Here is a 72,089-nt window from a genome sequence, read left to right as displayed (position 1 = left end):
ACCCCTAAGGGGGTTAAAAAGGGGATGAAAGTTCGTCTTAGGGTGCAAATTTTATTTTAAGCTAGGAACTTGAAACTTTGCAAAAAGGTATTGAATTAAGATACAAGAAAACAAATTTCAGGGTTTTTAAAAATTCATCCCCCAAGGTGGTAAAACATGGGGTTGAAAATTTGTACGGATATCAAATATTTTTGAGAGTGCGGGACTTGAATCTTTGTATTTGGGGATATTATTAGAAGACAGGAAAAGTTATTTCAGCGTATTGTAAATCCCCTAACAGGGTTAAAAGCGGCCAAGTGCGAGTCGGACTCGCCCATGAAGGGTTCCGTATTTAGGCGATTTATGACGTATAAAAAAAAAACTACTTACTAGATCTCGTTCAAACCAATTTTCGGTGGAAGTTTACATGGTAATGTACATCATATATTTTTTTTAGTTTTATCATTCTCTTATTTTAGAAGTTACAGGGGGGGGGACACACATTTTACCACTTTGGAAGTGTCTCTCGCGCAAACTATTCAGTTTAGAAAAAAATGATATTAGAAACCTCAATATCATTTTTGAAGACCTATCCATAGATACCCCACACGTATGGGTTTGATGAAAAAAAAATTTTTGAGTTTCAGTTCGAAGTATGGGGAACCCCAAAAATTTATTGTTTTTTTTCTATTTTTGTGTGAAAATCTTAATGCGGTTCACAGAATACATCTACTTACCAAGTTTCAACAGTATAGTTCTTATAGTTTCGGAGAAAAGTGGCTGTGACATACGGACGGACAGACGGACAGACGGACAGACAGACAGACATGACGAATCTATAAGGGTTCCGTTTTTTGCCATTTGGCTACGGAACCCTAATAAAAAGGGGTTGAAATGTTGTATGGAGTTCAAATTTTATTTTAAGCTAGGAACTTGAAACTTCGTAAAAATATATGTTATTAAAATACAAGAAAACTAATTTCAGCGTTATTGAATATTCATCCCCTAAAGTGGTGAAAAAGGGGTTGAAAGTTTGTATGGATATCAAAAAATTTTTCGAACGCGGGACTTGAATCTTTGTATTTCGGGATATTATTAAAATACAGGAAAAGTAATTTCAGCGTTTTGTATAATTCATCCCCTAACAGGGTTAAACAGGGGTTGAATATTTGAATCCATTACAAATGCTTTGAAACTTCTTAGAAAGGCATAATAGCCGATTACAAAAAAAGTAATTGCAACGTTTTTGGAAATTCAACCCCTAAGGGGGTTAAAAAGGGGATGAAAGTTCGTCTTAGGGTGAAAATTTTATTTAAAGCTAGGAACTTGAAACTTCGTAAATAGGTAGTTAGGTAGTAGGTTTTATTAAATAGAGGACATGAAAATCTTCTAAGGGGGTTTAGAGGGATTACATCGAGGACAATTTTATTCAGTTAGGGGCTTGAAACTTCGTAGGTTGTGAAAGACAAGTCTCATGCGTTGTATAATATTAATAATTAAGAAATGATTAACCGTCCTACCGCAATCTCTTGCTGCATAATGTTCTAAGCTAATGTAGAATATATAACCACCAATATACAAATCCACGCGTACGAAGTCGCGGGCAACAGCTAGTATATACATACAGGGACATATATCTATAAAGGAGGTCGCTATGCTAGTTAATAATGCCACCGATATTCCGGTCCGGTATCACATCAAAAACTAGTATCTCCATACGAGTGTAATAAGTAACTTATCTACGCGTTTTTATATACGACAACATACCTACCTACGTGAAATAACTAGGAGTCTGGCAATTTTAATGGCAATCAACATGAAATATAATTTGCATACAATTGAAACCAGTTGTGATCTCGTTATATTAATATGTTGTATTCAATTATATTTCGTGTGTATTAAGACATTTAAAACGTCAGTTGCAATTGGCTTTTTTAATGTCTAGCCGTGTGTCTGCAGTGCCAAATATAGTAAACTGGTTTGGGTAGACATATTTCTAAACAGACGTCTCATATGCTCCCAAGCGTAGGTAGACCTAGCTAGATCTACCTACTTACTTAAATTTTTATTGCAATAATTAATTGATGGTAATTGTATATTACCTTTAAAGGTAATAGGTTACAATCTATTCATATTTAAGCTTTTTTGAAATGTTTTTTATCAAAACAAAAGATAAACCTGTGTTAGTTAAAGGTAATTTGACATGACTTTTCACAGAAATGATTACAACAAAGTTTGACCACGCCAAAGTAGAACATACGAAAATATCACTAATGTCAATAATAGGTAATAGGTACATAGGTATTAAAAAGTAGTTTCGAGCGCCTAAAGATTACAGTGTACATCGGGAAAGCATAAGTTTGTGTATAGGGTGCCTACCGGGCGTTTAAATAATAAGTCCGTTGTAGACACACTATGTATAATTTAACAGTTTAAGCACAGTTACAAGCATGAAGAAAGCACAGGCACAAGAGATAGGAAACACAGATTACAGTCAGAAGAAAGGAACACGAAAGAAAGCGAAATAACATAAAAATAGGCGTAAGCACTGCACTCGCGTACAAAGCGGATCGGTAGCAAAAGGGACATGCATTCGCCGTCGCGGACGAGATCGCACTGCCGGAGCGGCGCGAGCGCCGGCCGCTGTATAGTCCAAACCGGTCACGTGGTATGTTGTGCAGGTTGTGTTATTCCCAACTGCTCGCGCAGCGAGGCCAGTTAACCGACTGCGGTGGGGAGGTTTATGCGTTGTAAGTTGCATTATAAATATTATGCTGTGTGCAGTGATCGCCACACTACTCCCCCGCCGAGACCGTTGCTTGCTACGGTCGATAGTAATCTGGAAAGCGCACTGATCGACCGCAGCGCGTCTTCCTGGTGGTAGCAGGCTCCACAGGGGCCGGTGTAGCAGTGGTTGGAGTCTGGATTGGGCTGGAACCTTTGGAGTCATCATCTCTGGTCATGTATGCCGGTTTGAGTCGATCTATTGTTACCGTATTCTCTTTACCTCTAAGGTCGATCTTGAAGGTCTTGTCTCCTCGCTGCAGCACCTTATATGGACCTGTGTATGGGGAATCTAAGGATCTCTTGGCAGGTCCCTGACGCAGGAATACGTAGTCTGCAGTACTCAGGTCTTTTGGTACGTAGAATGCCTTCTGAACGTGCCGAGATCCTGGTACTGGTTTCAAACTCGAGATGTGGTTCCGTAGTCTGGATGCAAAGTCAGCGTAGTCCACCGTGATGTCCGACGTAGGCGTGAAGAACTCACCGGGCAGGCGCAGGGGCTCCCCATATACAAGCTCGGCTGCTGAAGACTTCACGTCATCTTTCCAGGCGCTGCGGATGCCCAGCAGCACCAGTGGTAGTACCTCGGTCCAGTGAGTATTGGTGTGGCACATTATGGCCGCCTTAAGCTGGCGGTGCAGGCGCTCCACGATACCGTTGCAGGCCGGATGGTACGAAGTGGTCGGGCGATGCTCGGCACCCAGGATAGCTGACAGGGCACGGAACAGTTCAGATTGGAACTGCGCGCCCCTGTCCGTAGTGATCTTCTGAGGGCAGCCGAACCGGGCCACCCAACCCGCGACAAAGGCGCGGCGGCAGGTCTCTGCCGTGATGTCAGGCAAAGGGTATGCCTCAGGCCAACGAGTGAAGCGATCGATGAGCGTGAGGCAGTACCTGTAACCAGAAGAGTATGGTAATGGCCCTACGATGTCCATGTGGACATGGGAAAATCTTTCAGAAGGAGTAGGGAAAGGAGATATGGGGGAGGTGGTATGGCGCGAGATTTTGTTTCTCTGGCAATCTGCGCATTCTCTCGCCCACTGGCGGCAATCTCTTTTAATTCCTGGCCAAACGAATCTTTGTGTCAACAATCTGGTAGTAGCTTTGACACCTGGATGGCTCAGATTGTGCATAGCGTTGAACACTGGTCGTCGGAAAGCATCAGTGATGTATGGTCTTGCACTTCCTGTCGAGACGTCACAATAGAGCTGTGCATGAGCGCCTGGTAGCTGAATTTTCTTTAAATTGAGTCCTGATCCATTTTGTAGAAGGTCCTTCAATTCAAGGTCATCATCCTGCGCTCGTGATAAGGCTTCGTAATCTATGGGCCCATTGATCTCCTCAACTCTGGAAAGCGCGTCTGCTACCACGTTGTCTTTCCCGGCTACGTAGCGAACGTCAGTACTAAATTGGGAGATGAAATCAAAATAGCGAAACTGCCTGGGGGAACAGTTCTCTCTCGTTGAAGTGAATGCAGACGTCAGTGGCTTATGGTCCGTATAAATGGTAAATGGCCTGGCCTCGACCATGTGACGGAAATGGCGTATCGATTCGTAAATGGCCAGCAGTTCCCTGTCGTACGGACTATACTTTTTCTGTGACGGCTTGAGGTGACGAGAGAAGAATGCGAGAGGTTCCCATGATCCTTGTGACGCGCGTTGCTGCAGCACGCCTCCGATCGAGACATCCGAGGCATCAGTGAAGATGGCCAGCTCGACATCTGTCTGTGGATGAGCTAGAATGGCAGCCTTGGACAAACCTTCTTTGCATGCTGCGAACGCCTCTAACATCTCAGGCGTCATCTCGATTTCTTGGGTCGGCTTCTTCTTCGGCCCACTCAGAACGACGTTCAGCTTTGTTTGCAGCGCTGAAGCACCTGGAACGAACCTTCGATAGAAGTTAATCATCCCGAGAAATCTACGGAGCTCTTTCACGTTTTTGGGGACAGGGTAATCCAAAACCGCCTGAACCTTGGACTGGAGTGGCCGGATGCCTCCTGCAGACACTTCATGGCCAAGGAAGGTGATCGATGACACACCAAACTCGCACTTTGCAGCGTTAATGAGGATTCCATAGTCTGACAGCCGCTGAAACAGCTGACGTAGATGTTCCTGATGCTCCTCCTCGTTTGCAGAAAAGATCAGGATGTCGTCAAGGTATCCGTAACAATAGTCCATGCCTCTAAGTGCCTCGTCAATAAATCGTTGAAACGTTTGTGCAGCGTTTCGTAGGCCAAACGTCATGTATGGAAACGAGAACAATCCGAACGGCGTTATTATGGACGTCTTGGGAATGTCAGGAGGGTAGACCGGAATCTGGTTGTATGCTTTCACCAGGTCAACCTTGGAGAACACCTTGCTGCCAGCCAGTTGTTGAGTGAAGTCCTGGATGTGCCGTACTGGGTACTTATCTGGGATGGTGCGTGCATTCAAGGCACGGTAATCACCGCATGGCCGCCAACCGTCATTCTTTTTAGGAGCTAAATGAAGCGGAGACGACCACGGACTCTCAGACCTTACTGCAGTACCATTCACTCTGTAGTATCACGTCGGGGTCACCAGTATAGGGTGCCTACCGGGCGTTTAAATAATAAGTCCGTTGTAGACACACTATGTATAATTTAACAGTTTAAGCACAGTTACAAGCATGAAGAAAGCACAGGCACAAGAGATAGGAAACACAGATTACAGTCAGAAGAAAGGAACACGAAAGAAAGCGAAATAACATAAAAATAGGCGTAAGCACTGCACTCGCGTACAAAGCGGATCGGTAGCAAAAGGGACATGCATTCGCCGTCGCGGACGAGATCGCACTGCCGGAGCGGCGCGAGCGCCGGCCGCTGTATAGTCCAAACCGGTCACGTGGTATGTTGTGCAGGTTGTGTTATTCCCAACTGCTCGCGCAGCGAGGCCAGTTAACCGACTGCGGTGGGGAGGTTTATGCGTTGTAAGTTGCATTATAAATATTATGCTGTGTGCAGTGATCGCCACATGTCAACCTGTGAAAAAATATAAAGATTTAAACTAACACGATTCTCACTCATACTTTTATAACTACCACGGGACTTCATCGCGTAGACTTCGCGTTTCTTTATGATTAAGTCTTACACGATTAAGTCCCGTGGTAGTTATAAAAGTAAAAATATACAGGTTCGTGATCTATTCAAAAACATGTCTGTGGCAGAAAAGTCCATTAATAAAATAAATAAAACATTTCTTATTGGACGAGTGGCGCCTGCCCAAAGAAACAATAACAAGATTAATAGTTCCCGCAAACTTATCTATAGTTTATATTCTTTCCGCACGAAGAGGCAGGCAATGGGCACGTTTATCGCTAACATACAACATTTATCTTTTTCTCACTTCTACACCTGTTATAAATATACGAGATATGCGAAAAAGTAAGGGCCCGATTCTGATTTTGAACTAGACATCCATTAGATATCTATTATCTATTAGACATCACCAAGATACGACAACGATATTTTCAAGATCTACTGCCGTATTCGAACTTCAAGATATGCACAAGAGACGACACGTACTAGATCCATTCTAGATACGTTATAGTTTAAATTTCAACTAGTTCTCTTTTGCAGCTCAATTCGGGCAACCAATGTCACTTTTTCGTTAGATACATAGTTAGTGTTAGATATCTATTAGATGTGAATTGGATCTGTAAGTCATATCTTGTGGAAATCGTTCAAGAGTATCTCCAGAATCGCAGAAATGTCAAATTTGACAGGTTAGATTTTAAACATATCGTTATCGTATTTTGGTGACGTCTAAAAGATATCTATGTAGTATCCCAACTAGCAAAAATCACGCTAACAACAGTCTCTAGACTACAATTTTTCGCTCTTATATTGATTTTATATCATCGTATAAGCCCGGATTTGGGCACAGATTATAAGCGTATATATTTTAATATCGTTCTAATATCAGTCTAATTGAATGCTGTTTGCACTCACAGTAATCTTTTTCAAAACTAAATTAAGCTGCCTTAGCTAATATCGCTTTTACGTAAGTATCTTGTAAGCCTACATCTACATAGGCTTATATTGGTCGAACGTAAGTATCTTGTAAGCCTAGATATGTAGGCTTATATTGGTCGAACGTAAGTATCTTTTAAGCCTACATAGGCTTAAATTGGTCGAACGTAAGTATCTTGTAAGTCTACATAGGCTTATATTGATTTGTTTGTAAGGTCACACAGAGATTTGAAACATTCTATTTGTGATGTATAAATATACGGGTGAAATTAACTGCAACGTGACAAAAATATATTAGTGTAAGTGTTTATGAATTATGTTAACTATAATAACGTGCTGTTTATCGTCGTGTGTTTATGTTACGGTAAGTATTCACATGGGAAAATATTATTTACTGTAAAGTAGACCCTGTTTTACACTTCAAACTTCATGCGCCTATTCAAATATGGTATTTGAATATTTTTATAATTATTTTATTTCTTTATTTTGTATTATTGATAGTCAGCCATTGCTGTAGGTGTATTTTTCAAGCGCACTATTAGAGTCTTATAAGTATTCTGAATACAAATGATATGGCCATGTTGAATAAATTAGGGTTCCTTGCTTTACTTATACTTACAATAGTGTTCCCAAAAACGATTTAAGATCAAACCATCTTATATTGATCTTCACTTTTGTAATATAAGTGTCTTGATCCTATATCACTCCAATATCTTACTAAAGTGCTGCTGTTGATCTTATTATAGCTTTGAATAAGATCAGAAAAGTACGTACTTACAGTGTTCTTATGCTATGCCGATATTAGTCTTACATTCTTACAATAGCATTTAGAAATCTAATATAAAATTACATGAACTTAGAGAATGGGGATATAAGACCAGGTACTCTCAAGTTCAATGATACTTCGTAAATGTTGTTGTAAGAGCAAGAGGCTTAAAATAGTATTATGCCATGTTGATATTAGTGTTACATTCTTACAATAGCATTTAGAAAGTCTAATATCATCATCTTCCTCGCGTTGTCCCGGCATTTTGCCACGGCTCATGGGAGCCTGGGGTCCGCTTGGCAACTAATCCCAGTAATTGGCGTAGGCACTAGTTTTTACGAAAGCGACTGCCATCTGACCTTCCAACCCGGAGGGTAAACTAGGCCCGTATTCGGATTAGTCCAGTTTCCTCACGATGTTTTCCTTCACCGAAAAGCGACTGGTAAATATCAAATGATATTTCGTACATAAGTTCCGAAAAACTCATTGGTATGAGCCGGGGTTTGAACCCGCGACCTCCGGATTGTAAGTCGCACGCTCTTACCGCTAGGCCACCAGCGCTCTTTTAGAAAGTCTAATATAAGATCAAATGAACTTAGAGAATTGGATATAAGACCAGGTACTCTCAAGTTCAATGAGACTTAGTAAATGTTATTGTAAGAGCGAGAGGCTCATAATAGTATTATGCCATGTTGATATTATTGTTACATTTTTATAATAGCATTTAGAAAGTCTAATATAAGATCAAATGAACTTTGAGTATGTGGATATAACACCAGGTACTCTTAAGTTCAATGAGACTTAGTAAATGTTATTGTAAGAGCGAGAGGCTCATAATAGTATTATGCTATGTTGATATTAGTCTTACATTCTTATAATAGCATTTAGAAAGTCTAATATAAGATCAAATGAACTTTGAGTATGTGGATATAACACCAGGTACTCTTAAGTTCAATGAGACTTAGTAAATGTTATTGTAAGAGCGAGAGGCTCATAATAGTATTATCCCATGTTGATATTAGTCTTACATTCTTATAATAGCATTTAGAAAGTCTAATATAAGATCAAATGAACTTAGAGAATGTGGATATAAGACCAGGTACTCTCAAGTTCAATGATACTTAGTAAATGTTATTATAAGAGCGAGAGGCTTATAATGGTATTATAAAATGCTCTTATATACATATATAAGACTAGGTAATAAGACTAAACTTACTAAAGTGCGTATTAGCTTGTCTAAGACTAATATAAGAGCGATGATATGTTCAAAACAAAAATAAGGGCGCTATAAGCTCACTACTCTTATAAAGTGCTCAATCTGAGACTTTTTTGCTAGTTGGGATACTATATATCTACTTAGATGTCTATTTCAAAATCCGAATCGGGCCCATAGCATGTCCAATTTGACATTTCCGCGATTCTGGAGGTACTCTTGAACGATTTCCACAATGTCTAAAACGTCTCGTTATGTATTTTTAGATCTCAAAACGATTTTGAAACGATCTTAATACGATAATTTAAATTAAAATTGACATTGGTTGCCCGAATTGAGCTGCAAAAGATATCTAGTTGAAATCTAAACTACCAGGTATCTAGTACCTAACATATCGTATCGTTCTCTTCTCTAGAAAGGATGTTGTTTTCCGAATACCGCGGTAAATCATTTGTATGAAAAGCTCTTTCATATTAGTGCGATAGAGAGTCCTAAAGCGTTTGGTTGTCGTAGCTTGTCATGTTGGCTAGGCCCCCTGGACCGTTACACTTTGGTTTTTCAATCGGCGTTTGTCGATATACTCTTACTATTGTCATCTTGGCCACGGCCTCCAGGCTCTAAGACCCTAATGACTCGCGACCATTGGGTGGTTCTCAGGTTCTAGAAGATTATACTCTCTCGAACGCTCCGGTAGTGGCGGGCCGTATGCTTATTTGCCACCGTATAGTATTAATATCATGAGTCAAAAACTTAAGACTGCGTAATGCAAAAAACAACAAAAAGCGTCCGATCCGCCTGATTTATTTGCTTTATGCAATTAACAGGGTCAACTAGAGGTCACCGCTGCGAGCGGCCTCTATTTTATTAGATACATGATTTGCGGTATGATTTATGATATTGTACCTCGCTCAAGTACAGAAGCACATTCAGATAAGTTCAATATGATACTAAATTCATATTTATTGCACAAGTGCGGGCGCAGAGCACTGATGGCGTCATATATTTTGAGATATTTTAAATTAGGAGCAATATACAACTTCAAAACCGGAGGAATGCTATGTGTAAAGAGAAATTAAAAAATCGGTTAGCTACTTAAACTTTTAACTCATTATCCGAATTAACTTGTGTAAAAGTACCAATAAAGTCGTCAGTCTTTTCAATATTATGAACGTCATATATACAGGTATTTATGAATATGTTTTTTGTGTGGCAGTTTTAAATAACTGTTATAAAGATCAGCTATTATTTTTTTAACCTTTAGTGGAAGGTGCCTGTTTAGAATAAGATAAAGTAAACTTATATTATTTGCGATCCTGTAAAATTATTAATATGTCACTTTTCTACTTTATAATCGTTGTATTAATAAAAGTTACTTTATTATTTTTACATCATCTCACTTACAAAAACTTTTTTAGAAATTGCCGTGTGCTCTAATTCTGAATAAACAAGCTCGTGCATAGCTACTGCACTTTACGAATGACGAATGTATCAACAGCATCACTATTAATTAATTGACCATAAGTAGACCTTACGTATTTACAATAAGGGTTACGTAGAGTTCATAAACCGTGTAGACGACGACGGTACACATTAATGTTACTCTTTCCTTCTACCATAATTTATGCTTGTTCCCAAGGTTAAGAATGTTCCCAAATCGAGTAAAAGCGATAAAGCACCGGTTCCACAGCCACGTGCGTCCGGCGATATGTCGCTCATCGCTGCCATAACGCACGCCTCATCGTGCAAGGACGTAACTTCACAAGTTAACGCATATGCGCATTTATTGGCAAGAATATATGCGCAAAGGACGTATCTGCCAGTGCTGTTTCCGCTCTGAGCGGTTTATGTTTCAGCGGGCGCAGGAGTCATTCTGAACGCTATCGAGCACAGACGAGTTGATCGAGTCAACCAATATTATTATAGGTGGTAACAGAACACTGATAACAGTAGTAGAGAGATCTCGTAAAAGTGGTTTGTCCTTACTCGACTCGCCTGCGCGTGTGTGACCAAAGAGAATATTCAGTCAGGACGTTAAGGCGGCAGTCGATGATAGGTCAAATGCCTCATGTGTTCAGTGTCACACATTTGTAAAGGTAACAAATCAAATCATTGTAGAAATGGAAAGTTTTCTGGAATATCGATGTCAGCAGGCAATTAGAGCACTTTTGCTTAAAATCTCTAGTAAAAGTATATAGCAGGCAGAATGTAAGGTACCGTAAAATGGGGTGAGTAGGGTCAAAACTGATAATCAAACCTCGATAACATTTTATTTTTACATTACATTACATGTGCAAACTGAATGGTGTATATAATAAGTGTTCCGAACGTTCGTATTTTAGTTTTTATTTTATTTTGGGTAGTTCCATTTCATAACTTTGACGATAAACAGGAAATCCCACCTCACCCCGTAGTCCCTCGTAATTGGGGTGAGATGGGATTTCATACAAAGGTGATTTTGGAAGATTGTTGGATCGATTTTTTTTTATTATGAGTATTACTATAGCTACATTTTAAATTGGAATACATTATTTTGTAGCAGTAGCCTTAAAATTCCATCTCATCCCCCTTTCATCCCTTCTCTCCCCATTCATAACCCAACTCTCCTCGCGAACCGTACTCACCCCATTTTACGGTACCTAGTGTTCAAAATGATCCGGTCCTGAAAATATAGAGGATTCTTTGTGTTATTTTTTAGCGTAGCCTTAGTTACTTTTATTGTAAACTGTAAGTATAACTATGCGTCTACCTATCAAAACCGTAAATAAGCACGAAATGTCTTGTCATAAACTAAGCACTGCTATTCGCAAAATATTCGTAGGGAAATTGGTGCTAATTTGGCTCTCCTTTTCTTCAAATGATACTCACTGTACGTATAGGTTATTTATTATTGGTGGTCAAATTTATGGTGGTCGGGTTGGTTTATGAATTGTACCGATAGCGATGCCTATTAAGGCTATCAGAGACCGTTTCATTCAGACTTCTCGGAATCGACTCTCGAGATTTATTCAGTCAATAAAGATAGCCTGCTGACTACCGGCATAACTGTCATCATATTAGATATCAGCATAATTTGATAGTGGCGCCTTGTGTGGCCTTTTTACATTGCCAGGTCTAAGGATGAACTATTTCATAAGCAGAAATTAAACCTACTTATGAAAATCTCTGTAATGATTTTCACGATTACACTTTTATTTTATGTTTACCAGTCGGAAGAAAGGAAGGTCAGATGGTAGTCGCTTTTGTAAAAACTACTGCTAGTGACAATTCTTAACATAAGTTTGCCCCAGGCCACCCTAATTAAGTGTCAAAATGACCAGGAAGATAATATTATGTAGTTAGATTTTAGGGTTAATATTTAGGGTTAAGGAACCCCTATGTTGCGACTCTTTGTCCGTCTGTCCATCCATCTGTCGCATTGGTAAAATTATTATAAGGTAATTTTGTGAAAAAAACAAACTTTGAAAAAACATGTAATAATATTCCTAGATGTAAGTACTCAAGACAAATAGACACACAGTAATCGAAGAAACTTAATGTTGAAAAATAATACTTCGCCTAAGAATTAATCCTGACCACTGCATAGCATTTTTTCAACCAAGCAATCTAATTAATAGCCTGACAATCTCCAGTCCAGTATAGAAGTCAGACACCATCAGATTATCTAATAACCGTTGTTACTTGTAGATGTCACACGTCACAATATTAATAGCGTTAATTCTCGATGTCAGCCGCAATTCGTCTTGACAGATCGCCCTCCCTTAGGCAGCCATTCTAATATTACGACCCGTATTAATAAAATATAAAGGTACCAACTGATGTTTGGGACCACTCTTCAATATGTCCCCCAATTTCTCGATGACAGCTGGATTTAATTGCAAAATATTCTTTTGTTTTTATAGAAACTTCACATGTAATGAGACCACCATTGATATTATAGCAGGATCTGATGAAGAAGTCCGAGAGACGTTGAGAGAATTCTTCAAAGCATAGTGATTTGGGTGTTATATTATAGGTACTCAAGTACCTGTAGAAACTCGAGAAATATATACAAAGACCATCAAATTATGGCATTTTTGAAGTCTGTTCTTATTTAAAAAAATATTAACATTATGAAAATGCCCCTCACTTGTTTGAACGGTACCGTTAGGCACTTTTCGCGCCCTCTCGTCCGGGTATTTGCAGTAACTATATCCGCACGATGCGCTTGCACAGCCGGCTCATCTCACGCGGATTAATCACTTATGCGAGCACCCATTAGGACCCATAGTTGAGTGATAGCTAACGTGTGTCCACTTCAGATGGAAGCAGCAGTAAAAATTTTAGATACACAACACTGGACAAGAAAGGAAATTGTGCCTGGAAGTGTTATATGAATCTTACAATAAGTACCCACGTACAAAATATGTTTAACTATAGTACAACTATGTATATGTAAATAATTGAATATACTTTTTATTCTTTTCTTTGCTAACTTTGCACTGGCTTGAACAGATCCAAATGAAGGAGTGTTACATCATTTTTTTATAGAAATACGTTACCACACTTTGTCATTGCAAATGCCATGGAGATTAAGCTTGGTCTGACTCTACGAACCTCATATCTTCCTCTACAATAAGATATGAACGATTTATTCCTTTTATTTTTATAACCCACTCACGTAACTGATAAAAGTTTTGCTTTGTCGCACGCAACATTTATCCGAAATACACAAAAGGTATAATTTTTGATGAGTTTAAATTGTCTCAACGTATCGATCGTTCCATTTATCCATTACCCGTAACTCTACACCGCAGTAACACTATCCGCCGCAATTGGCAGCATTCCGCGCTGCTCTTCATTATCGTCAAGCTTCGCAAATAGGGGGTGATTAGGAAGACAAACGTCGATAACCGAGAAGTGAGAGACGATAAGCGAGATCTGTTACACAAATGATGATATTCGCAGAAATTTGAAGCGACTAATAATTCCTCCTCCTCCCACCTGAGTTATTTTAAAGCTTTTTTTTACAAGCTTTTATTTAACTTGCCCTGTTAGTTCATCATCTCCTAGCCGTTTTCGGCCACAGCGACTGCTTTCTACTGCTTAGAGCGTCGCTGGTGCGCTCTCAGGTGACTGACGTAGCCAATCTTTGCAGCAAATGTGGCCACACTCGCTAGTTATATGTATGTTAGTTGGTTAGTGTGGGTCAAATCTTGGAAGCTAAACTTGACCCACTTCCCAATTTCCAATTGAGCTGAAGTTGTAGTCCTGCCATTGCCTTAATAATGTAAAGTAATTTACCGTTTACTTGAAATTAATCGAAAAGTTATCTGTCGTGTTCGAAAAGCTACGTTATATCTTCTTGTCCCACAAAACACACACTATTAACAAAGAACAGTTGAAAAGGCAAATCAAACCAGAGACAACATTATTATACCTACAGTTAGGCCGTTATGTACACTTAATACAAAAAAACCGTATTTCCACAAGTATTGCTCAGAGATAAGACGTTTTGGATACCGTGGTAGATGTGTGCGGACGCCATTGCAGACGCCGTCCACAAACACACCGGGCAAACACGTGTGCCGGCAGATTTCATTTGTTTCTGCTTATTCTGCAATTAGCTAAATTAGAAATGGACAACTCCCTTTGTTCCTTATTACCCAAGTTAGCTGTACTTATCGAATGTATACCTACTGTTACAAAGCTGATGGACTCTTTCAAAAAGTGTTCGACTATAGTGAGACACCTATGAACGATGTATTGGTGCCACATTGGTGCGATCGAGAGGGAATGCGATCGAGTTCATGCAGTCGCTAGCGTAAATGTCAAATGCCAACTCATGGTAGCAGCCGTGCTGATCTTTCAGTGAAGTGTGAAGTAATGTCAAATTAACGTTCTACTTTCAATTGACTGCTCACCGATGATGTAAGCAACAATTTAGAATTGGCACAAAGTTTGTTTCATTATGTATTCGAGTAAACAAGCAGACTGTTTAGTTCAGGGAAAAGCGGCTATATTATTTCATATTCACACCCGAGTTCTTACGGTTACCAATCAGTCCAGCACTCGCCTCACGGCCGTACCATTTAATCGTGATATCTAACTACGCATAGGTAGTAATAATCAGACATGGAATCATTGGGGGCAAAATTAAATGACAGGGAGTTCCTATATCGATAAATTATCGATGCTACTCCCATAAACTATAGTGATCGCTCCCTACTTTGTTCGGAGGTGTTTTTTTTGGAAGTACTATCTTGGAGGCGCTGATAAAACAGGTTATTCAAAGCATGCCGACTTCAAATTATCGGCAGGACCAATGCATTGTGAAATAGTTAAGATCATCTCTTTATATAATTTAATATCGTATCGATAGGTCAGTTTAGTATCGATAGTTGAGTTTATCGATATAGGAATTCACTATGTCCTATGTTCCTATGGTCCTATGAAATTGGCCCACGATTCAAAAATAAATCGCAAATCAAAATGATTTTTGGCTAGAATTCTGGCCCTCCACTTAAATTTCCTAAACTTTCTGGCCCCCTATGAAGAAAGTTTGCCCACCACTGACCTAGCTGTTATTTAATTTTGGCCCTTATAATCCGATTTCATCGATAATAATGTATTTCGAGGACAGAGTAAGACAGGTGTGCGTGTGTGTGACTCTGTGAGCGATGTGAATACAGCGCCGGTAGCATGGCTCACGCCCGTTCACGGTACACATGCAACACAAACAAGGCACGCTAACATTGACTCGGTGCGTTGTTAACGCGTAAACAAACAGACAATCCAACTTAGCAGTTTGAGCGCAGTTCCGTACCTAGTAAGTACCTAGTAGGTATCGTAGGACATAATATAACCTGCCTTTTGCCCTTTTTAGGGTTCCGTACCCAAAGGGTAAAAGACGGGACCCTATTACGGCTATTACTAAGACTTCGCTGTCCGTTCGTCCGTCCGTCTGTCACCAGGCTGTATCTCATGAACCGCGATAGCTAGACAGTTGAAATTTTCACAAATGATGTATCTCTGTTGCCGCTATAACAACAAATACTAAAAATAAAATAAAATAAATATTTAGTGGGGGCTCCCATACAACAAACACGATTTTTTAGCTCTATTTTTTGTTGATGGTGCGGAACCCTCCGTGCGCGAGTCCGACTCGCACTTGGCCGGTTTTTGTCATACAATAACATTTTAATATATCAGCCCGCGTCCCTTGTCCACCCACAGCATGCAGAGAATATCAAGTTTCCGACGCATTTAATATCACTGCATTTATTATTTAGCGGAGTATAAAAATTATTAGACTTGTATCACGATTATTAACGTTTTCAATCGAATATGTTAAATGTAAGTAATAAATACATATCTGTGACTGCATTGAAGCAATAAAAAACCTAATATGACAGTTAAAGTTGATGTTTTAGAAAACATCAACTTTAACTGTCATATTAGATTTTTAATGCACTTAGAAGTGCACTCAAAATGCTTCAATACTTGCTAAATGGCTACAATGTGATATCGCATCGCGTTGTGCGGAGCGCAGGTGCTGCAGAATGTAAGGAAAAACATCATAAATCAATATTATTACTCAAGTCGGTTTGGTTTTTACAACGCAATATCGATTTCTAATAAGATAAGGGCTTTATACGATTTTAGCGGTCTACAGAAGTCAGTCATTTATTTACAGATTCTTTTACATCAATATCTTTGTAATGTAACCTGCTTAATTCATAAGAATTTTGTCACTTCTGCTGAGTGGCAGCGATAGGCTAATAGGGACCTGGGACAGTAATAACTACTAATACTACAGTACAGTACTAATAGTATAGGTCCCATGAGCGTCATTAGAACTTTTAAATTGATCTCATTTTAATATTCCTCGCAGCACATCTAGCCCGAGCAAGGTACTCTGGCTTACAGGTAATCTGGCTTACAGGATTGTATAAGTAGGTATAAGGAGACACTTCGATTGACGTCAAAATGAGTTCAAATTGAGATCAATTTGTTAAATTCGAATGCCGCTCCAGGTCCTGTCCCTGTCAGAGGTAAAGCGAGGTTAGAAAGTCAATGTTCCTGTGTATTTCAGTCGAAGCTATTAGACATTAAAACTAATAGCTTTTCTTGGTTGCTACTGCTACTTATGGTCCATAAAATAGACTAATAACAATAATAACACAACCTTTTACTGCACCATAACACTAACACCACCCCGACATTCCTAGTGTCAACTGCAAATCTTGCAATCCCTCGTGTGGGCGTTACAGAAATGCCACTCCTGGAATGTTTCTAGCAAAAATGTACCCTAATCCCTTGCCCTACAGTCTGTAACTAAATGGAGAATAAAGTTGCGAGGATATTTGCGCCTACGCCGGTAGGAGCAAACAAAACAAGGCAGAAACAATGGCCTATGTTTATTGAGCTCATGTAAATGTTGTTGTGGGCTGACGTGTTGCTAGTGCGACCAACTTTAAGTACTTACCTACAATACATTTCTGGACCAATCGCTTTAGGGTGTTTTGCGACAACGCTGACCCTGGAAAGCTTAATCATTTAGTAATACGAAAGAACTTTTGAAAGCTCTTCTGCTATACGTAGCAATCATCATAATACTATCTGCTAATTCTTGCGACTACATTACAAGTGCTTTTCGTCAAAACGCAATTTGCCAAAGAATTTTCCGTTTTATCTTGCACAAGCAGTTTGTTGTGATACATGTGAGCTTTATATTGTTGTCTAGTTTTGGCTGTATCCAAATCTAATGCTCGTCGTCATTATCTGCCGAAAAGAAGGATCTAAGTATCTAATAATTACAGAAATATCCATCTGATTCTGCATTTTCGTATTGGTTCTTGCTAAATTGATAACCTTTTACTAAATTATTTTCGAACGCTATTAAAATAACCATAATCTGTGAGCAGTCTGGTCGTCTGTCCGTCGAGAAATGATGGTATTTTGTCGTGTGGTTGTCAGGTCTCATTTTGAATTTAAATGTCCGTAGTTCCAAATATGTATGTCAATCAGCCAGTCAGTCAGTTGGTCTACGTCAGGTCGCCACGGAGGTTGCTACCCACGACAATATCTTTTCCACACAATAGGTACAGAAAAATTTAACTAAGTAGGTTTATTAAGAAGGCTTCAAATTTACCTTGAGTAAATGACGGATTTTCTTACTAATCAAGATTAATATGAGCAACATACTCCTAACATGAATAATATGGTGTCACTACATAGTCCTTATTCACCGTATGTTTAACTTGCAAAGCCGCAATTCGGAGAACACACACGGATATTATCATAAGCGAAAGTTTTCCCACTTAGCACATAAGGGGCGGATGTCGCCCATGAAATGGAAGGTAATCGAATGACTATGACATACAAATGTATACCTATGTCAAAATTATAGATAAAGCTTAAGCTCAGTTATATGTGAAGTCCTCCATTTCCTCCAGCGTGAGTAAAACTTACTTATAGGTACTTACGGGGACATTGTCTGTAGTGAATAAGGCGGATATCAAATTGCATCTTAAAGAATGACTGACGCTAGACCGGGCCAGGGCCGGACCGGAGCTTCAGGAGCTTCGTTTTCTACGGAAAGCACCAAGTGATCACCGATCAGCCGCCATATAAAATGACATGTCGGACACCCCAGCCTGGCCACGGCCCGGTTTAGCGTGAGTCATCCTTAACTGCACTACTCCTTTAATGACAAGTGACAATTTAACCGACTATAATTAGGTTACTTTTTATTTGAACACGGTACAATTGTGGCCAACCAACCGTCCGGCGGGCAAGTTAATTCCTGACCTCCCAAATACCCGCGGTACATGCCAGTACTTTTAAAAACAGCCGAATTACTATGCACGGATGCATTGATTGCTGCAATATAAACCCGACCGTGGGACGCAGCGGGCGACACTACGTACTGTGCATACGCAAACACCTTCAAAACCCTTGAAATAATCTCGCCATAAGAGCCTACAATGTCTAACGTACTTAAGACCTTTATTATCGACAGAAGCTGCGAGTATCTTCAAAACCGAAACGTCATATGAGATTATAAGCTCGATTGTGACATATGATTTTGTTGGCGTAAAGTTAAGGTTTTTACATGCAGAGGGAGTAAAAAAATGCAGGAGAGGAGCTACGGGGGTATTGACTGGCGAATTACTTTGATGTTTAAGGATATCAAGACCACCTAGCGATGAGTTGATATTTTTGGAAGGTACGACGAGTTGATTCGTTGGGGAGGGTTTTGTACACAGGAATAAAAACGTTACAACTATGTATAAAACAAACGACCACGGTTTAAGGCGACTTATGTTATAAACTTTTCAGTACTTCCTATGGTTCTTAAATTTTAACTAAAAATATTAGTCTTCGGTATTCCTTTTGTAACCTAGAACCTAGCCATGTTATTTGTTTATTACTTAAATATATAATAACTAAAAGATAAAGTATTGAGCAAAATGTATAATATCGGCGCAGGCGACTTCTTCAAGATAGCGTTTACCAGCCGCCTTAAATTTGTACTTACATAGTTCTTAAACAATATTAACTACCTATGACGCAATTTTATCTTGCTAATCTACCTGTACCTGTCATAATATTAGCGAGTACAGTGTAAGAGTGTGTAGTTTGTCAATAATGATTTAATCGCTCGTTACTCGCTATCGGCGCCCACATGGGCGCCCGCGTCGGGGATCGCTATAATTTTACTAAGCATCGTAGAGAGGACATTTTGTTTAATGTAACTAACATAATTGGTAACTTTGTGATAACATCAAATCAAACAATGCGAATGATCGAGGAGATATAATTAGCGATTGAACCTCCATTCAAGTATTTTCCGTGATGATTACTCGTGTCAGAAACATCATAGAATCATTGACTTTATATCTCAGGACTGGCTTACGTGCACTAAAAATGGTACTAGTTCAGCGGTGTCACTCACGAATTCGAGCCAATCGTGTAGTCTAACGCAACTAGTTTCGACCAATCGAGCGGCCGCGCGCGAGTGATGCGAACTCATCAACTAATCGCGTTGCAGCGTTTTCACACCGCTGTACTGGCCCCATTCATATTCATACTCCATTCTTATTGCCCGTAAGGCTAGTCCTGAGATATATGTGTCAATGCATAGAATTCGATGATTGCTAGCTGTTCTTTTTACACTGCTGCCGGTGAGTATATTTTCCAAGAGAAAACTCGTCCCAAAAATAATTCATCCTTTGCTATTCGCTGATTGTCACCTGACTGACCTTAACCTTAGATATAAAAAGATGGCTGAAGTAACTCCGGATTCATGTTTTGAGACACTCATGAATGACCGGTCTGCATGGCCATAATCTATGTCAGAAGCTTGTCCCGCCCACTCACATGTCACGGCTCAGCAGTATGCAAATAATACTTGACTGCGTAACATCATTCCGCTAATCAGATACGACCATGTACCTAGTGGCAAGACGTAATTAATGCAGTTTTGCGGGTCGGATATATCCAATACTTTGTAAGGATGCTTAAAAATTTAAATGTTACTAGCGACGCCTTAACATCACCATGTATAGTCATCTAAGAAATGCAATTATGCGAGTAGGGAGTCGGCCTATAAACTAGTACCACACTTTGTAAGGGAACTTAAAATTTTAAATGTTAGTAGCGACTCCTTAATGTCATGATGTTTGTAACACCTTGTTCAAGCAGATGACAACGGACATAAATAAGGGGCCTTATGAACTTTATCGATCTTGCATCACTGAAGTGACAAAGATGGAAATACGTGACAAAGATGGAAGATGGAAATATACGAAGTAAAAATCGGAGTCTAGTGGGAGAACACGCCAGTGTAGTTTCTCAAAATGTATCTGTATTGTATCCTGTCTAGCTTCTTAATCCATAATAAAAGTTTTAAATAAAGGCTAAATAGATGCTAATAAACTGTAATCTTGGTCATATCTCATTGCTGCTTGATTAATTCAACATCTGTTCTACACTGACAGATTTATAATTGCAACAACACCAATACAAAAGACAAATGTCGTATACGCACTATAGATCAAAGAAAAAAATCGACAAGCGACGTAACTATGTAACTAAAGTCTATTTTTTTATTCGGTAGACTGAAATGACAGTTAATAGTATGAACATGAAATGTCATTCCATACTATTAACTGTCATTTCAGTCTACCGAATAAAAAAATAGACTTTATGTACCTGTCTGTAGCTTTACATGAAGTAGGTATCTTCATGTAAAGCTACAGACCTTCATGCCTTTTAAAACTGGACGAAAGGATGCAAATTATGCTGCCCGCAATTTATCTTGTTGTGTGATATCGATGTTTTTAATAAGCTACATCTAAATTAACGAATCTTTCAAATTGAATTTTATTCATGAAGAAATAAAGTCTAATTTAAGAATTATTCTTTGAGGATATATGAGCATTTGAAACGACTTTTGCTGATAAATTATAGAATTACATTGAGTTGTGGTTGCATTGGATTTGACTTACCAAGGCCGCGTGAAGTACCGTGAAGGTCACGATTAGTCAAATACGTTATCTGTAACAAAATATTTACATTAATGAATTACCTAGATACATACCTACATGCAATTTTAACATTTGTTTGAGTTAAGGGTTAGACCTGTGTATAATTTCCTTGAGTAAAAAGTATTATATAAATTCAGTCAGTTCATGAACGTCCTAATAGCTATCCCTATACTAAAAAAACCCCTAAAAAGGCGAATTTCAGTCAACAAAATTCCGCTGAAAGCCAAACTTACTTCCAACTAGTTTTATTCTGCACTGCATCCCGGAGGGTGGTCTCGATGTCCTGTTTATGGGTAAACAGGCGTTAACGAGCTCACAGTTCAATGGGTTATTAATTGTGAGAGACACATTGCCTGGGAAAACGACGAGCTAACATTAAACTGACTCGAACAAAAGGGAAAATGTTCAACTGCCGTATTCGAACTTCAAGATATTCACAAGAGACGACACGTACTAGATCCATTCTAGATACGTTATAGTTTAGATTTCAACTAGTTCTCTTTTGCAGCGCAATTCAGGCAACCAATGTCACTTTTACGATAGATCGTGTTAGATATCTATTAGATGTGAATTAGATCTCTAAGTAATATCTTGTGGAAATCGTTCAAAAGTATCTCCAGAATCGCGGAAATGTCAAATTTGACAGGTTAGATCTTAAACATATCGTTATCGTATCTTGGCGATGTCTAATAGATATTTATTACAAAATCCGAATCGGGCCCCAAATTACATTTTCTATCCAGAAGTTATAATAGTACTATGCAGCAAAACGAAGCGTATTAAGAAGGTGGATTTTTTTTTATATGTAGTTAGATACAGTCAGCATCAACAGAAGCGGATGAAAAAACGCGCCATAACTATTCTGCCACCCTCTAATTCTTTTTTAATAGAGTAATGTCTGTTTCAAAATTATTTGCTTCTCACAGTCTAATTATTACCTACACATATAGAGACATGTCTATTTTGTTAAGTTATTATTGTTATATTTTTAATAGAAATTTCTGCAAAATAACTTCATATTCATTGACGTCCTAAGCAGTGTGTCACACGGCCAGCGCGGTTATTCCGTTTAACGAGCGTCCGGCACGACTCCGACACGACCGGCCGGCCGTAACCGCATCCGCTCACGAGAACATGTCGCCGATACAAAGTAACGCAACAATAGCAAACGGCCACCACGAAAATATCCTTCTGGAGATTTATGGCCTAATACAGCAGAATCGCAAATGGCTTAGCTTTGTTTAGTTCTAAAATCGCTGAAAGATTTTTCAATTTCCATTTCGTAATACATGCCAAATGCAAGTGTCGTAATGCAAGGTTGCTAAGATATGATGGGACAGATAGACGAACTAGTCTATAGGTAGTAGAGCCTTTACATATAGAACCCAGAAAAAGCGCGACATAGGCCTCTAAAGCGCGCTTAACCCTTCCGAGTAATTAGCACGAATCACCCGCGCGGTCGGGAGCTAGTAATTCGATTTGTCATGGGTTATGGCTCAATCACTTTAATATGATGAAGATAAAATGAATTATCTTTATTTTCAGGCAACTATTGGCCCATAGATATATGTACCTTATAAGTAGTATACCTTATTATAAAAAGTATCTTAAAACTAAAAAACATACCTAAATTTATAGCTACGATGTATTTCGCAATCCGGCAGTATCAGGGAGCCAACCACTGAACTGCCGGAACTTGACACTCTTCGGACAAAACTCCTTTATTCACATAAAGGAGATTGCTAGACGTTCAGTCGGAACGCTCACCACAAAAATTACCTCGATTCGAATAATAGTCAGTAATGTTATCCATTTTTTACAGGTTGAACTACGTTATCATAGTTTGTCCGAAATGTGCGATATGCGCTTAACTCAATCACATTCCGAGTAATTAGCTCGCATCACCCGCGCGGCCGGGAGCTACTAATAATTCGATTTGTCACGGGTCAAACTGTGTTTATGTTTACGTCTCCCTCACTCAGTTAGTCGGTATCTAATTGTTCGGTCAAGCTTTTAAATCAGCGGTCGGCAACCTTTTAGTAGCCAAGGGCCACATAGTAGTTAACGAAGTTGACGCGGGCCGTACTTTGTTAATATTTATGACTTTATCAGACATTGTCGTTTGTCAATATTACATACAAAATAGCCAGCGAGACTCGCGGGCCGCAGGTTTCCGACCGCTGTTTTGAATTATCGAGAGTAGAGATTTATTTACATCACGCTGAAGACATATTTTTAACCTTTGTCGTCGAGTCGAAATAACCCAAAAGTTGTTAGTTTTTCGAAAAAAAGTAAATGGTAAGTACCATTCTTTCCCCGTTTAATTCAATCATACGTTTACTACTACACCTACCTATAGTACGAGTACATAGATATAAGAGCACTTATAAACCTACTCGTAGTTAGTTTTCTATATTTCCCTGTCTCCCTCCGTTTTCCGTGTAGTTTAGTAAGCTAACATTCTCGTCGCCGTCAACTGCAGCGATATCACTCCAACTTTAGTTAGTAAAGTTCTAAATGGCGCCGGTTAGTGTCACTTGATATTAAGGCTTGCAATGGAAACTTGGTCGCCTACCATCACATTCCTTTATGAATTGTAGGTACCTACATACCTATGTATTATTTAAGAATCTTTATCACCATATTTTTAGCGCGACATTAAGAGGATACGGGAGCTGAGATTTAAATATTTTAGGTAAACATACCCGTCTCGCTAATGGAAGCGGCTCCTAAAACTAGTGCGATAAGGACATGGCGAAAAACCCTGCATAAAAATCTCAGAAAATGAGGTTTCGTACTCGACTGTTTCCTCCCCCAAAACTTAACTAAATGTGACGAAATTTTGACATCTAAATGGTAATGAAATTATCTTTGTCGGACCGTTTTGCTTTTTTGGCTAATTAATATCAGTTTTGAATACTACGCCTCTCATTGCGGCATAGTCAATTAGGCCATTTTGGCCATATTTGAAGGGCTCTAGCGCCTTAAGAAACAAAAATATCAAAAAAAGCAAAACTGTGTTGAAAAAATCATTGCTCTAGCTTCAAAACCCACGGAGGAAACAGTCGAGTACGTTTGTATGGAGAATTGACCACTCCTGTTGGCTCTTAATGCCGACTGCATTACTGCCGCAAATGACAAAGTCAATGTTGCTGCCCGCATTTTTGACATTTGTGGCAGCAATGCAGTCGGCAGAAATATCGCGCTAACTTACTGCAGTAGTCATGCTGGTGTGGTCTGACTGAATCCGAACGGTAGCTTAACTGTGATTTATTGCACCAGAAAAGTTTTATAATAAACCGCCGCGGCGCGCCGGGTGACGTTGATCAGTCTGTCAAGTGCGGACGGTGCAACTGGCACTAAATGTTGTGCGGCAGGATATACAGAATACCCTTCATACGAGTATACCTATATACACCGCGTAACCCAATTTAATTTTACCCCCGAGGCTCGCAAAGTACGCTTTCCGGAAGAGTTATAATAACGTTCAAATGTCCCTTAAATGTGTCATAACTCGAGTTAAACTTGTTAGCAAAATGTGTCGTATCGCATATTAAGGGACCTCAGGGCAATTGGCGCTTACGTTACTTACTCGTAAAACTTGCATTTGTTTTAAAGCGTCGTTAACAATTCCGTAATAAGGTTCCTTTTAACTCGCACAAAATTCGGTTTCTCGGAGTAACGCTCCGGAACGGGTAAAAACTCCTTATTACCCTACTTGCTTATTAATTAAGAATCTTAAGTGCCTACGTGGAAAATTTAGACTAAGATAGAAGGGAGATAAAAGTGAATGCTTTTAACTTGAGTCCCATTTACAATGTCTGCTGGGATGTTATGCGTGCGTTTTAGAGGAAAGCGCCCATTTCTCGTACACGCATAGCTAATTGTTCCCTTCCTGGATAATGACACGGCTAATACTATATTTCTACCATACAGTAAATAATATAAGTATATATATATATATATTACAGCCATACTTAATTACAAATGATTCAGTTGTAAGTCAGATTGGCGGTCTACATTTCTGTTTGATTAAGAGCCAACAGGAGTGGTCATTTCTCCATACAAACGTACTCGACTGTTTCCTCCGTGGGTTTTGAAGCTAGAGCAATGATTTTTTAAACACAGATTAATATTGTCAATATCTGTGTCGGAACGTTTTGCTTTTTTTGATATTTTTGTTTTTTAAGGCACTAGAGCCCTTCAAAAATGGCCAAAATGGCCTAATTGACTATGCCGCAATGAGAGGCGCGCTATTCAAAACTTATATCAATTAGCCAAAAAAGCAAAACGGTCCGACACAGATAATGTCATAATCATTTAGATTTCCAAATTTGGTTACGATTGGTTAAGTTTTGGAGGAGGAAACAGTCGAGTACGAAACCTCGATTTTTGAGATTTTTACGCAGGATTTTTCGCCTTGTCCTTATCGCACTAGTTTTAGGAGCCGCTTCCGTTAGCGAGACGGGTATATTTACCTAAAATATTTAAATCTCAGCTCCTGTTGGCTCTTAAATACGATGAAGAGTCATTCAAGTGATTTTAGTACATTATCGTTATTCTTCGTTCGTAAAAACTAGTGCCCACGCTAATTCCTGGGATTAGTTGCCAAGCGGACCCCAGGCTCCCATGAGCCGTGGCAAAAAATGCCGGGACAACGCGAGGACGATGATGATGATCGTTATTCTTCGTTCGAAAGTCAAGTGGAACAAGTACACGAAGCTTTTTCTCGAAATTAATCGAAAATTACGTGGTTGGCCCGTTCTAAAAAAATTTTTGGGTTTTATCGTTTAAATTGTGTAGGGCTGTAGGCTCTACTTATATTAATTCAATTCCTAATTTTCTCGGGATCCAAAAGGGTCAAGAATTATACCACCACAGAAAACCCAGTTAAACCGCACATTTCCCTATAAACATTCTCCATTGCTAAGGTTTTGATGCGAAATGGATAATGATGTTAGTTGTACAAAGATACATATTCCCTTATTCATTTGGGCTATGTTTGAAACCTTAATCAAGGACGCTCATGAAAGTAAGATACGTGCAATCATTGCGGATCTGAGCCTGTACATACTAAATGTTTTGAAACAGTAAGTAAACAGCTGGCATCAGCACCGCTTAGGGTGAATCAGCAGAGTCAAACGAGCTTACAGGGCTATTTGCCTCAACTTCGCCTCCCCCCTGTAGTCTTCTCTTCCTAGTCTTTGCTGCAGGATCTGCTGGCTGGAGTTACCCCTAGTATCAGTATCAGTAAGTAAACAACTGGCATCAGAATGTCCTGTTCTTTGGTTTAGGTATGTTATACAAACTGCGCTACATGGTGGGTAATTGCATTATGATCACTCTCCTCAGGCATAAGGGGGATGATTCGAAGGAAAGATGCGAAAGGCTTACGAATACGGATAGGTACTTGAATTAACATTTAATTGAAATAACTTTAAAGGAAGAAGGTGCGGGCCCGGGCCGAGGCGTCCGACACGTCATTTTCTATGACAGCTGATCGGTGATCAACTGATCACGTGGTGCTTTCCATAGAAAACGAAGCGCCGGGAGCTCCGGTCCGGTCTAAATGATAAATGAAATGAAATGAAAGTTTATTCACGAAAACATATGGTACAGTAGATGTTATTAAGTGTACATATTGACCCATGATATGTTCGGCCTTATGGCATGTGAAAATTATTTGTATTGACATAGTTCATGCATGTCAAAAGAAAATACGTTACAAAATGTCGCGTTTACTAAAATATTATCAGAAATTAAATTATTAAATACAAACATCAAGTTTCAAGCCTCAATCTACAGTCAGTTAGTCATTCATATTCAGCGCATACGTTCATCAAACTATTATAGTTAAATCTAATTTCCTTACTTAATATAAAAAGATTACATGTAAAAATGAAGTAAAAAATAGAATTTATAATGTCAAAAGTTTACATGTCAAAATTAGGTAAAAATTGGAATTTATAATGTCATAGTTTACATGTCATAATGAAGTAATAGTTAGAATTTATAATTAAAATTAGGATTTATAATGTCAGAAGTTTACATGTCAAAATGAAGTAAAAATTAGAATTTATGATGTCAAAAGTTTACATGTCACAATAAAGTAATAGTTAGAATTTATAATTAAAATATTCATCAATATTATAAAAACTTGCATTACACAATATATTTTTCAATTTAAATTTGAACTCGTTAAATGGTAGCGTCTTTATGTGTGCAGGAATTTTGTTAAAAATTTGTATACACATGTGATAGGCGCTTTTTTTTCTTATTTTAAGGTTATAGGGCGGTAGTGTCATTTGGTACTGTCGAAGAGGTCTATTATTTATATTATTAAATGGCGGGAAGAGTTCTAGATTCTTCTTCACAAAGACAGCTGCTTCGTAAATGTATAGACTTGTCAGTGTTAATAAGTTAAGCTTTGCAAAATCAAGTCGGCACGATTCTCTGCGACCTTTACCACAAATAGTTTTAATGCACTTTCTTTGGACTACAGATGCACGTTCTATTTCAACTGAGTTTCCCCATAAGAGGATCCCATATCTAAAAATGGACTCGATATAAGCATGATATGTTACGAGAGCTGTTTTTTGCGAAACCGTTTCTTTGAGTCTCCATAATACATATATAAATTTATTAACTTTCTTACATACATTTTCTACATGTCGTTTCCAATTACAGTGAGTGTCTAAAGTGATGCCTAAGAATACAGAGTCTTCTACTTCTTCTATTTCGATGTTGTCATGTAAAATTTTTATTGTCTGTGGCGCTGCTTTGTAGGATCTAAACTGAATAAATTTTGTTTTGCTAAGATTTACCTTTAAATGATTTTCGCTAAGCCAACCGATGACATCGTTCAATGCAGTATTTACCTCGCGTTCATATGAGTCTGCATTGGTACCTTTGATTAATATTGTGGTATCGTCAGCAAATAGGATGCAATCATGTCGGATACATTCAGGTATGTCATTGATATATATTAAAAACAATAACGGGCCTAGAATACTGCCTTGTGGCACCCCGTATGTATTAACTTTATACTGGGACTTGTACGATTTCAGCTTATTGTTTTGAACCCTCTCAATTTGAGTACACTGCTTTCTTTCAGACAAGTAACTTTGAATCCAGGAATATGCGGGTCCTCTAATTCCATAGCGTTGGAGTTTGACTAAAAGACGGTGGTGACAGACGGTGTCAAAAGCTTTGGACATATCCAAAAGTAATACCCCAACTGGAATGCCTTTGTCTATACAGTCCGTAATTAAGTTATTTAACTTAAAGCACGCTAATGTTGTAGACTTTTTTTTTCGAAAACCGTTTTGCTCGTCCTTTAAAATGTTAAATTTGTCTAAGAAACGTTCGATTCTGTTGTACATGGCTCGTTCATAAATTTTTGCCACGACTGGGATTAATGTAATAGGACGGTAATTTCCTAATTCCGACTTGTTACCTTTTTTAAATATTGGTTTGACAACAGATTTTTTTAATATCGTAGGGAAAGTGCCTTGTTCGAAGGATTTGTTAATCAAATGTGATAGATGGAATGCCAGTATTGGTGAAATACTCTTTATGATTTTGGTCGGTATTTCGTCAAATCCAGTAGAGGGGGTATTTTTAAGAGAGCATATGATTTTATATATTTCACTCGGATCAGTAGGGGTTAGAAACATACTGTTTTGTTGAGATTTAAAGGTTATTGGCTTTGGGAATTGTTGGATGTTATTAGACGTTTGGTTTATATTAATATAATAATCATTAAATTCCTCTGCAATGTCTTGAGGCCTATGTAATTGGATGTCATGCCTGTCTGTAATACTAGTTATTTCTTTTTTGGATGTTTGATTGTAACTACCTTTGATTACGTTCCACGCAGCTTTGCATTTATTTGATGAGTTTGATATGAATTTAGTATTTTGTATTTTTTTCGAGTGAGAGATACATTTTTTAAGTATACGTGTATAATTATGTAGCCGTTCTTTATTTAGGTCTTTATTTTGTGTACTTTTTTGATATTTAAGGAACAGTTTTCTTTTCGTAACACAACATCGCTTAAGTGATTTCGTAATCCATTTCAGCTTTCGATTTGCGTTAGATATTTTTATTTTTATTACAGGAAAGCAAAGATTGTGGAATAGTACTATAAGATCATGAAATACGGTAAAAGCTTTATTTGAACAATTTTCATCATAAATTTCAGAGAATGAGAGCTGACTGACATGATTTTTAAATATGAGGATATTTTCTTCGCTATAGTCTCGTTTCGTAGAGTACCACTCGCGTATGTAATTATTTATTTTAGTGGGAAAAGTTACGATTTGAGCTGTGTTATGGTCTGAGAGGCCTAATTGTACAGTTGTCCCTTCCGCCCTTCTAGCGTGATTCATCCTTTATACGGAGCCCTTTTGGCGTAATGAAGCTTAAGGGTCCGTTGCACCAAACTGTTCGCTAAATTTCGTTGTATAAAAAGTTTCGTAATAACTCGCCGCGGCGCGCCGGGTGACGTTGATCAGTCTGTCAAGTGCGGATGGTGCAACTGGCACAAAGTCTCTAAAATATCACAACAATTTTTGAATATGAGAAGGATAACTTAGTATTGCATTCCTCTGTTACATATCCATAGTAATTAAGACGGGCAGGGGCAGCCATCTGACCCTTCTTATATGCTAAACTATTCGTATCTACTAATGTATGTAAAGCAGGGGTCTAATCGGGCCAAAGCCAACTTCTCAGATATGGTGATTAGCTAAGCGAGCCCAAACTGACGAATGTCAAATTTGCTAAATTATACCTACATACATATCAAATGTGTACCTAATTGTGCAGAGGGAGAGAGAGAGAGAGAGAGAGAGAGAGAGAGAGAGAGAAGGAGGTGTCTATTACTTATCAAACATTAATGTTCATATTTTCATACATGAAATCTATGAAGTCTATGAAAAATGTGCAAGTAGATAATATTTGTATGACTCGTGGATTAACGTTACTAAATATCTTATAAATATTACTTTTGCTTGTACAGATTAATTGACTTTCCAGACATACAATATAGATTTATTATAGGTACAGGTGTTAATAAATTCGCCGCTACGATATTTGTTAACTTGATATAGTGGTTTGCGATCATATTCTATTAATAATAGAATTTAGCATGTTTAAATTATATCTGTGCATCAGACTTTAGCAATCTGACCGCGTAACTTACAACATATTATACAGTGTGGAAAGTTAAGTCGGGCCCTGGAGGGAAACTACCTAAAATCCTTAAGCTGGCTCATTTTACTTAATGGAGACATTCCTTTATTTTTTTAAAGAAACAAAACTGCATTCAAAGTATTTTTCTTTTTTTCTTCAATTTGGCTTGTCTAAAAAAATCTTGAGTACTAAATATTACATTTTATGGATATTTTGTACGACAGACGAGTTTAAGACCTAATATTTCTAGGAGAAATGTAATCATTAACATTAACTGTATCGACTAGTAGAATAAAATTGCGAGTTTTTATTTTTTGGAATTTTTAGTCGGTTCGAGTCCCGGGCGAGGCAAGCGAGTTTTAGAAAATCTTTGAATGCAGTTTTATTTCTTTTTAAAAATAAAGGAATGTGTCCTTTAAGTAAAATGAGCCAGCTTAAGGATTTAAGGTAGTTTCCCTCCAGGGCCCGACTTATCTTTCCACACTGTATGTATGTAGTTCCTGGCTGAATAATGCTCTGACTAGTTATACCAACAGAAGATAGTATCAACAGAAGCATAATATATTCATTCTTTTGAATTTGCGAGTGCCGTGCCGGGAACCTTTTCTTGACAAATCCTTCGAAATCAGACTCCCAATCGCAATACGACACCCCAAAACCGGCCATTACTAGGAACACTCCGATTGTCACATGAACGCATTATGGAGTCCCACGCTTTGACGCGTCATTTGACGAGTTGACAGTCCGAAATTGTTCCCTTCATTTATTCACACTCAATTTGATCCACGTAAATTCTATGGGCGTTTTGATGAGAAAGCTAGGGATGCCAAAAGTATTCTTCACAATAAATAATTTTGATATGTACTTATATCGACATAAAGGCATGAAAAGCAAGTTATTTACAAGCCGCGCAATTGTTGAAACTACCACAACCACTAGTTTCAGAAATTACTTACGGGGTCGTAATTATCATGTCACAAAATTTTACCACAAATACGAAAAAAACCGGACAGTCAATCGTTCCTATGCTAATCAACGTTGCATCGTTATTAAATATGGAAGATGATCAATAAGACATTATATATAGACAATCTTCTTTTTTTTTTCACGTATGAAAAGAAAATATAAATAGTCAATCCATAGTTCGTGAGCGGCAACGTAGTCTTCATTAAGTACATAGATACAAAAACAAATCAGCTACAGGCGTAGGTACATTAATTAGGTACCTAGTTATAATACGACATGAAATATGTCTAGTTTATTAAGATAATGAGTAAGTTCTGTAAGTACATAATTATAACATTTATAATGTGTAAACATTTCACGTGGATAATAATATCACCGTTATTTCACAAACTTTTTGTCAACACATTTGTTACCGGGATTGAAAGAGAACTATAATTTGGAGTGTTTTAAGGACGAGGGAGACGCGAACAATGTGCACGTACAGAGGTCCCATTCAAAACACGTTGGGGTTGAAAAAAAACAAGAGTGACACTTTTACAATACAATTAGAGCTGTCATTTCAGCTGGACGGGGTAGGAATTTACATGACAATTTGGATAATGCCTTACTTAATGATGTATGTAGTTAACTAAAACACTTTTTACGCTGCAATATTGAATGAACGAGAATATAAAGGACGGAGCAGATATTATATAAAATGGACCCTTGCTTTCTGACTCCTTAAAGTTTAAAATTATACTAACTGTTTAAGGCTTAAACAGTTAGTATAATTTTCAAACATTTTAAATGATACTATGAAATTCTTAAGGAAATGAAGTAATTGAATTCTTTTATCGACACAGTTATGATAAGGAAACAGATATCTTTATAACAAAGCGATAGAGAGCGTGTTCAGTTAATTCTGAACACACTCTAAAGTGAAGTATTTCACAATCATACCAAATCATACTTACATAAGTACCTAGGTATCATAGTAACCTTGATAGCTATTACCTATATATTTTTAAACCATAATTTTAAATGATACCCCACTATAATAACCGTGCTAAAACTAAATTTCACGATTATCTTAGTGACAGCCCTACATCCTTGATGCCAAGAAAGGGCGTTCCACAATGGCCACATCACAATATTGTGATCAAGCGGTATTGGCAAACAATTGGCGCATTAAGGCGCCATTCAGCGTCCTCAAACGCTACTGTTCGAGCATTTCTTTGTTAGTGGCGCGTATTCACATTGTTGGACGGCATAAGAATAAACTTCGGATTCGGGGGTCATTTAAATTATTTTGTTTTCGTTTTTTGTGATGGGTAGGGTGGTTTACGATGTAGGCCGTATGTATTATATGTGTGGTATATAAGTGTGGTTCAGAATAAATAAGTGACATATAATTAGTGTGCTAAAATATTGCATGTTTGACGAAGCTGTTAATTAATATAGCAAAATTGCCTACTTCGTGCAAGATTTTGTAGTATCGTTTGCAGATGTATCTGCTTGACAAAAAAATTAATATTCAATTACCAACGCAGATAACAGCGTTTTACTGTGTCTGATAATTTATCTATCAATTTATTTTAAAACCGTTCTTGCTCTCACCAATAATAAGTATACAACCGTACTGTGTTCGTTCGACAATGGAGACAGTACGAAGACGCGCAGGCGCACATTTTTTGCGTCACATTAAACTACATTCACGCCCCTGTCGTGCGCGTACGCCGGTCCCGCGATGTCACTGTAATCTTAACATCTGTCCTTAAAATAAATAATCCGAGGGCCAAGCATGCTCAATTTAGTATGAAGTGTTCCTTATAATTTTAAGTTCTCGGTTGCATCTACTTTTCGGATTTCAGGGTCCGCTTTTCCACTTTTTATCGTCAACTGCACTGTTTTTGGTACCTGTTTTACAAGAATATTGGTGCCGTACGTCATACCTCGTAACATTTTAGTTAACTATCATTTTTAATTCTGTCATTCTTTGACTAGTCAACCCCTATTTAATTACACCTACCCTTATTTAACTCTGACCAGATATAAGCATAATGAAATACAATAAAAAACGGTATAAAAAAAAACAAAATATATTGCTGAAAAATGTAGAGTAAATACAAAATCGCGCCTTGCGTCGCTTTCTGCAACTCTCGCATCATGCTAGGCACTTTAAAAGGATTTAAATCGGATTTGAGACACCTTTGTGTGCTTTCTTAAGAATATGGTCCTGTTTTTATGACATGTATGACGGGTAAGGATTGTAGTAAAAGGTAAGGAAAGAAAAATCTAAAAAATGTAGCCGGGTACCTCGAGAGATACTGTTATGTAGTGTTTCATTTAGGTACCACTTCTATGATAAAGTTACGCTAGTTAACGAAAGAGATGGACTTTTTCTAACTTCAGTATTTCATGGATATTTTTTTCTGGAGTGAAATGTGGTCTTTTTATCACGTAGTTATCTATAATTTCGCAAATATTTGATATTTACGTATGTATGTTTTAACACGGGATGAAAACAATCATGCTACGATATTTGTCTGAACTGCTTTAGCACAACAATCAGTCCGAAAGATCGCTCTAAATCAAGACATAAAACATAATTAACAGTTAAGTGGAACGAAAACTTAAAGATACTTAATCAGACTCAAACTCATTGATATTTATGTGCTCATAAAGCACATTACCCGAATTAACAAAGCAAATGGTGTCCAAAAATAGCGGCAATTAATATCGCCGGGAGACGTTCGTGATGACGGGTTAATCTGTTCGCCAGAACTCGCGGGAGTGAATCACGCGCACCTATTCTGGCGCATTCCTTACAAATTGAACTGTATTAGGATTAAAACAAAATCCATGATTTTGTCTATGAAAACTATAATTATTAATCTGCATTTTCTTTTTGTGAAGTGGCGGAGAAAAATTTGAAATGCAGACCCTGGACTCCGAAGTCTTGATATACCTAATATTATATTATACTACGTATATATTATCAAGTGATAGGACAGTAATTAATTTAACATTTTTGGAATCTCAAATTGACTTGTGAATTACGGCCCGTGGTATTACGACAGTAAAGCTAATTCAGCGGTTCTCAATCTTTTTTTTGAAAGCGAAATACTTGATGGAACCATACAATACGGTGGCGTGGCGGCATAGTAAAATTTTTCGAGGCGACTAAAGCATAGTGTTCTAAATTCTTGCGGAACCCCTGCAGGGGTGTCGCGGAACCCTAGGGTTCCGCGGAACACACTTAGAGTATAACTGAGCTAATTCAATACTTGTGTAAAATGTTGGTCTGCCAAGGAAGAACAATCGAAGCCATGTGATTTCTTTTACAAGAGAATGACATCGGTAAATTGCCGAATTTATCCAATACGAGTATGTTACGATCAATCGATAGCCAAAGTCGCCAAATATATTGCAACAGTGATACCTAAGGAATAAGGATGTGTTGCGATAAATTTGTCTACTTTTGCTGCCACTATCCATTTGATACTAACTATATCTAATTAATATATCACAAAATCAAATTAAACAAGAATAGTCTCTCACACCCTTGTATGCATCACACCAACGATCTCAGTCACGATCTCAGTGACGTTAATAACTTAATCCCAAGGAATTAACACAGAATTAACAATTATTTCAAACAGAGCAAAACAAACCACGGAATTGTGGGACAGATGAGTGCGATGACAGCTTGACTGTATGACAGAAAAGCGTGTCAATGGACGTCGGACTTTACAAGTGTGGTAAGTATCTAATTTTAATCACTTGTTGATATGTATTATTTTGGATGTGTATGTGTTTATGATATTATATATACGTTTATACATATGGATAACAAAAGTAGCTATAGGGTGGAATCACTTCTGTCAGCATCGAGCCGCATTTTGTATATGAGAAATCGCTCGTTAGTATGAAGATGCGTACGCATCGGAAAGCTGAAAGCATGCGTACGCATCTTCATACTAACGAGCAATTTCTAATATATAAAATGCGGCTCGATGATGACAGATGTGATTCCACCCTTTGTTACCTATAGGGATTCACTGATTGTGTAGGTAGATCATTTTTTGTAAGACGTTGTTTCTACCACAACAGATAGGTCAAAATTATAATCTAAATCTCTTTATGACATAGGTAGGTATACATAATAAATTATAAGACTACTAATAAATTATGACAGATTCTTGAAAGTTAGCGAATACGTACATTGTCAAACTCATGTTAAGGATACTGAACACATCTACTAGATCGAAACAGTCTAAGGCCATCCAATGTTTTATACCGAATAAGATTTCTCGATTCTGTACCTGTACCTTGTCATACTAGACAGTCAATACGAAAGCCGCTATCTGATAATATTGCCACTGTGACAAAACTAAAGTACGAAATGCTACAGAAATCAAATTCCTTGACCGTACCGTGATCGTGAAGCTATTTGGAGAATCGTTTCACCGCACGACAGTTTCCCTTAGAAAGCAAATCACACATATATTTTCCCACAACATTGTATTTAACCGCATATGCTCATGACGGCTGACAACGGCCACTTTCACTAAAACGGTTTTCACACTGTCCGATCCGATATCGGATGTCGGATACGAGTACAAAAAAGTAAAATTCTGAAAAGCCTTTTTCAAAAGAAAGTGTGAAGAGTCACAGGAACCGTCGCCACCATAGAATGGAGTGAAAGCTTTATACCTAGGCCATAAGGCTACACACAGTATGTGGCCTAGGTATTACATACTTACAAAACTTCTACTCGCTCTATTTCCTTTGTATTACAATTTTTATAACAAAACCTATAATACCAGACATAGATATACAGGGTGCTTCCTGTAACAGGAGCAATAAATTAAACTGTAGCCTGTACTCCTCAAACTGACCAACATTTGCTCAGCAACTTTTAAAAATTATGAATTCTTTAGACTTCCTCTTTTTCATACAAAATAAATATTGCCTTCAATGTACGCTGACATCAGTGTGTTTGACGTTGCTTGTCACGCTTTAATTAAACATAACAAAATTTGCAATACATTGCGTCTTAGAATAAACTTTAAAGTGTAATAAAAATCAAAACCTGAGTTATTTTCAAAAGTCGCTGAACAAATGTTGGTCAGTTTGAGGAGCACAGCCTACAGATTAATTTATTGCTCCTGTTACAAGAAACACTCTGTATGTGATTTAAACGTTCATGCCAAGTTTCGTGTAATATTCAGCATGATGTACGGCTCCTATTTTGTGCTGTTTGGCCTTCGGCCATTTGAAGAAACCTAACCAACCTAACCTACCTATAACAAATATAGTGATATAAAAAGTGGTCATTTGGCATTGGAACTAGACATTCGGGGAAATAGACACTCGTGGAACTAGACGATCAGGAAAATAGACATACGTGGAAATATACAATCAGGGAAATAGACATTCGTGGAAAACAGACATTTAGGGAATTAAACATCCAACCGAACCGATTAAAACGACAGCGAAATTTAGGTTGTATTGGAGCGGCTTATTGGCGGCGGGTTCAAGAGTTATCCGATATCCGATCCGATATCGGACCGGACAGTGTGAAGACGTTGAGAAACGCTGTACCAATAACGCTCTCGTTGACACACTACAAAATAGAGCAAACCAGAATGTTATACGACAATGTGCGATGTGGAGCAAATGTGGTTATAGGCCGATGACAGCTTTATTTGATGACAAAGCTTGAGGAATTTGAGCATTTATTTAAGAGAAGTACTGAGAATCAACGCATTTGTACCCGTCTAAAAAACAATGCAAATACTTTTTATTGCACATATCATTACAGAAAACAATACAAAGACTACAGAAAAGAAGAGGTCAAACAACAGGTCTTATAAAAACCTTATGATTCGGGTTGCAACTTTCAAATTTGAAGAACTTGGATTTGGGTTTGAATTTTGGTACACGTGTATACTTATGTAAAATTACTACTTATACCTACTTGTAAAATTACTACAGTAAGGTAAGTGAGAGAGTATTAGTCATTTAGGTGTAACGGCCAATTTAGCCAAGAAGTCACCCTAAGTCTTCTGGGTTCGAATCCCGATGCGAGCATATATTTTTGCCATGGCCAGGAATAGTTCCCGAGATGGATCTAAGTATAAATAAGTATTTACTTACAGAAGTATGTTACTTTTTGGATGTCTTTCGTAGAATGGTGTCCCGGAGATTTGGGAGGAGTACTTACGCGGAGCCGAACCCAAGACGTTGAGGACTTTTTTGACATTTGAATGAAGTGTAAGGGTACACTTATTTGATGTATTATTATTACCTACCAATATGAACAACCAACACACCCCGAATATTATTATTGTTTGTATGAATATTCCAACTCGTAATTGAAAAAACCGGCCAAGTGCGAGTCGGACTCACGCACGGAGGGTTCCGCACCATCAACAAAAAAAAGCGGCCAAGTGCGAGTCGGACTCGCCCATGAAGGGTTCCGTATTTAGGCGATTTGTGACGTATTAAAAAAAACTACTTGCTAGATCTCGTTCAAACCAATTTTCGGTGGAAGTTTACATGGTACATCATATATTTTTTTTAGTTTTATCATTCTCTTATTTTAGAAGTTAGGGGGGGGGGGGGACACACATTTTACCACTTTGGAAGTGTCTCTCGCGCAAACTATTAAGTTTAGAAAAAAATGATATTAGGAACCTCAATATCATTTTTGAAGACCTATCCATAGATACCCCACACGTATGGGTTTGATGAAAAAAAAAAATTTTGAGTTTCAGTTCGAAGTATGGGGAACCCCAAAAATTAATTGTTTTTTTTCTATTTTTGTGTGAAAATCTTAATGCGGTTCACAGAATACATCTACTTACCAAGTTTCAACAGTATAGTTCTTATAGTTTCGGAGAAAAGTGGCTGTGACATACGGACGGACAGACAGACGGACAGACAGACGGACAGACAGACAGACATGACGAATCTATAAGGGTTCCGTTTTTTGCCATTTGGCTACGGAACCCTAAAAATAGAGCAAAACAAGCAAAAAAACGGTCACCCATCCAAGTACTGACCTCGCCAGACGTTGCTTAACTTCGGTCAAAAATCACGTTTGTTGTATGGGAGCCCCACTTAAATCTTTATTTTATTCTGTTTTTAGTATTTGTTGTTATAGCGGCAACAGAAATAGGTACATCATCTGTGAAAATTTCAACTGTCTAGCTATAACGGTTCGTGAGATACAGCCTGGTGACAGACGGACGGACGGACGGACGGACGGACGGACGGACGGACGGACGGACGGACGGACGGACGGACGGACGGACGGACGGACGAACGGACGGACGGACGGACGGACAGCGGAGTCTTAGTAATAGGGTCCCGTTTTTACCCTTTGGGTACGGAACCCTAAAAAGGTAGTCATAAAAAATATGCAAACTTGAAATTCCACTATATCGCCATACTAAGCTTCTCCAAAAAGAAAAAGTTAGTCCATAAAGCTCCAGCTGTTAAGAAACTAATGAAACTATGCGGTAAAATGTAAATGCCAGGAACAAAACAAGCGGGTGCAATATTACACCTCATCCGTTCGGATCTAAATATACGCACGGTGCAATACGAATAGTGTTGTGCTATTGTGCCGCGGGAATATAAAGTCAATAGAGTCTGTGCGGATAGAGAAGAGTCTTGAAATGTATGGGATACAATACATTCTACGACTCTTCCCTTTTCGCACAATCTCTACGGGTTCGTGTGGCATACGGATAAGTGTGACTGGCCTTCAAATTGGGGCCTGTTTAAACCAGGGATCGGAACCGGTTTTTTGGAAACACTTTAAAATAACCATATATTTCGAATTGTTTTATGTTCCAAATGTAGGACTCAGTTGTGTTGTTTGGTAACGACTTCGTATTATTAGATTGCCCCATTAGAAATTATATAATTAACAAAGAACGAAAAAATACCGAGTTCGTTCCCATACAAAAAAATACCGGTATCAGAGCCCTGGTTTGAACATTGATTTGTGTTTATTGCATTTACTATTTGCGTTTAGTGGCAATGGCTGAGAACCTTGGATATAAACTTGTGACATACCTGATATATTTTCGATTTACATATTTGTGTTTTTTTATGCCATTCGATTAAATAAAATCGTATAAAAATTAAAAAAGTCGTACTTGGAAAGTAAAGTGCCCTAGTGCAGAAACCTATCACTTTCTGCACACTTTTTAGAACAACAATGACCTAGTTCAGATCATCAGAAATGAAAAATAAATTAATGTTGTGTTAATGCTATATTAACGTCAGAAAAATGTAATTGCCGTGAATTCCCATTTCCCATGTCGGAAATATACTGGCGCACATAAGCGGGAACAGTCCCCGGGGAATGTTCACGTAAATGGCACACCACTAGCTGCGTGCAATACGAACCTTTGAATAACAAATATAACTATACAATTTGCCACACCATATACAGCTTTACCTACAACTAATAAAGTTATGTTTTGCTTGTAACTGGATTTATGAAGTCCATTTATGATAACAGAATAAAAAGTTAGAATGTTCGAAATTTAAATATCACTGGAAAATAACGTTACTATGTAAGGCCTACAGTGCTTCACAACAAATAAAGACTTTAATCTGATTTAGTTACGGTTTATTTTCGCTAGTTTAAAATAAATGTTTATATGAAGTTAAGTTCGGAAATGGCGTCGATGAACAAATTTATCTGTGTGGATGCAAGCAGATATACACAGGGCTGTTCCATCGCTTATCGTGCTCATTGCCTCAAAACTACTATAGTATTGGCAAGGTGCGAAGTCGGTGGAGGGGGAAGTGGCGTTGATCGTCACAAACACAGGTAATCTTATGGAATGTCCGCCATTAGTACTAGCGGCAGCCGCTTGAACTAATTTTACTCCATAAGATTTAACGTAGAAAGTCTGCCAAAATGAGGGCAGCACCAGTCGTGCACCTAGCGAATAATAATTTACGATTATGCTTATTGAGGTAACCCGACTGCTAGATTCGGACCATGCCCATTGCAATGTCATCACTATGTCAAATTTCTATGAAAATATGTCGTTTACAATGACACCCCCTCATTTGTTCTGTTCAATTCGGTGCATAGTTACCTTAGACAGACTATAATTCCGATGGCAAAAGAGGTACCTAGAGAATGTAGAGATAGGTAGTAAAATTACTACACCTGTCAACGTTCAAATCGCTCAAAGGAAAAAAGGGTCCCATTTATCCTTTTGAGGTACGAAACTATTAACAAAACAGTTAATCAAACCAAGCAAAGGTATTGAATTGCATTAAATAGCCTCAGGGTCTTCAGCTAAAACTGAAACCCGGAATATCTGACAAACAAAAGGGCTTTCGGTAGTGTCAGTTTTACTTGGTTTAAAAAAAGGTACACCTATAGCAAAGGCTTGGCAAGTGATGTAAATAGTAGCACAGACAACCAGATTGATGGATAAGTAAACAAGATAACCACGCCTTGTTAGAATATGTTGATTCCCTTATACTACACACTTATAAATGTCACATGTACATAGTATTTTCTATAACACATACGACCTTTTGAAAATACAGATTTAACTGGGTTGTAGTGATTTGCTGATAACGAAATCGTTGTCTAGACATGTAAGTTCCTTGTATGACATATGTTATAGCGTTTTACAAATTTTATTTTACAGCTATAATTTCGAATATCACACGGATAAAGTTCGAATCTAGTCAAGTTGAAAGAGCAGAATGAAGTTTGTCTTGTTATCTAACTCGATTTATTTGCAGTAGTAATATAACTCAATAAATAAGGTTTTGAACGTAAGTTATGTTCCCTACCGGCCAAACGGAACATTTATTTATTTCATTTCTGCGAGAGATCAAAGTGATTGCTAAAGCTCAGCGATATGGAGAAATACGAGTGTGCGTTTATTAAATTGTGTTTCATTAAATATGTTACATCCGTATCCGAATTTAGCGCGAAATTGAGAAAAAGTCATGACCTTTGCACGATTTAATGGAGGTTCTCTACCGTCTTTTTTATTGGATTAAACGACTCTAGTAAAATTGCAATAAGCGTGATATTAAATTTCGTTGTTGTGTTGCTGGTAAATTGTTAAATAGGCAGTACAACTATAAGTAGTTCGTTTTTTTTATAGCATTAGAAATAAGGTAAACAATCTTGACGTATCTTTTTATTGAAAAACACGTTTTAAGAATAAATAATGGCAAATATGTAACAATTATGAATCTAATACGATCATTCATATTCTTCTGCTTTCATAAGTAATAGTTACTGATTTATAAAAAGCATTTTTCAATTAAAAGACATGTCAAGATCGCTTACCTTCTTTCTAATGCTAAAAAAAACGAACTCTAAAGTTTTTTTTTTATTCGGTAGACTAAAATGACATTTCATTCATGATGTTCATACTATGAAATGTCATTTTAGTCTACCGAATTAACCGCCTAAGAACAGGAGTTGGCAACTGCGGCCACCACTGGTACAAATGGGTCTGGAGCTCCTCTCCTGCCTGTAACTGCGAGCACCTCAGACCATCAACCACATCATTCCAGAATGCCCTCTTACTAGATATACAGGCCACGTAGACGATTTTAAGATCCTGTCAGAAGAAGCAATCGCGTACCTGGGAAGGGCAAAATTCTAGTTATGTTATAAGTGTAATCCAGTGACATGTACATATGCCATACGATAAATAAAAAGTCTACCGAATAAAAAAATAGACTAAGTATACTGTGCAATGTTTAACCTAATATTTTTTCACTAGACTTATATCGACCGGGATAGCGGGATATGAACCGTGATTACCTTTTGTATTGTTTTCGAGCTTCAGTTACCCGTGAACAAGATGCATGTAACTGCGTCGAAATATCGGGAGCTCGAAAACAATACAAAAGTTAATCACGGTTCGTATCCCGATTCCCGGTCGATATAAGTCTAGTGAAACTAACCGTGAATCATTGAAAACTGCTAATATTTTTTATAAATTTTTCATTATTATATTTTTTATTTTTTGATGGTAGCTTTCCCACGCTGAGCTTCAGTTCGGATGTGATCTAAATTTTCGGTACAGCCATGTCATGACTATTAAGCACTTTACACAAGTAGGTACCACAAGTGTCACGAAAGCAAGGATTGAAAGAAACGTTTCATTGAGATCGATCGAGCGTGCGGTGATCCATCATTTAGCGCATGCGCTCTCAAATACATCCTAATTTATGCGCGTGCGACCATATTTAATATTGTTGTTTAGTCATGTTCTTTCTACATAAACCTATTTAAACCAATTTCAAACAAATAAAGCTACGTATACATACTTATAAACAGGACATGAAGCCATTGAAGGCGTACCTGAAATAAAGAAAAACAATTGATTAAATAAATATTATTTATGCTTAAATGCAGCTGCTCGAAGCAAGAATTTCAGTAATAAATAAATTTTAGAATCATCCTGGAGAAAGAGACAAAATATATTTCGTGGATGAATCATCATCTATATATGTATATGCCATTTGAATTTGACCTTCCAATCTAGGAGCCTTCAAGCCATACTGGGGTTCGTCCGGTTTGCTTGCGATGTTTTCCTTCAACGAAGAACGAATGTAATTTCGTACATATTATGGTATTTCCCGAAAAACTCATTAAATTTGTACGAGTTCGGGTTTTGAACCCGCGACCTACGGATTGAAAGTCGCACGCATTATTGCTAGGCTAATGATCTATCCTAATTAATGGGTAAATAACCGTCAATAAAACGTTTATTTTACCTTAACCCTCCAGTATTTACATACATAGTTACTTGTAGGTATTTTATTTCTGTGGCCCATTAATTTCTCATTTATTCTAATGCGTAAGTGTTTATTGTCTTAAGGACGAAGTGTTTACTGGGTGGAAGTGGCCGGAACTCCTCAAAAGGCCGTTTGTCACCGTCTAGTTAGGCGGCGCTGATAGGGTTGCCATCAAAAATATATCTATTCATAAAATTATCATCAACAACGCAGGAGAAATTAAAATATGGCAATGAACGGACCGGACCAGACTCAGGGGACTATATCTATATACCTACTTATACACCATACCATAGATTATCAATCCATTGAGTTAGAAAGTGAAAAATCTTGTCTCATTACTTACTTTTTGTAAGTTGTATAAAAGTGAATCACAAAATATTTTCTTCGGGTTCTTAGTCAAAATGCAGCAAGCTCCTTAAAAAAATATTAAAATTGTTTATTTTGGACCAACATAATCCATAATCTAAAGCTTCTTGCGATTGCCTGTAGCCCATTTGTAAAATTCTTCACGCCAAAAGTCGTATCATAACGTACTGCAATATGTATTGTATTAATTGCAAAATATGAATGGTAGGTACTTACTAATCTGTCATTTTTGTATAAACTTGTCAAAAACTTGTATGTGATCTACATCGATCATTAGCCAACCCTAGTGTGGGACGTGTCGTAATCGCCAGTTATCGTAATAAAGTTATATTAAACAGTTGCCGACCGCTGCTCATCCATCACCGCTGATTGGCCGGTCGGCGACAGCGCGCGCCTATTGGGTAATGGTCGCACGCACTAGGCGTTCGCAACCTTTGGCCCTGGGAGCGCTGACATTAGAACAAAGTCAAAGTCAAAGTCAAAAAATATCTTTATTCATGTAGGCCTAGCAACAAGCACTTATGAATCGTAACATACTTATAAATTATCTTAAGCTAATTATCAGAGCAATTTATTGATGTTATTATTCCATAATAATATTGGATTATTATACAAATCAAATTTAACACAAATTTAAGAATTTCACAAAAGGATCGTCAAACATGAAAAAAAAATTGTATAAAAAATACTAGTCTAGAATGTTTCTAGAATAAAATCTAAATGTCAAATAAATAAATAAAAAACACAAAAGAAGTACAAACATCGGAATATTCGGAATATCAATTTCCTCATCATTAATCAAATATACCTAATATATAAATAATCATTTCGAATAACAATTAATCCCACGTTGTTTTATCATTCATGTAGTCTTGTGTGGTATAATACGCTTTAGATATAAGTTTACGCTTTACATAATTCTTAAATTTATTAATAGATAATTCAGTAATATGGTTTGGAAGTTTATTATAAAATCTCACACAATTACCCATGAATGATTTTTTAATTTTATGGAGCCGAGTGAAGGGCACTGCGAGCTTATGTTTATTTCTAGTATTAATATTATGAATTTCACAATTTTTTCTAAAATTTACAATATTTTTATGTACATACAGAATATTCTCATAAATGTATTGACAGTGCACTGTCATTATGTCAATTTCCTTAAATTTATCTCTAAGTGAGTCTCTATGGTTCATTTTGTATATTGCTCGAATAGCCCTCTTCTGCAGAACAAAAATGGTATTTATCTCTGAAGCACCACCCCATAGTAAAATACCATATGCCATAATGCTATGGAAGTAACTAAAATATACTAATCGAGCTGTTTTCACATCAGTTAACTGACGGATTTTGCTCACTGCAAAAGCTGCAGAACTCAGTCTATTCGAAAGAGTAGCAATATGGGGACCCCACTGGAGTTTAGAATCTAAAGTTATACCAAGAAAAACTGTACTATCAACTAATTCTAATTCCTCATCCTTCACAATGACACTTGTTTGCACATGCCTAACGTTACTACTAGTGACAAACTTAATACATTTAGTCTTTTTCTCATTTAACAATAAATTATTAACATTGAACCAATTTACTACTTTTGAAATAGCATCGTTTACATCATTGTAAGCTTGTTGCTGTCGTTTGACTTTGAAAATAAGTGAGGTGTCGTCTGCAAACAACACTATATCATGGTGGGTCTTTACAAGGAATGGCAAGTCATTTATGTAGATAAGGAACAGGAAAGGCCCCAATATTGACCCCTGCGGTACACCCATAGAGACCAATGACCCCGGTGATCGCTGTCCACTCACATCGACCCTTTGTATTCTACCATTTAAGTAGGACTTAAGTAAATTCAGTGCCGATCCTCTAACTCCATAATAATGAAGTTTCCTGATTAATGTTTCATGACAAACGCAGTCGAAGGCCTTAGACAAATCACAGAAGATACCTAAAGCATCTCGTGACTCCTCCCAGGCATCTAAAATATGCTTAATTAGCTCAACACCAGCATCGGTTGTTGAGCGACCCCGCGTAAAACCAAACTGCTTATTATGCATTAAATTATTAACGTTAAAATGTCGTACTAATTGAGAAAGAACTAATTTTTCAAAAATCTTGCTAAATGTTGGTAGCACAGATATCGGTCTAAAGTTAGTGGGGTCAGAGCTGCTACCAGATTTAAATAAAGGAGTTACTTTACTATGTTTCATTAAATCAGGAAACTCGCCGCAATCAACACTGTTGTTAAATATAACTACCAAGTCAGGCGCTACAATTTCTACTAAGGATTTGACAGCATGGACAGAGACTCCCCAGAGGTCATTAGTTTTTTTGACATTAATTGATTTAAACGCCTTTATTACATCTGAGGTAGAAACATGTTCAAAATGAAGGTCTCCACAACACTCTGGAGCGTTATGTTTTAATAATGTAACAGCAGATGAGGGTGATGAATTTAAATCCTTAGTTGTGGATACTGGTACCTCGGTGAAAAATTTTTCAAATTCTGTAGCTACTTCTAAATTGGAATCTATAATTTTGTTATCAATATTTAGTTTAATTTCTTTAATTGTGTGTTTCGAGCGACCAGTCTCCACATTTATTACTTTCCAGGTTGCTTTAATAATGTCGGAACTACTTTTTATTTTCTGACTTAGATAATTTCGCTTAGCTATATGACAATCTACTTTAAACTTCTTCGAATATTCCTTGACATGTTCTTTAAATTCATCACTCTGATTAAACCGCCGTTCCTCATACAAGGCATACAGTTCACGTCTTCGTTGATGTAAGTCCGCAGTAGCCCACTCACTAAAAACTGATGCACCATTAACTACGACCGATTTTGAGGTGAATATCGCATTATAATGTTCCATAAAAGTGTGAAAGAATGAATTATACATACTATTAGGACTCATATCGGAAGACAAAAAGGGTAGCGCCTGAACTAAACTTTGCTTCATTCTTTCCACGCGGTCCGAGGTTACTGGTACAAAAGTTATTTGTTTTCTCATAGTATTTTTCCTTAATGCCTCAAATACCATTAATTGACCTAAGTGGTCTGATTCTAAATTGCTGATAACTTTTTTAGTAATAGGAAAAATATCAGTGAAAATATTATCAATACAGGTTGCACTAGAGGCAGTCACTCTAGTGGGCTCCATAAACATGTGGTTGAGATTACAAGATTTGAAAAGATTCAATAATCTACAAGACATTGTTGAATTTTCCAAAATATTTACATTAAAGTCGCCGCATATAAGCAATTTCTTACTAGAAGATGATATTTTAAGTAGGGCAGATTCCATTATGCTTTCAAATAGTTCAAAATTACTTAATGGCGGCCTATACACACAGACAACAATAAATTGCTCCAATTCTACTGCACTTAGTTCTATAGTCCGTTCAACAGACATGGATACAATGTCCTTACGTTCCTTAAATTTTAACTGACTATTTAATATAATTAATGACCCACCATGTATGGAACTAAGTCTGGTGAACGAACTTCCCGCCTGGTGATTATTAAATTGAGGCATTAATTCATTATTATTTAACCAATGTTCAGTAATACATAAAATATCAATATTAAAATCATTCAAAAAAAGTTCAATCTGTAAATCTTTACCTCTAATACATTGAATATTTTGATGCACCAGGTGGATATACTTTCCATGTTTGCAGTATTTTTCATTATATTTATTTAAAACTAAATTGCCAGAGACAGAATCTTTTGTCTTAACAGCTAGTTTAAATCATTGGTTATGACTGGAACCAATTCCATGTTCATACTGGGCTGCTCAATAGGAGCAGAATTGACTGCCAAATTCTTGGCAGAAATGTCAAGTAAATAGGATAGCGATAAAGCTATTTGTCTTTTGTAATAATTTGAAAGGCAATACTTGCCTTTAGTCAAAAACACCATAGGCATATGGTATTTACTAACAAAATTGTTAGTGTCAATTATCCTAAACTTACTACTATATGTACAAAGATTATATAGAGATATATTTAACTTATGTCTAGTGGTATTTTCTGCCTCTGACATTTGCTCACAATAGGGGAATGTGAAAAAAATAATTTCATGCACTGCCAGTGAGTTTAACTGTTCAAAGTATTTAATTAAATTATTTTTGTTCACATTACCCCTATTCCCCATAAGAATAAGCAGTGTTGTCTTAGAATTAATATTACTGTCATTTAAAATTTGTCTTAAGATATTTTCAAAACTACTATGAGGCAGACAGTTGCTGATTGTACTAAGTCCCTTTAGGTAAAAGTTTAAAAATGAGCCCATATTGCTTCCAATTTCATCACAATACATAATAACATTAGGTTTAGGTGTGCTTTGTTGTGTAGTGTGGAAGGAGCTATTATCATTTAATTGCTGGTGTGGTAAACCGTCACACAGGCTTGGGTCAAGTACACTGGTCGACAAATGTTCAGTCACTTGCCTACAAGCACATGACTGGGCATTGGTCAGTGACTCAAACCGCTCTGAATTAAGCTTAATCTGGGATATTAAGTCATCCATGGCCAAAGAATATTCATTAATCACCTTTTTCGAACTGTCATTTATTGTTTCTAGGGATTGTATTGAATCCTCCAAACTCTGAATTTTTAATTTTAAAGTCTGTGTGTCGGTTTCATATTGTAATTGACTATTTTCTAACTGAGCAGAATACAAATCTAACTTATCCACTAAATTAACATTAATTTTACAGAATCTCAGTTTTTTTAAAAACAATTTGTTTATTTTTGACAACTTTTGTTTTTTTTTCATGAGTCTATTTAATTTAATATATTTCTTTAGTTTGTTTCCGCTGCAATTTACTAACCTTGGTGTGGTAGTATCATTGGCTAAAACTGTAGTGGCCACAGGGTTTTCAATTGGTGCGGCAACCAACTGAGAGTCGGGCCGGACCAGTTCTTCGAACAAGGTCTGAGTGTGTGCCGCTGCTGCATTGTTTTGGGCCTCCTGTAGCTCATAGATTTGTTCGTGGGCGTCGTGCAGTGCTCTCTCCAATGAGTTGATGTCCTTCAGGGCCTGCTCATACGCAGCACTACACTCAGTGAACCTGTCAACCGTCTCCTGAAGCCGGGCCCGCTCTGAATTTACATTATTGTAATCAGTTTCTAACGCACACAGTTCCTTTTTCAGCTTATCATTGCTATTAATTACTAATAATAGTTCCTTCTCACTGTCTTCCCTTTCACTGAGCAATTGAGCACAAGATTCCTTGGATATTTTCAACTCCAGCAAGGTAAGTTGGAGTTTATCAGTCTCCTGCTGGCGAGCCGCTGCGGCTGCTCTGCGGGTTAGCATTGTAGATGGTTTCGCAATTTGTATTAAACCCAAAATAAACAAGGAATCGCTTACTCACGCCAAGCGATATTTAGGTACGTACTTACATGAAATAGTGACGATTGACTGTGTCTACACTGTGTTCTAACCCTGTACAATGATTATTATAAACACACTTGGTAAATACTAGTGATAAAAAATCCAGAAAGGATTCCAAGGCGAACACAGGTTTCAAATTTATAACCTCTAACGGCTACAAATCTGAGATATTACAAGACACTTGTAAACGTCACTAAAGCACTTCACTTATTATTTATACATATAACTTAATGTTAAAACTATTTAATTCACACTTATAATGCTTAATATTACATGAAATATTATTAAAATTAAAATAATTACAAGGGACCTAGCAAAATCAGCTGCTTATCGTTTGACAGCCGGGGTTGCCGCTGACACATATACTAAACATGACAAAAATATTTACTTTGTACATGAGTGCGAAGTCGGATATTAATTTCCTGCTACCTTTCCAGGGTGCATTAAAGGATCCTTAGGTTCGATCGGCTTAATGTGAAGTTATATTATAAACGTAGGCGTATTAAGTATACGTTTCGTTTAGTTAATAATTTAAGTGTTTTGCAAATAAAATATGCATTTCTATTGTGAAGAATAATAAGTCGCAGTGGAATTTCGTGGAATATATTTGATACATAAAATAAGATGACTGACGGTTGATTGTACAGACATTACAATAACAACGGTTTCATAGCAACCTACCAACACTTCCTCTCAAGCAACCGTCCATCATCATATGAACAGCCACAGCATCATCAAGCACTCAAGTCTAAACCTAAACCAGTCACACACCTTTCAAACTTAACGCGGGGCAATGGCTTAGTTAAGACATCGGCCAAGTTATCTTCAGTCGGGATGTACTCCAACTGAATCAACCCCTCATTGACGCAATGACGAACGAAATTGTACCTAATATCAATATGCTTCGTCCGCCGGTGAGAAACAGGATTGTTCGCCAACGCTATGGCGCTCTGGTTGTCTACAAACAACTTGACACTCTTAGAGTTCCCCGTTTTGAATACGTGACTCACTAACCTCTGGAAGTATACAGCTTCCTTGGATGCTTCAGACAATGCGACAAATTCTGATTCACTTGAAGAAAGTGACACGCAGCTCTGCTTTCTGCACTCCCAGGATATCATATTCGGTCCAACTTTGAACATGTACCCCGAATAAGACTTTCTGTCTCTAATGTCGCCTCCCCAGTCAGCATCAACGTAACCTGTAATTAAATGAATGTTACGTTCACCTTTTGACTTCCGAAATAGAAGGCCTAAGTCACACGTTCCCTTTATGTAACGTAGAACACGCTTAGCCGCCTTCATGTGTACAGATCGGCAACATGAATTATATTGAGCTAAGAAGCTCACAGCCGCCGAGATATCGGGCCTCGTGTTGCAGGCTAGGTAATTCAATGCACCAACCAAAGACTGGTATCGTAATTGTTCTTGGCGATTCAACTCCTCACCACCCCCATCTGCCAAAACCTTATGCAGATCCAGTTCCAGCGGAGTTTTCACTGGTTTGCATTGATCCATACCATGATCCTTTAGAACGGTTTCGATAAACTTCCTCTGATGTAAGAAAAACGTACCTTCTTTTCCTCGTTCTAAATTCATGCCTAAACATTGGCGAGCGTCCTCCAAATCCTTAACTTTGAAGTGTTTTCGCAACCCGCTCAACAATGCCACTTTACTTTTAATATTTTTAAAAAATATTACAAAGTCATCCACATAAAGACATATAAAAATATCGTCTTTAAAATATAAACAACTATCGTACTCGGAACGTTGAAATGACATTGACAGCAAAACATCATTGACTTTTTCGTTCCACGAGCGACTTGCTTGTTTAAGGCCATATATTGCCTTCTGCAATAAACAAACCTTTTGTTTCTGACCTTCGCTGTCAAAACCTTCCGGTAATCGCATATAAACTTTTTCGTGTAAATCGCCATTCAGAAATGCAGTATTTACATCGAAATGATGCACCTGTAAATCATTTTCAGCAGCCAACGCCAGCAATAACCTTAGAGTTGACCTTCTCACGACCGGTGAAAACGTTTCAAAATAATCTACACCGTATGACTGAGTGAAGCCTTTTGCGACAAGTCTGGCTTTGTATGTCAGGTTTCCATCGGCGTCATACTTGTACTTGTAGACCCACTTGTTTCCCACTACTTTGGCTTCTGGCGGTTTATCAACAACCTTCCAAACGTCGTGCTCCTTCATGGACTCCAACTCACGTTCCATTGCTGCTTGCCACTCATGACTGTCAGGTCTCTGTAATGCTTCCTTGTATGACCGGGGCTCTTCCTCTACATTGCAGTACAGTCCGCTATGTGCACTATGCAACCTATTTCTTAGAGGATACCTAGGTTCTGCCTCATTGTGCACATCAGCCGCTCTTGGTTCTTCGTTACGATCTTCAATGGTCGGTTCTTGTCCAGAAGCTTCATTGAGTACATCGGGCTCAGCTGTACGAGTAGTTTCCGCGCAAGCTTCTACAGGTACATCGGCTGCGTTCGAGCTCTCTACCGCATCTTCATAGAACTCTTCTGCCATTGACGTATTCGGAACCGTCTTCGAGGAATGACCGATCTCCCATACAACAGCATCGTTTCCATCTTTAACAGTCCTCTGAGACGATATCAACTCTACATTTGAACCAGTTTCTGACGCCTTTAAATCAGAACTTTCAATAAATGTAACGTCTCGACCTGTTATAATCTGTCTAGGATTGCTAAGATCCGCAAAGCGATACCCTTTAGTATCTTCGCAATAGCCGACGAAAATATATTGCTTTGCCTTAGCGTCCCATTTCTTTCTCTTCTCCTTCGGAATATGCACATAGGCCGTTGAACCAAAGACTCTTAAATGATCCAACCTCTGTACTTTCCCTGTCCACAGTTCTTCCGGAATCTTCCCATTGTTGGCGCTATGAGGCAGTCTGTTTTTGACGTATACCGCTGTATTACAAGCTTCCGCCCAAAACTTCCTATTTAAGCCTTTATCCATAAGCATGGTCCGTGCCATCTCCTAATCGTAACGTAATCGAACGCAGGGACCTTTCCGCGACTCCGTTCTGTTCAGCCGTGTAGGGAACCGTCAACTGGTGCCTTATTCCCTTGCTGGAAAGAAATGCATTAAAATCTTTATTAACGAATTCGGTACCATTGTCCGTTCTCAATCGTTTGACTGTCAAGCCTGTCTCATTCTCCACATGCGTCACAAAATCCTTAAAGTAGCTTAAAGTTTGCGACTTTTCTTTAAGAAAATAAGCAAACATTTTCCTAGTGAAATCATCCACAATGACAAACATGTAATGAGCACCCCCGTAAGAACGTTCCGACATTGGTCCACACAAATCGGCGTGTAATAACCCGAGTTTGTCATCTGCTCGTCCTGCTTCACCCTTTGGAAAAGGTAATCTATGTGCCTTACCTCTTATACAAGCGACACAAGGTTCCATTACGCTTTTACCTCCAAGCTCGATCTGTGGAAGCTTCCGTAAATCACTCAGATTCACATGCCCAAGCCTCCGATGCCAAAGCGCCAACGAGTCCTCAACTTGAACTGTAGCCAAAGCCCCTTCTACAACAGGAAAACAGTCATCCACCTTATAGATACCTGAGACTTCACTAGCAGTCATCACAAGTTTACTCGTAATTTGGCCTATCGACTGGTGAATCATCCTACAACCATTAAGATCAAATATCACCTTCCACCCATTCTGTACCAACTTCGATATCGATAAAAGATTAACTTTCAAGTCGGGTACATAGTAACAATCTTTTATAGGTAACAAAACTCCTTTTAAACTTACCATAATGTCACCCTTACCCTCACTTGACATTTTGTCATCATTCGCACATGTCACAACATTCTTATCAGTTATCATAAAGTCTCTAAACCAGTGCTTCTTGTAACTCATGTGGTTCGACGCACCGCTGTCCAGATAAAATGCCGAGGGGCTGAAGGAATCATGTACCGACAGTGAACAGTGTAAAGCAACTTTCTTCGACTTTGAAGAAACCGTTGATACGCCTTCGCCATCCATTTCCTTTACCAGCTTCGGGCAATCTGACTTCTTGTGACCTTTCTGGCCACATCTGAAGCACTTCAGCTTTAAAACTGAATGTTGACCTTGCTTCTTTGCTAATAACGCCGAATTCGCAACTGAGGAATCTTTCGAAGAACTCTGGCCGGAATCCTCTTGTAACAGCTTCTGACGGACATTTTCAGAGGTAAGCTTCATACCTGAGTGTTCTAAAGCCATTCGCAATGGTTTATACTCATCTGGTAGACCTCTCAATAGCACTACGGCTATCAGATCGTCATCAAAGCTCTGATTAATCTCTTTTAGCTTCTGAGCGTGGCTCATCACGGATGCAACATATTCATGCATAGACTTGTGATTTTCTAGCTTTTCATCCAAGAGATTATTCATCAAAGAGATCCGCCGGTTAATACCTTTATCTTCGAATATGCCTGCCAACGCGTCCCACACCTCCTTAGCGTAAGATAGATTTTGCACATACGGATACAGATGCGGCTCCAGATGTAGACATATTAACGTGAAAGCCTCCTGATCCTTCTCTATTTCTGCAGTATCGGTCAGACTGTACGAAAGGGGGGGCTGGGACTTAGATTTTTTTTTGACAAAGTGGTGTCATTATGACACTATTTTTAAATGATTGTAATGTGTAGATCACGTCAAAATAAGCATCTTTTATTGGAAAAACTTTTCTCTAAAATAAAAAATGGCCGAGTTAGACGCGACCAAAGATTGATGTTTTTAAAGGGAGCTGGGACTTGTAAAATTGTATTATTATAAAAACGTCGGTTCTGGCGCTTCGCCGGCCGCTGCCGCGGCACGTTCGCTTCGCTCGCTCGGCTCGCGCGCTGTATGGTCGCAGTTCTACCTAACACTCCTCCTCGCTTCGCTCGTCGTCGTACCTACTCCGACCTGCCTTAAAAGCCTGGCCTGCCTTAAGCTCTATCTCCGCCATTTTCAGTTTTAGTAAAAAGTTTTCCAAGTAAAAGTTGCTTATTTCGATGTGTTCTATACATTCAAATCATTTAAAATATATGTCATAATGACACCACTCTCAATGAAAATTCCCTTTAAAAATATCAATCTTTGGAGGTGTCTAACTCGGCCATTTTTTATTTTAGAGAAAAGTTTTTCCAATAAAAGATGCTTATTTTGACGTGATATACACATTACAATCATTTAAAAATAGTGTCATAATGACACCACTTTGTCAAAAAAAAATCTAAGTCCCAGCCCCCCCTTTGCTACAGTCCAACCGCAGTATCTAGATTCTTCGGTAGTGTTGACGTGTACTTGAAGCATTTTTCGCGAACGAGTAGCATTTTAATTGCGAATTTCCATGACGTAAAATCTTCTAATCCGTTTAATTTGGTAACAGAAAATTTTGTAAACTGGGACATGACCTGAAGAATAATAAGTCGCAGTGGAATTTCGTGGAATATATTTGATACATAAAATAAGATGACTGACGGTTGATTGTACAGACATTACAATAACAACGGTTTCATAGCAACCTACCAACATATTGTCATACCGTAAAGGGTAGGTAAAATTACGCAAATGTTGGACTCCAATAAATAATTGATAATATAAAAAAAATTGTAAGTATGTATTTTTTGTTGTTAAGTATATTTTAAGTAATTATTAAAATCCCTGATTTGTTATTTCTACAGTTCTAGAGAATCATAATTCTAAAACATGTGTGATGTCATGTGCCTAAATCGTACTGGCAAGGCACAATCGCACTGATTAAATCCCGGAAGCCTGGAGGCACCATTACGGTGCGGTCAGGCCCTAACGAGCGACGGACTAATGCAATCACCAATCACTGACGATCTCGGTTAGTGCTGGAGACTCGAGTTTGACGAGTCCTCTGCTTTTAGACTCGATTCAGTTTTTCAGACTCTTGTAAAGTGATGTAGAAACTCAGTTTTCAGTGAACTCTTAATTTTTAAACAAAAACATTCAAAATGCATTATTTTCATATAATTTCATTAAGCGCTGAGTCTCGTAAAAAAGTCGAGTAAGGGCGCCACCTAAACGATATTTATATTATGTTGTCCAATTTTTTAGGATTTATGATTATTGTATCGTTAAATGCCACTACATACCTACTTAGAGTATTAAATATGTTAAAATAATCAAATTGATCTCTTACATAGCACTGCTGAATTGCCGAAGGGAAGAATAAAGCATATCAGTATGTAAAATGTATTACATATTACACTTAACTAATTTACCACTGAACACGAATAAACGTGAAGACATTTTGATCAGACTCATTTTCAGTTTGAGTTTCAAACTACTAGACGGACACTACTGGCTGTTCATTAGAAAACACCGTAACTTAAATAATAACACATGGCACTTACGATCTTCTATAACCAAAGCATTCTTTGACCACCTCATGTTTGCTTCACAATCCAATTCTACATCATCTACATGTACTTCGACAAAGGTGTATGTTACTTGAGCGTTGAAGACACATACACCATTTTCACAACGAATCCAGTTTGATACGATTCTCGCTTCCACACCTCAAACTTTACCTTAACTATTAACAAAATGCAGACGCTGGCAGAGGAAGTTCAATCTTAAAACGTGAGACATAGGGTTTATTTTTAATTCAGTTTATATTATAACTGGCTAGTAGAGTTCTGACAAGTTTATCGAATGAACGTGTTTGGAAATTGAATGCAGTTTGTTGCAGTAATTTCTGGTAGTTAACTACAATGTAGTACGAGTAAAACTAAATCTAATTCTGTCTATAAATGGTTGAATACCCATGGTAGAGTCTTGCCAATCTGACAGAAGTGACAAGACAGATCAATCTGACAGTATGACTACTAAAGTTAACACCGGAGCAAGAGTAGGGTCACCAATGTCACCATATGAAAGAATGGAATAAGTAATCTGACAAAACTCCGTACATCACCCTAAACATCATTACATTTCCTAAGCGGTTAATTACTAGGGCTTTCAAATACCGGACTTCTCACAATACCGGTATTAATACCGAAACTGTCCTCATCAATACCGGGATCCCGGGATCCCGGTATTGGATATGAATCGCTTAAAAATATATAGTTTTATTAAAAAGGGGGATTAGAAAGGCTCACTGGAATACCAGATATGTCCTAAAAGCTATTACAGCAATAAACAATCAATGCCGCCATCTGCAATAATTTTATTTCACACTTCAGGTTGGCAATAATTTTATCCAATTTGTTGACTTCACCTCACCAGTCACATTTGTAGTCCAACTTAACCAACCAGATAACATTTTTTCAAATTTCCGTCAAAATTGGTTTGCCATTATTACAGTTATCCTTGCTCTTTCGTTTATTTATTGATAAAATTATGAGAACTAACCAATACCGGGATCCCGGTATTGGATATGAATCGCTTAAAAATATATAGTTTTATTAAAAAGGGGGATTAGAAAGGCTCACTGGAAAACCAGGTATGTCCTAAAAGCTATTACAGCAATAAACAATCAATGCCGCCATCTGCAATAATTTTATTTCACACTTCAGGTTGGCAATAATTTTATCCAATTTGTTGACTTCACCTCACCAGTCACATTTGTAGTCCAACTTAACCAACCAGATAACATTTTTTCAAATTTCCGTCAAAATTGGTTTGCCATTATTACAGTTATCCTTGCTCTTTCGTTTATTTATTGATAAAATTATGAGAACTAATTATGTCAATGTTAATGTCACTATCATCATATTCATCACTCACATAACTTCAGGATTCATCCACCACCAACCACCAAATATTTATCTGACGCATTAGGCAACGATCTTGTTTCAATAATAAAATGCAGGCTAGAGACCAGTTAGAGTTAGACCAAGTAAAGTCTGCAACGATTTTGATAGCATACGCAGTACGCAGTGCAGGTCACGTACGCAGTGTACGTCATAATTTCATAGAAGTTAGACGTTTAATATAACACTTGCATTGCGCGTGCTATCAAAATCGTTGCAGACTTTTCTTGGTCTAACTCTAGATGCGTCTGACGTTTAGTAAGCTTTTTGATACAGCCGAATATAATGGATTTAAAGGGTTTATACTGCGCATTTCCCTCATTTTTTAACATACCGGGATCCCGGTATTGCCTTTAAAAATACCGGTATTGAAAAATGCGTTTAAAAAGACGGGATCCCGGGATCCCGGTATTGGAAGCCCTATTAATTACTCCACTGTTCTGTGAAGAGTTAGTTTATTGGAATAGTAGTCAAAAAAATCTTACATCAACTGATTACCCTTACGGCCATAAAAAAATACACAGTTTAGTGCGTTGAAAAATAAGCTACCTTTTTTCTTCGCCGCTAGGAGAAATTGAACAAGTTTAGTTCGAAGGAAGTAATCCATCTCGAGATGTCATCGCATCGCAGCATTTATCAGCGGACCCAATAAACTCATATCCCGATTCCCGACTTTGTTGATGTGTAGAGGAAAAATTAATAATGGAAAGAAAGGAAAACTAGCCAGCCATTATTGTTTAAATTATTGAAAAAAAAAGTCGGACACGCGTTGTGAGTGGTCGCGATGTCGCGATCTCACACTAAATTATAATGGGAACAACAACCACTTCTGGGTAGGCTCGCTCCGTCGTAGACCACGTTTTTCGCCTCGGCTAGTCTGTGGCCATGAGCACAGAATAAATAATAGTACTAAGTACAGAAGACTCACTCTCTAACAAAACGCGTCTGTTACGATCAGCACAGATATGGCCGCTAGGTGGCGACAGCGCCACGCGCGGCTTATGGCTTTCCCCAAAATTGGGGCCGAACGAATGTACTTTTAGCTACCTGTAGCAAAGCGACGAAATCGCGGAGTGAGACACGCCTGCCATGAGTAAGCCCATTTATAATGAAAAAAAAAAACCAATGCGCCTACCTACCTACTAAGTGCCTCCGTGTCTGTGAGGCTTTGGCGATAGCTGGCGCGATCCGCGGAGGAATGATCAAAATGGCATGTCGGAGTGCAAGTTGTGTCGGAGGCCATCTCCTTTTAGATCATCGTGCCAACCAAGTTAGTTTTAAGTAAGTAATGCAAACTAAGCGCTCGGAGATTTCTATAAAATTAGTCTTTAATGCAAAAAAGGCGCAAAATATTCGCATATTGGAAATTCAGCATTGAATTTTCGCTACACATGACGTTCCGCTACGACGTTCTGTATATCGTTCGATATGTCGTGAAAAACGCGTTTTTGTCGCACGACAGATTCTAATAAAATAACCCGCGACGCTCGGCGTCATTATCGGCATATTTTAGACGGGGCCGTAAAACACGCTGTTGTGTTAGCGAGTAGTACAGTCAGCACACGGGATTGTTACGCTTTTTAGGGTTTTAGCGAAATTGGACATTCCATAGCGTAAGTATGTAACAACCAATTCAGCTAGGACCCTAAATGGCGTAACAATCCCGTGTGGTGACTGTACCTACCTAGTGGAAAATCAATCACCCCTGACCGCAGCGTAGGTTCATTAATTATAAACAAAAATAATTTTGAAATGCGCATAGCCTCCATCGACCTTCAAGAAATAAGTATTAATTACTTACCATAAATATTTAGCCGCCAGATTTCGTTAGACAGCTTTACTTGCATAAACCTCCAACCTGCTGAGATTCCTCTAGGTAGACCCGCGTCTCCTATGGCCCGCAATATAACACAGAAAAAATACAGTATCAAGTAAATATGAAATTTGGGTCCGTGAATTGATACGACGTCGCCGCCTGGCAGTAATGGGTTTGGACGGGATTCAATTTGGCTGACGCGGGTCTGCTGGATTGTGTTACGTGTAAAAAATGACATTTGATCGTAGCTGATGACGTTTTGAGGGCGAGAAGTGGGACACCGGGAAAAGTGAGGTTGTCCAATTTTTTGACGTTTGATATGGGGACATGGTGTGTACACTGGTTTATTAATTTTTTTTCTATCAAACGGGGGTAAGACTATTAAGGCGACAGGAAAAAAATACTTAGGACACTGGAATCTCGTACATTTTCGTCCATATTGAGAGCAAATTTTCGCTTAGCATCAAGTGGTTCGTAACCTTGCCGGGATCGTTTTGGTGAAAACAAGATACTTTTAAGTAAGATTTTTAAATAAAAAATGTTTAATGCTGTTTAAGCTTTTCGGTGAAGGAAAACATCGTGAGGAAACCTGCATACATCTGCGAAGAAATTCAAAGGTGTATGTGAAGTCCCCAATCCGCATTGGGCTAGCGTGGGGACTATAGCCCGAGCCCTCTCGCGCATGAGAGGAGGCCTGTGCCCAGCAGTGGGACGTATATAGGCTCAAATTATTTATTTATTTTTTTATTTAATGTTTTTTTAATAATCTGAACGCTGTATAATCAGAGAATTCTATAAATCAAAAAAAAAAAATCAAAAAATCAAAACGTTTATTCTGTAAATAGGCTTAAGCTAGCTCTTTTACAAGTCATCTTATAACTATATATATACAATGTTCTACTTTAACATAAATGCATCCTTATCTTCTACAAATTCTTTAACAGAATAATAAGCTTTTTGTAACAGCTGTCGTTTCACAATTGACTTGAATTTATTCATTGACAATTTCGTAATATTAGATGGTAACTTATTATAAAAGCGCACACTGTTCCCCATAAATGACATATTATTTACTCTATTTAAACGTAATCTTGGAATGGCCAATTTATTTTTATTCCTAGTGTTAAAATTGTGTATGTCACTATTCAATTTATACATGTCAATATTTTTTCTTACATACATTATATTTTCGTAAATATATTGGGAAGCAACAGTGAGAATATTGATTTCTTTAAATTTATCTTTGAGAGACACTCGTGTTCCTAAATTATATATGTTACGTACAGCACGTTTCTGTAAAACAAAAATTGAATTAATGTCAGCGGCTTTGCCCCATAATAAAATGCCGTAAGACATGACGCTATGAAAATATCCAAAATACACCAGCCGTGCTGTCTCAACATCTGCAAGTTGACGGATTCTTTTAACTGCGTATGCTGCCGAACTTAGTCTACCTGCTAGTGTAGAAATGTGCGTACCCCACTGTAATTTTGAATCCAAGGTTAAGCCTAGAAAAACAGCTTTATCTTCAAAATCTAAAATTTCTTCTTTTAAAACAACCTGTGCGTTACTTGTATGCTGGACATTAGGCAAAGAGAATCTAACACATTTAGTTTTCTTGGCATTGAGAAGTAAATTATTTGTAGTAAACCAACCAACCAACTACAGAGGACAATACATCATTTATTTCATTGAAATCACTCTGTTTCCTTTTTACTTTAAATATAATAGATGTATCATCTGCAAAGAGAACCAACTTATGCTTTTCATTAACTATATAAGGCAGATCGTTTATATATACGAGAAATAAGAATGGGCCAATAATAGATCCCTGGGGGACGCCCATTGAAGTAATAGATCCCGACGATTTAGTTTTATTTATGTCCACTTTCTGAATTCGGTTTCTAAGATAGGACCAGATGAGATCAAGAGCCTTACCCTTTACGCCATAGTGGTTTAGCTTGCGAATAAGAGTGTCATGATCAACACAGTCGAAGGCCTTCGACAGATCGCAAAACACGCCTATTGCATCTAGTTGTTGTTCCCAAGCTTCAAATATGTGTTTGATTAAGGTCGTGCCTGCATCCGTCGTTGACCTGCCCCGTGTAAATCCAAACTGTTCTTTATATAATAGTTTATTAACGTTAAAGTGTGATAGCAATTGATCCAGAATGATTCTTTCAAAGATTTTACTTATTGCCGGTAGAATAGAAACAGGTCTAAAATTTGTAGGGTCTTTTTTTGATCCGGATTTAAATAATGGAATGACTCGACTGTGCTTCATTAGATCGGGAAAAACTCGTATATCAACACATGTATTGAAAATCATGGCCAAGTGAGGTGCAATAGCATCCACTATCGATTGTAAAACTTTTACCGATAGGCCCCAAATATCTTCTGTTTTTTTTACATTTAATGTCCTAAACGCTTTAATGACTGTTTGCGGTGTGACGTATTTAAAACCGAAAATCGTCGAGCATTCCGGCACATTTGCTTTGAGCATATTTTCGGCCATAGAGGAGGACGAGTTAAGCGATCTAGTCGTTTCAATGGGGATATTTGTGAAGAAACGTTCAAATTCATTTGCGACATCTACATCTGATTTAATTAATTTATCACCTACTTTCAGAGAAAAATTAGGATCACGTGATTTCGCTTTAGCAGTCTCACTACTAATAATTCCCCACACGGTTTTGACTTTGTCGTTTGAGTCTTTTACTTTACGTGCAAAAAATTTGGATTTAGCCATGTTACATACATTTTTAAATAATTTACTATATGATTTAACATATTCATTGAAATTGGGGTCACTATTTGATACCCTTAATGCATATAGTTCATACAGCCTATTTCTAGATTTGTGGATTCCAGGAGTAGCCCACTCATCAAAACTTACCCTATCCTTGCGCTTAACTTTTTTAACTTTAAAACATGTGTTAAATTCAGTTTCTATACAGTTAAATAATTTTGAATAATACAAATTAGGGTCCTCTATACCTGGTTCTAGTAATTCAAGTTGATATTTAATGTTATTACTAAAAGTTACCAACCTCCCTTCTGTGACCGGTCTGTACAAAATTTCAAAGGGTAGTTCATCCACCTTACCACTGAAACATGCTAGTTGACCAAAGTGATCAGAGCCTAACTTGTTAAAAACCAGCTTATCAGTCGGGTCCTTCGTGCAGAAGATATTATCTATGCAGGTTGCAGTGGTGTACGTAACTCTCGTGGGTTCACAAAAAAGATTTACTAAGTTGTAAGACTTAAATAAATGTAATAAACTGGATGACATGTTAGTATCTTCTAGCAGATTTATATTGAAATCCCCACAAACCACAATACATTTTCGGCTATTAAAAACTTTATTTAGGGCTTCCTCCATTATTGACTCGAAAAGAGTGAAGTCCGCAGACGGCGGCCTATATACACAAATTATTATAAAATCTTATACTTCCAAAAAAGTCTGATAATACTGACCATGCACCTTTTCATGGTCTCAAATGTCTCAATTCAACAGCCACTAGAAAATCTCGGGATGTTTTGAAACGTGATGTTTCTATTTGTGAAGAGCGCTGCTATAATTTACAAAGATACCTACAACTGTGCTGCCCAAGACCACTTTAACTTTGAGCTCCAGTCACGTACACTCTTTAGGAATCTAGGGGCCATATTGTACTACGGAAGAATTCTAGTCGAGTTCTCTGATACATGAGTGTCAAAAGGGACGATACTTGAAGCACGCCAGTCATTCTGACAAACACTCAGAACTTCCGTTTATTTTACAGAAGAGGCGTGTTTTGACAGTGTTTGATTCACTTTTAGTCACGGACAAGTAATATAAAGAAGATTTTTTATTTATTTGAAACAACAAGGCAAGGAAGGAAAACATCGTGAGAAACCTGCATACATCTGCAAGCTATGCAGACTATCTTGACACGAGTTGTCTCTTTTCTTGTTTATTTTTCTAGTTGCAGTTGCCAGTAGGTATTTCAACACCATTCAAGTTGAGTCGAGAGAGTTGAGTGTCAATACGCATTTTATGTATTTAGATATTACCCTTCTTTATAAACAGAAATTCTGACATAATATACTTAGCTATTATATTATTGAATCATCCAAAATATTATGCATCTCATATAAACTTGACAATTGCATTAGACACCCTACTTATTGAGTTTGTGAATTTAAATCATATGGCGTCACGCGGGGATTTGGGGGACATGGCGGGAAAGGGAACTGTCAAAAAGTTTTATTGGTTTGATTCGGCTTGTTAAGGCCGTGCATCGAAAAATAACAGGATCTTAGAAAGGTGGCAGTGGCTAGCCCCGGAAACAAACAGTAGTGATTTTCGGATATATGTTTCTTGACTATATGATAAGAGATTTCGTAGTAGTCGAAACACGAATGCTTAAAATTTTCTCGATAGAAAATAAATCCAAACTTACGTGTTCATTTTTCGGTTTTAGCTTCGTGCAACTAGAAAACACATCCATATCCAGCACAATCCACCTTACAGCAAAGGTTTTCATCTCGTCTTAACTTTCAAAGAACTAAATATTAACTTATTATCCTTTACCGATGGATTTATTATCGATTTTTGATTTTATGAATTCAACAGCAAACGCCCATTTTACGCAGTTCGGTTTCTCTTTCTGTCATGCGTCAAAGTCATAAATGCATCCTTTATGCCAGTAATGTTAGATGGCCGTCGTGCCTCAAAGAGGTAAGACCTATGTCACTTCGCGCAGCGCTCCGAATTACGTAAAATTTTAATATCCAATAAACGTTGAGTCGTAACTCCATTGAGTAGTAACGGAATCGGAGGTAAACCTATGATGGTGCCTTCTTACAGGCCTATACGTTACGCATGTGTGCGTGTTTGCTTAGCTACGTCATGCTACGTCGAAATCTATACTCTTTGTCAGTTACAACGGGTTAGGAAATTTCGACAGATATTGAAATGTATCGGTAGCTGTTTGGTATTTAGCCATCAGAATCTAACCGTAACTTTTTGCTTTATTTTTGTTTAAAAATAAAATATCTATAAGAATATATTTTTTGCTTTTTTTCTATTGTAATGATAAAAATAAATCTAGTATGTTTCATGCTCAAATAATTTAAAATAATTGAATAAATATTGAAAACTAATTGATATTATTCGTTTTAATTATTATATTATTAAGTTTGTTTGAAAAAAATATTTTATTTCAATAATACGAAAAGTTATTATATTTAAGTACCACTAAAAAAGGTCCCTACTTACAAAAACTCACTTGCACGGGCCGGGGTTCGAACCCGTGACCTCCGGTTTGAAAGTCGCACGCCACTACAATTTCACATAAGTAATTTACAATGACATGATACCGTGGAAAAAGTGAATATTACAATGTACTTGTGTTACTATCATTTTATAGTTTATTTTGGCTTGACAAGGAGGAATGAGAAAAACGTGCAGAGCGAGAGGATTAAATCTCTCTGTCCCTTTCTTAAAGTAGCCAATCCTAATTATGACATCTGTTTTGATATTAATTCTTTGAACATAATTTGTCGATGTTCTTTTTTAGGGTTCCGTAGCCAAATGGCAAAAAACGGAACCCTTATAGATTCGTCATGTCTGTCTGTCTGTCTGTCTGTCCGTCTGTCCGTCTGTCTGTCCGTCCGTAGGTCACAGCCACTTTTCTCCGAAACTATAAGAACTATACTGTTGAAACTTGGTAAGTAGATGTATTAAATAGAAAAAAAACAATAAATTTTTGGGGTTCCCCATACTTCAAACTGAAACTCAAAAAATTTTTTTTCATCAAACCCATACGTGTGGGGTGTCTATGGATAGGTCTTCAAAAATGATATTGAGGTTTCTAATATCATTTTTTTCTAAACTGAATAGTTTGCGCGAGAGACACTTTCAAAGTGGTAAAATGTGTGTCCCCCCCCTGTAACTTCTAAAATAAGAGAATGATAAAACTAAAAAAAATATATGATGTACATTACCATGTGAACTTCCACCGAAAATTGGTTTGAACGAGATCTAGTAAGTAGTTTTTTTTTAATACGTCATAAATCGCCTAAATACGGAACCCTTCATGGGCGAGTCCGACTCGCACTTGGCCGCTTTTATATCATCGAGAAAGATTTTTATTTAAAAAATGTGTTGAATTTATATGTTTTATTTATGTTTTTTTGGCATAAATTTCATTACTTTGACAAACGTTTTGATGTGATGTGTGAAACGAACCATGTGATCAACGATTTATCTAATAAAACTTCATTTAGTCGAAAAAAATAGTTGTCTACTACCGGGTGGAAAAAAATTATGGGCCCTGGAGGGAAAGTGCCTTAAAACCTTAAGTTTGCTCATTTTACTTAAATGAAACATTATTGTTTTTTAAAGAAACAACTGCATTCAAAGATTTTTGAAGTGAAAACTTCTTTAGCGGCGCTAGGCACTTTTTGAGGTGGGGAAAAAATGATAAACTCGAGACAGCGTAAGGCGATCATGTGACCGTAAGGTTTAGATGGCATTTAAATCAATAAAGAAAAACTCAATGACATTACATGAAAAAGGTTATAATCTTGTACGGGCTGAAATACGAGGATCTCACAGTATTATAACTTTATACCACTCAAATATAATTCAATAAAGCTACATCTTGATGAAATCGCTAATAAAAGTGAACTCTAGTACTGGTGAATAAAACTCAAAATATCATGACCAAATATATTTAGATGCGAGGTCTGCAAGGTAACTTTACAATTTCTATTCGAATTTTAAACAATTAACGCTATAAATTTGAATTTCGAATTTTAAACAAGCTCACTGACCAGCAATTTCGGAACCAAAAGTTTTCAATAGAAAGGAGGATGGGTCAATTATACATAGTGCTGCAGACATTTTGGACTAGTCATTGAGTTTTAACTTCTGTCGGCACTCCCGGAATGCAACACGTTGTTTTTTTTAAATTCGCTTAGTCGCGCCCGGGAATCGAACCTACTTTTTCCACACTGTATAAAATAACAAAATGCTTTTCTTCTGGTAACTTAAATGTTCTATCTATCTTGGTGATATGTCAATGCAATCAAATAATCTGAAAAAATAATAATAACCCAATTTATGAATTCCGTTCCTTCAGAAAAATGCGAAATGTACGTACAATTTTTAGGGATATCGTACTTTTCCCAGAGACAAATTTAGTTGGCTAAGAGACATTTTCACTGATCCAAATCTGTACTAAAAATCTAACATACAATGATAAGGACTTAATCGTTTTAAGCTCAAGAGTGAGTTTTCCTAAAGCATTTTCTAAAAATTATGTCTTTATTAACGTTAGGAGTGCACTGCAGCATGTCAAATGTATGCCAAAATGTCAAGGGAGAGAACAATAAATTAAGTTTCAATTCCACTTCCACTCATCAGCAAAGTGATATAAGTATATCAGCAGTTTAAAGTTATTTTAGATAACAAAATTAGCGCATCAAAAAAATCAAAGTGCATAGAAAAAAAGTCTCCTGAGTCATAATAAAATTGATGTCTCTTGGGTCACCAGAAAAGTCACCAGGGAGAACGATGACCCAAATCACATTTAAAAGAAAAGGTAAATTTTGTGTACTACCTACGAACATTTTTCAAAAAACTATGTTTTTATAACATATTAGACCCAGGATAGATCTAATACCTCTTTTCGTACCCCGGATAAAAGTAACTGAAACGTTACGTTATTAGGTTCACGATGCCGCGTTGTGCCCTTGCCTTCGTTGCGATATGTTTGGTAAGTCAGGAGACTTAAAAAATGAGCCATGATTTTGGGACATATTAACAAATATTTTTTTGAATAGGTATATATTAATTTTAGCGGACTTTAATAATTTACCAGTTAAATTAGATGTAAATACCTTTTTAGTTAATCGTTAATATGATATATTAGTAGCAGTAAAACACTTTATTGTACAAAAAGACACATAAAACATGAAAAAACACATCCTTCGTATATGGTAGAATATATTTTTCACACTTATAGGTAAAAACCAAAACCGATACGCGATTGGGATACGCTCTTTTCGTATGGGATACAAAAAAAAATTCTCCTGGGTCACCAAGAAAAATCGACATATTAAAATAATTCAGTTCGTTTTTAAGTTCTAGTCAGATTGACTTTTTGGTTATTTGAGATAAATTACAATAACGCTTAGATTTGAAAAACATGATTTTCTATTTTGTTGCGATCGACCCGGGTAATAAAAATACGGCGAATTTGAACTTTTGTTTGTTGTCGTTGTAAAATGTATTAAAAAATAATGTAGGCACCCCTGACAATTTAAATTCAAAATTATCCAGAAAAAGCGGCCAAGTGCGAGTCGGACTCGCCCATGAAGGGTTCCGTATTTAGGGGATTTATGACATATTAAAAAACAACTACTTACTAGATCTTGTTCAAACCAATTTTCGGTGGAAGTTTGCATGGTAATGTACATCATATATTTTTTTTAGTTTTATCATTCTCTTATTTTAGAAGTTACAGGGGGGGGGGGGGGACACACATTTTACCACTTTGGAAGTGTCTCTCGCGCAAACTATTCAGTTTAGAAAAAAATGATGTTAGAAACCTCAATATCATTTTTGAAGACCTATCCATAGATACCCCACACGTAGGGGTTTGATGAAAAAACATTTTTTGAGTTTCAGTTCTAAGTATGGGGAACCCCCAAAAAAAATTTTTTTTTTTCTATTTTTGTATGAAAATCTTAATGCGGTTCACAGAATACATCTACTTACCAAGTTTCAACAGTATAGTTCTTATAGTTTCGGAAAAAAGTGGCTGTGACATACGGACGGACAGACGGACAGACAGACAGACATGACGAATCTATAAGGGTTCCGTTTTTTGCCATTTGGCTACGGAACCCTAAAAATGAGTGTTTCAAAAAGGCACCCTGTATTCCTTACATACCTAAATAATCTCTTATTCAATAAAACATATAATTACTAAACACTGTGATTTATTTCAAATAAATGCAAATCGATCGGATAAAAGATATTAATACCTACCTATACAACAATGAATACGAGTACAGTCAGCTGCAATAATATGTTACACACCGAAGGCCGTTTTGCGGTAGATAGATGTTAGATCTTATTTGTAGAGCCATAAGAGCGTGTCACATATTTTTGCGGCCGTCGAAGAGTAACATATTATTGCAGTACCTATGAAAAATTCGAGGGTTAAAAAGCATTTCAACCAAAGCATTTATAATAATAACGACTATGGACGCCTGCAACCCCAGGGGTATTGTAACCCCATAACAATAAGGTTGAAATTTGCATTTAGTGACCGCAAAGTCAGGTGAGCGTAATCAAGTAAATCTCTTTTCATCATATTTTATCAAAAATAATCTCTTTTCTGTTCTTGTGCTATTTTCTTATTATCAATACTCTTAACTTATATGCTATATACGCTGCTGCTTCTATGCTGTTAACATCTTCCAAAACAACAATAAATATTCAGGTTTATTAATTAATTATTTTATTGTTTGCTATTATGAACAAGTAACAACGCCATCTGTTTCAATTTTTTCCGAATTTAAGTTTATGGCCGACCGCAGCGACCGCGTATAATGGTAGTTAACTTCTGTAACGTTAGATGGTGCTAAAAGGTCACACAAACTTCACGTGCGGCGCGAAGCGTTTCCATGTGTGCGTGTTAGCGGGGAGGGAAGAACTAGCGGGCGTGGTTTACGAAGCGCCAGACGCGGCTGCAGTAGGCCCTTAACTTCTATCTACCTACTTCTTACATATATTACCTCCTCGAGCACACGACCTTATTATACCTTCATATTTGACCATAATACAATTTTAGTATATATGTATAGGTATGTCGTAGGTATATTATGTAAGTAGTATGTTTGTATATATGTCGGCGGCAGATCGTAAAATCGGGCATATCGAGATATTCCTAGGCATATCATGAAACGCCGCCATTTCATGATCTGACTAAGATTAACCCAGGCGTATCACGATTTGCCTTATAAAAGAGGCGGCAGATCGGTCAGATCAATGTATTCGTTGATATTCCTAGCTTCATACCAGGCGCATCGTAAAATAATTGATGAGATATTCCTAGGCATATTATGAAACGCCGCCATTTCATGATCTGACTAAAATTAACTCAGGCATATCACGATCTGTCTTATAAAAGATTCGGCAGATCGATGGGAGCAATGTATTCGTCGAATTCCTAGCTTCATTCATACCGATCGCATCGTAAAATAATTGCATTTTTTTTGCCACTGGTGGCGCTGCATTTTATATGGCGCTGCGTCCGAGTCCAGTGTTGCCAGAACGTACCTTTTATTACAAGTTTACGTTCCTTTTGAGCCTTGAGGTTTGCTCGATATGGCTGGTGGTCGCTAGGCAGATCATGAAAAGCCGGCGTTTCATGATCTGCTTAGGAATATCACCCATTGAGGTTTGCACGATATGGCTGATGGTCGCGCTAGGCAGATCATGAAATGCCGGCATTTCATGATCTGCCTAGGAATATCACCCCTTGAGGTTTGCACGATATGGCTGGTCGTCGCTAGGCAGATCAGGAAATGCCGGCGATTCATGATCTGCCTAGGAATATCACCCATTGAGTTTTGCACGATATGGCTGATGGTTGCGCTAGGCAGATCATGAAATGCCGGCGTTTCATGATCTGCCTAGGAATATCACCCCTTGAGGTTTGCACGATATGGCTGGTCGTCGCTAGGCAGATCATGAAATGCCGGCGTTTCATGATCTGCCTAGGAATATCACCCCTTGAGTGTGCACGATATGGCTGATGGTCGCGCTAGGCAGATCATGAAATGCCGGCGTTTCATGATATGCCTAGGAATATCACACCCTACTTATTTGATATGCCTAAACGTCGCTAGGCAAATCGTCAAACGTTGATGTTTGAACGATATGGCTGGTAGTCGCTAGTCAGATCATGAAATGGCGGCGTTTCATGGTATGCCTAGGAATATCTCGATATGGCCGATTTTACGATCTGCCTCCGACGGGTGCATTACATTTTTTATAATTACTTTTTATATATTATAGTTTGATATATCGTTATTTCATTTGCCGGCCCAAAGTGGACTCTAACAGCACAGGACAGAGCTAACTGGCACTCTCTGGAGGAGGCCTTTACCTGAGAAGGGGTTCTTGCTTAGTGGTATTTTAATGCAATTTTAATTTTAATTTAGTGATACGTAATAATGACATTAATTACGAATAATTTTTAACTATAATAATAATGTATATTTCTTTTAAATTTTAAATTCAAATCTAGATACTACATTGTAACTACTTGCAAGAAATAAAAGGCTTTTTTATTTTTTTATTTTAATTTTTTATTTCTATTTATTTATTTTATATCGTTATTTCGAATAACGTAATGAATGGCATACTACCGTAATACCTAATTAACGGTACACATAATGTTATTATTGGTATAATGGTCATAAGGTATATTTACACTTCGTCTAATATACATTGCCACAATTATTACATCCTCTAATGCATATTATTTGTTATAACAAGTGATATCGCATAATTATTTGTGTGGCATAATAGTTGCATGACATAAATGGGTTAGGTTAGGTTGGAACTGCGACTCCACACAAACGAATAACTACCTAACAAAAGGAGGGTTAGGTTAGGTTAGAACTTTGACCCTCCGTAGAATGAAATATGTACCTAGCAAAAAAGTGGTTTAGGTTAGGTTTGAACTGCGGCCCCCGCAGAATCGAAAACCATGAAAAAATTGGTTAGGTTAGGTTAATAAAATATGTAGCAAAAGAAGTAGGGTGCTAATTTTTTTCGTCAGGCATGTTTACACTATGATAATCTGTATTTAATTATTGGGTCTGCATACTAGATATGAAAAATATGTAAATTTTTATGTTATTATTAAATGAAATATGACAAAAAATGTTATACAATATATGTATTTATACTTGATAAAATTGTATAAAGTATTATTACGTTATACAAAAATATAATATAACAAATGTCATTATATCACATGTGTATATATTATTTAAAAATTATATTACAATAGGCATTATAACAATGACAGTTTAGATGAAATCCCAATATAACAAAGGAAATATATAATAAAAATTACATTATAACATATAATAATATATCAAATGGCGTTATAACAAATGTATGATAGTTTTTTTATAATTATATTAAGCACTAGCTGTGCCCGCGGCTCCGCCCGCGTGGAATTCGGTCTGTGTCAGTAAGCTAATTCATCCCTAATTTCTCTTTCTCTCCCCTGGAGGCGGAACTTGAAGTAAAGTTGACAGATGGATACGATTAGCGGACTGAAGTCCAGATAAAATATTTTACAATTAGGTAGGTATTTACCACTAAACAAAACTACACTCCAAAACCAATAGTCCGCCCTTAGTAGTAGTAGTTCGCCCTTATTCCAATATTAGACGTGATTTAAACGACACAGAGTTATAGTAGGTGTATAACGGACCCCTGCGTGGGCGGGCGCGATGTGTAGCCAACGCGCCCAATGAGGTGAAGGGGTGATTTCCCCAAGAGTCGGGTCCGAGTCCGGACGGCCGCTGGCGAGGTTGCGGAAGAGTACTTCGGCGTTCCTTATAGCAGCGAGGCGGCAACAGAGGGGTTTTAGTGGGTAAACCTGGGGTCTCATTAGCTCACAACAGGGAGTCCCACATAACCATCCCGGCCCGTCCCCGCGCCGGGTGGTATGCTTAAAGCATTTCCCCTCTTAAAAAAAAAAAAAAGGTGTATAACGGACAATACAGTACTACTTTTGTATTTTTACGTTCTTGAGTGTACCTATCCAAAACATGTCCATAGCAAATATCATCCAATTCTGTCCTCCAGTCAAATCATTCTGAGCATGAAAAATTAAGATTTATACACATAGAAATCCATACTTCCTAACAAACTTTCGAATTTAGGTCTAATATTATATTAGTTAGAAGTAAGATTACAGGAAAGGAGAATATTATAAATATCAAAAACTTGAGGCCGAGTATTTACACTTTATTTACAGTTATGTTTATGTATGCACAACTAAATATCTACATATATGTATGTACCGGGGATTACTTTTAACAGTGTAAAAAAATGTTTAATTATAAATTGGCCTAAGTCGTAGTCGCTTGGTAGGGTGCCCAGAATGCCATCTTTATTAAAGTAGGGCTTAACCCTTAAAATCGTATTAAAAACGCGAGCGCAGCGAGCGCGAATTTTTTTTGATAGAAAAATAATTGAGAGATGGGAGTAATGTTGTCAGGGACACAGCCGCAATGGTTTACGTGAAACGTTGGTGTGGATATCTAATGCGAAAGCCGAAGGCCGAGCTCCGCGTAGGGCCAAAGGCCTGAAGCGTCCAGGATGTCAGTGCTTAATCACAGAACAATGGTATCAGTGTCTAAATGCGAAAGCCGAAGGCCGAGCT

The sequence above is a fragment of the Cydia amplana genome, chromosome 11, assembly GCF_948474715.1.
Source record: "Cydia amplana chromosome 11, ilCydAmpl1.1, whole genome shotgun sequence".
NCBI lineage: Eukaryota > Metazoa > Arthropoda > Insecta > Lepidoptera > Tortricidae > Cydia > Cydia amplana.
This window is presented reverse-complemented; position numbering follows the sequence as displayed.